General features: G+C 37.9%; 2 protein-coding genes and 1 long non-coding RNA gene across 3 annotated transcripts; 1 reads left to right on the top strand and 2 right to left on the bottom strand.

Moving 5' to 3' along the window:
• Nucleotides 1-7,489: 7,489 nt before the first annotated feature.
• On the top strand, nt 7,490-20,072 carry LOC109105411 (Scm polycomb group protein homolog 1). The gene is given in 17 exon segments (XM_042772882.1): nt 7,490-8,202; nt 8,773-8,819; nt 9,648-9,728; nt 9,963-10,033; nt 10,150-10,384; nt 10,782-10,870; nt 11,054-11,300; nt 14,386-14,630; nt 15,484-15,586; nt 15,589-15,653; nt 15,756-15,882; nt 15,984-16,184; nt 16,573-16,740; nt 16,852-16,983; nt 17,098-17,238; nt 17,671-17,813; nt 18,945-20,072. Coding segments are annotated over 17 exon segments (2,349 nt in total). The 5' UTR covers nt 7,490-8,071; the 3' UTR covers nt 19,068-20,072.
• A 7,249-nt stretch (nt 20,073-27,321) lies between these two features.
• On the bottom strand, nt 27,322-29,680 carry LOC109104999 (cbp/p300-interacting transactivator 3-like). The gene is made up of 2 exons (XM_019118328.2): nt 29,479-29,680; nt 27,322-28,753 (listed from the first exon to the last, which is right to left on the bottom strand). Exon 2 carries the CDS (start codon nt 28,742-28,744, stop codon nt 27,992-27,994), a length of 753 nt encoding a protein of 250 aa, XP_018973873.2. The 5' UTR covers nt 28,745-28,753; nt 29,479-29,680; the 3' UTR covers nt 27,322-27,991.
• A 5,460-nt stretch (nt 29,681-35,140) lies between these two features.
• On the bottom strand, nt 35,141-41,228 carry LOC122148018. The gene is made up of 4 exons (XR_006162008.1): nt 41,004-41,228; nt 40,369-40,391; nt 36,026-40,140; nt 35,141-35,941 (listed from the first exon to the last, which is right to left on the bottom strand). It is a non-coding gene; the product is annotated as an uncharacterized LOC122148018 (long non-coding RNA).
• Nucleotides 41,229-58,847: the final 17,619 nt, after the last annotated feature.

The following is a 58,847-nucleotide window of genomic DNA, read 5'->3' as shown; positions in this document are numbered from 1 at the left end:
GGTGGGCATTGTGTGGTGTTGGCACTCTCGCGCCCTCGAGAGGCCATTATAATCATGGGTTGTGGCTCTGCGCTGCTCTGAGACAGGGCGAGTGACACAGTGTTGGGTGCAAAGAGGAAGAAAAAGCTCTTTTTGTGGACGGATACATGTTGTTTTATTGTGTAATTCACACAAACAGCATTTAAACCCACATAGCATTCGTCGCCCGTAGGAACATGGGGAACATGATGCTCTTGAACATGGCGCTTGGGGGCGGGGCCTCCAGCGCGCTCTCTCTTACTCCTTAACGGCCCGTCAGGAAGATGGCTTGGTAGCCGGGGATGGCGCGCTGGCTCTCTCGCGCGGCGCGGGCTCCTCCTCTGACCCTGACGTTTCCTTCCAGGCCCTGACCACTGCTTGCTTCGGCCGAAACGAGCGTCCGGGTTCGGGGCGGGGCGCCACGGCGGGCTGTCTAGCCGGTCCCTGAGCCTGGCGAGGCGCAGAAGAAGAGCGGGACCTCGCAGATGGTGACTGGAGTGAGCGACGGGGCATCACGTGGCTCATCGCCTTGGCGCGCTTCTGCGTCTCGGGAGAAACGCTCCGTGACCGACTCCACGGCGTCACCAAAGAGGCCGGAGGGAGTGACTGGAGCGTTTAACAGCTTCTTGCGGTCTGCATCCTTCAGGTCAGCTAGGGTAAGCCACAGGTGCCTGTTAAGGACGACCATGAACCCCATGGAACGGCCGATGGCTTGAGCAGAGCGCTTAGTAGCCATCAGCGCGAGATCAGTTGCCGCGCGCAGATCCCTGATGACGTCAGCGCCAACTGCGCCGCCGTCGAGGGATTGAAGCAGTTTCGCCTGGAACACCTGCAGTATAGCCATAGCGTGAAGAGCAGAAACTGCCTCCCCTGCAGCAGCATAGGCTTTGTCCGCCTGGTGGGCCGTGAATCTGCACGGCTTGGAAGGCAGGCTGCGGTCCGAACCCAACGCAGAGGAAGACGGGCACAGGTGCGCGGCAACAGTCTCCGGGGGGCATGCGCACATACCCGTGGGCTTCTGCCCCGTCCACGTGTGCAAACATAGCCTGCGTGGCAGAGTGGGTGCGCGCCGATTGGGGTGCAGCCCACGACTTCACCACGTGCTCGTGCACGTCTGGGAAGAACGGGGTTCTCCTCCTCGGTGCGGCCTGGTGGCGGCTCGACTGGAGGAACCACGAGTCCAGCTTACTTTTCACAGGCTCGTCAGGTGCGTTCCAAGCGAGGTCCAGCTCCTTGACGGCCTTGCTGAGGACCCTGACGAGCTCCTCCTGGAGGTCTGCAGGGCCCTCTTGGTCGGGGCGGTCCGACTGAGACCCCCAATCCTTTTCCGACGCCGAGAGCGACATGGAGTCGTCTTCCTCGCCAGCTTCTTCGAAGGCGATGAAGTTCGCGACGGTGTTGGGGGGGCGGAAGCTAACTTCCGCGAAGTTGACGTCGTCGAACTCGACCTCGGGCGGGGGAGGGCCCACCAGCGGCTCGCTGGCGGCAGTGGGCCTCATCCCTGCTGTTGCCCGAGCCACTTCTCTCCTGGCTCTGAGGGCGCGCACTGGCAGCTCGGCGCAGTGGGCGCACGTGTCGTCCGTGAGTGCCGCCTCCGCGTGGGCGAGGCCCAGGCAGGTGACACAGAACTGGTGAAGGTCGGGCGGGTCAATGGGACCCGCGCAAATCTGGCATGTAGCAGCCATCGGATGCGGAGAGGAAAAAACGGGTGAGTAGTCCTCTAATGCAACTTCTACGATGACTTAGAAAAGACTTCTAGCGTGAAGAAAGAGATTCTGACTTAATTTTCGCGCCCATGCATTTTATACTACCGGTGACGTGTCAGTATTTGCATGCTTCGCGTCAATTGGCCAGCTGTCCCCAGCTGGCGTTAGCCCATAAGATTTCAGCGAAAGTGGAGAAGGGAGGAGTTCCCATATACGTCTTAGCTGACGTAATGTTGAGTTACCGCCTTGATAGGGAACCCAGTGTTATGAGAGTTTCAGTTTCAGTGGGCGGGGCATACATGAATATTCATGAGTTTCCCGGACATGCGCGTGGAACGGAGAATTTCAGTTCACGCTCCTTGTATCTCAGCAGGTTTAATGGAATTAAAAAAGGTAAATATATTTACAGCGTTGCACAAACCTATGCCTAAACTACATTTGTTCGTCATTTTGTAACAGTTTATATGTTTGTATTGTTATGTTTGTATTAGTCTACACGTTTTGTGCAGTCGTCACTGACTGAATGATTGGAGACATTTAGCAAACTTAAGCTAGTTGTATAACTTACTTTGATTTTGTGCTGTAGCTTGCAGTGCTTTAAAACTGTGTCTGTTGTTAGTTGTTATAATTTGAGTACAACAGCTGAAATAAACTTGTATTTGTGGACCAATCGTTTTTCATCTACCTTGGTGTTGATTGTTCACAAATGTTAGGCTATAGTTCAGTGGTTTTCAAACCGGTCTCGCGAGCAGCCCCAGCATTGCACATTTTCTGTCTCCCTCCTCTATCACACCTGATTCAACTCATCAGCTCATTAGTAGAGACTGCAAGACATTAAATGGGTGTGTCAGATATAGGGAGACACATACAAAATGTGAGGTGTTAGGGGTGCTTGCAGGACTGGTTTGAAAACCGCTGGGCTATATTTACAAAATGAATAGAAATCTAAGACCACACACACAAGCATGAAAGTGTTCCTTTAATAAGTAAAATGGATTAAACAGAATTGTATGGTATTGGTACATTTGGTACACTGTAAATGAGAAAACAAACACTTCACTGCATCTTATGGAATGAAATAAGCAACTTATTTCATGGTAAAAAATAATTTTATTAACAAATGTTCATAAATGTGCTTGTTTTGATATGATATATGCAATACTGTTCTAAGGATTTGTATATGTAAGGTTTTTGTTTGTGTTCACCAACTGCATTCAGGCTATCAGATTAAAATTCTAATATGCTGATTTGCTGCACCAGTTGAATATGGTTGTGCTGCTTAATGAAGTGTGGAAACCATTATACAGCGACAGGATTCCTTGATGAAAAAATGTATACATTTAAAAAAAAAAAACCTAGTAATCCCAGACTTTTGAATGGTAATGTCATGTATCAAATGCCAGAATCAAGTTAAGAAATGTCTCTTTTTTTTAAGCTTTATTATGTCATATTTTATACAGCAGATTCTACAAGGATGTTAACATCACATTCACACTCTTGTCTGTCTTGTTTTGGTGCATAGATCTTTTTAGTTTGGATTCAATAGTGGATTCATGCTCAAAATTTAGGAAAACTTTACTTTATTAATCGCATTATCCATGACTAACATTTTCCTGGATTTTGAGTGTGAATCACTACTAAATTCATGTTTTTAAAAACAAAATGTCACTGTTTCACATAATATCAAACATATACACCAACACACATTTGACCAACATCTTATCAAAAGCTAATTAAGGCCACAATCCAATCTTTATTTCACTTTATTTTTTATAATTAGAGGCCCTTTTTATTTATTTATTCATTTATTTATGTAGTCATTTAGCAGACACATTACACATACACAAACAAAAAGAAAACAGAATAGAAAAAGAGTAGAGAAAGCTAGAGTTAGAGGCCTTTTTTTAAGAAATCAAGCAGTTGGAAAACAAATAGAGAGTGCAAGTGTTAGAGGGTCAAGTCAACAAATAGATCAAACAGAATTAGAATAGAGAGTGCTAGAGTTAGAGGGTCAAATCAAGATGGAAGGGATGTGTTTTTTTTGAAGATGGCTAAGGACTCGGCTTCTCAAATTGAGTTGGGCAGGTCATTCCACCACGAGGGAACAGTTTATGCAAAAAGAAAAAAAAAATTCCTTTTATGTTTATGAAACTTTATGACTTAGCCTATAAATAATGTTGAATGAGTGTTTGTTGTGCATCAAGACCATGCATTTTTATCAATGATCATCATATCATCCGGGTATAATGCAACACATGGTCAAAGAACATGACAGAGAATAACATCAGTGTAGGTTGCAAAATGTTTATTAGGCCACTGATGTGGTGGTGAACGTTATTTCATTCATTGCCAAAAGATGACAGTTTTTAAACTTAAAAGGTAATAGAAAAGCATAAAAATAAATATTTAAAATGGTAGCTGGATCTGTGCTACTATTGGGAACCGGTGTAGCTGTAATCATCCAGGTGTTCTTGGATTTTTGGTTTCACTGTGCAAATGAAACCTTAAACCTTATGATAATCTTAATCTGTTAATTTATATTTGTTTGTAAAAATGTTTAACTATTTTACATTGGAAACATGTTTTGCACCAGTGTATGATTGTATCATAGTTTCCAACCAGACAGCAGACAATTCACAACCAGACAACATGGAGAATGCTGAACAGGGTAAGTTAAGACAAGGATCAACAACACTATAAAAAACAACAACAACAAAAAATGTCCACAGATACGTTTATATAGGTTTATTTCATTTGTTGCAGGCAGTGATGTATTCAACAAATAATAACAATTAAAAACAGACAGTTTTAAAACAAAGCAAGCTACAAATAAAGAGCACAAATAACTGAAATCAATGAATACAACTAGCTGAAGTTTGCTGTGCTTTATCCTAACATTACACAAAGAATGCCTGCAATCATTCAGTCAGGGACAACTGCACAAAACGTGCACTGTAAACGAATAAAACTTACGAAATGATAATAACACGAAATATATTTACCTTTAAAAAAAATCATTAAATATAGGGAGCGTGAACTGAAATTCTCTGTTCCAAGGACATGTCCGGGAAACTCATAAATATTAATGTGTGCTCCGCCCACTGAAACCAAAAATCTTGTAACACCGGCAACCCTGCATCACCTACACACACACGCTCACAAGTCTGATGAGCTAGAACAAAGTCAATAGTTGTGGAACTTGACTGTCAAGGCTATTTTATTCACTTAAAGGGATACTCCACCCCAAAATGAAAATTTTGTCATTAATGACTTACCCCCATGTCGTTCCAAACCCGTAAAAGCGTCGTTCATCTTCAGAACACAATTTAAGATATTTTGGATGAAAACCGGGAGGCCTGTGACTGTCCCATAGATTGCCAAGTAAATAACAGTGTCAAGGTCCATAAAAGGTATGAAAGTCGTTGTCAGAATACTCCATCTGCCATCAGACGTGCAATCTGGGTTATATGAAGTGACGGGAACACTTTTTGTAAGTGAAGAAAACAAAAATAACGACTTTATTCAACAATTGCTTTGTCAACAGTCTCCTCTGTCTCCATATATCACCGTGTGCTGTGTATGCTCTTCTGTATTATCTGCGCCACAAGGATGCGCTGTTTTCTTTCAAATCAAAGCTAAATACATCCTTGTGGCGCGGATGAAACAGAAGAGCATACACAGCATACAGTGATATGGAGAGACAGAGGAGACTGTTGGGACAGTCACAGGCCTCCCGGTTTTCATCCAAAATATCTTAAATTGTGTTCTGAAGACGAACAAAGCTTTTACGGGTTAATGACAAAATTTTCATTTTGGGGTGGAGTATCCCTTTAACCCTAAAAAGGGCAAACCCATAAAGAGACATCAGAAAATTAATTTAATGTTATTTTCCATCTTATTGGGACTCAAATAAAAAAAAATCATCATTTTTTTCCAAACTCTTATATTTGATTGTAATGTTTGTATCCTCCAGGATACGTCGCCACTTTGGGTGTATAAATTCACTGGAAACAGAACACTTGTTTATCAATGCTTGTTACAGCATGGTTGTAATTCTTGAACACTTTGAAATACAGACCTAAGGTTGGTCTCTTTTTACAGAAGACACATAGCAGATTATTGCTAAAGTAAACGCATTTCAAAAAAAGAATGTATTAAAAAAGTTATAAAAGTTTACAGTAAAGATAAAGTAGTATACTAATTGTTTTTATTTTATATAAAATAAATATTTTATAAAATATGTTGCAATATAAAATTGCTATGAAATCAAAATATGTTCCAAATTTGAAGTTGCTATCACAAAAATTGTGGTTCCTGTGAGATTTTGTCTGGGCGCTATACCAAAAACAACCACTGGGTTACACCCAAACTCTATTGAATTTTTCTAATGCAGTTTTCTGTCACAAATCAATCATTTTCTGTCACAATATGACTTCTATTACAAAACAGTCACCAAATATGGAATCTTGACTGTCAGACCTTTCCGACTATATGTTTTGTAAAGATTACAAAAAGATTTTTATTTTCAATTACAGTCAATATGTTTGTTTTATATCTTGATTTATACCCCTAAAAGGGGTATATCCCCTGAGATACAAACATAAAATTTAAATGTAAACCTAATTAGCTAATGCTGAACAACAGGTAAGTCCCCTCCAACGTGTGTAAATATGTCAACTACACCAACTTTTATCGGAAGATGAGATTTCCCACTACAGGCGGCCATGTGAGCTAAACAAAGAATGGAGAAACAAAAGTCACCTCGTTTAAAAATATTCACAGCAAACACCCTTTCAAGATGAAACCATGAAATGAGAACTACACTTTCACTGCTTCTCCCCACAGCTTCTTAAATGTTTGTATTCCACACGTCGCCCCTTTTAGGGTTAAACATTGAATGAAGTGATTCATTTCTCTTTAATACAGATGATGCCAGTGTATTTTTCGATGAGTCCGCTATGTTAGCAATAATAACATTACCTGACGGATAGTAATGTCTACAACGGGCACAAGCGCTGTCGCGGCGCGAGCACAACAGCTTGAAGTTGCCTATTACTCAAAATAGTGACCAAAATAGTGATACAAATTAAAATATCATTTTTTTAAAAATCTAATGCCAAATATTTTTTTTAATCACAATGCACTCTGTTTCACACATGTATATTAACAGACTAGATTAAATAAATATATAATTAAATATTAATTACATAACAGAAAATTGGGAAAATAAAAAATTTATGTAAAATGAAAAGTGACCTGACTTACATGTTATACTATACGCCACACTTCTCTTTACTTTTTTATTTATTGCAACATTACATGACGTATTTAATAATTTTATGATACATTATATTTATTTAATGTATTCTGCAAGTAACTGGCCAGGATTTTTGAATGTTTTTTTAGTTATTGTTAAGCCGTTCAGATAAATAAAAGAAATGAAACAACTCGTTCATTGTTTATTCCAAACACTGTGGTGAACAAACTTACACACTACAGAACAGATAGCTTGCAGTAGCCTTCTTGGCCCATTTGATACGAGTCTAAAATCGTCCCGCACAGTCGCGTGCAGCCCCTCCCCTCTCCTCACACAAACACAAGACTACACGCGCACTAAAACATGGCGGATAAACACTAACCCTCACACTTGAGCAATCACACAAAAACCTTTCTCCGCAAGGTAAACAGTCCCCTTCCTTCCGTCCGTAATAATTGCCTAGCAAATATTACATCACTTTATAACTTGAGTTTTGTTAAATGTAGAGGAAAAAAAACACAAAAGTGACTCATTGAGTTGCTATAGGTTAGCCTTTAGCTAATGCTTGTTGTATAAGCATTGGAGGTGAAGTGGTGCCTTATAATAAGAGAACACAAAACGTATATGTTTCTTGTGATCAAGGTCAGTATATCGTAAAGAAATATGAAGTTGAAGAAATATGCGATACGAAACATGGCATGATGCTACGTAGCATAGCAGTATATTTGATGCGGGCTTGAGACAGAGTGGAGTTTTCTATGCTGTGCTCCTAAAAGTTTATTGTTTTATATCGATAAATGCACTTAAATCATTCCTGGATAGTTTGACGTGATTTTAAATGTACAAGAGAATAAATAATACGCTTTTGCTAGAGTTTTCGAGTCGGAAGACTGTAACGTTAGCGTCCCAGTGAAATGAGGCTGTAGTGGTGTTTGGCTTGTAAATGAATCGCTTAAGTGAATGAATTGTCCATTTCCACGTATCGACTCAGATTACCCCCCCTTTTCAAGCGCGTAGCTGCTTTCCGGCCTTTTTGTAGTACGAAAGAATCTTTGCTGATGAACTGATTCAAAAGATTCGAGTCACCGGGATGAATCAGATCCCGCCGCTACTGCGCTGTCATTTATGGAGAGGGAGGGACTGTGTGTTTGGCGCTCAAAGGCGCGCTCTGCTTTTGAACAGAGAACTGGAAAACTGGGAGACAGGGAGCCATCTTTTGAGGTATCTGTACCCATACAGTTAGTTTTCTTTCATTTAGTCTGCATTTAGTCATAAAAGAGGGCGTTGTGGAAACAGAAATGATCAGATGCTCGCGAGAAGAATAACTTGTATTCAAATTTCGTTGACTGCTGGAAAACGGTGCGCGTGGTTTAACGGGATGTTTGCGTTTGTATTATTATTTTCTTACAATTATTTTGTCATGTTCTTCAGTTTAATATGGTAATATGTAATCATGTCGCTTGTTGTTTACCACTTCACATTGACCTTTTGAGTCATTGCTGCTTGTTAAGCGTCTGACCCAACGACCCTTTGGGTCATCCCAGACAGGAAAATGGTAAATTATTCAGTTTATGTAAGAAGAATGACCTTCTGGCCAGCTGTGTTATCGATGTCCATGCTAATTTCCTTTGGGCAATATAGCTGGCAGGGGTTCGTGGTTAACGGTTCAGTATGTAAAGACCGAGAGACCCGTGACAGCTGAGAGACAGACAGGCCAGATCGAAGCATCTTAAACAGACACTGGTGTAAGAAACAGGTTAAAAATCTCAGTTTTGTGTTTGTCTTTTGCAGAGAGGTTGGGATAAGCTGGATCATGAAGAAACCTGTACCACAGAAAGGTGAGACTCTTATTTGTTCAGTATGTTAATATCTATTTACTTCCATAAATGTTATGTGTTTTTTAAACAAATGTAAATAATAATGAACGTATAATGTTACAGTATGTTACTATGATTATGTCAGATTGTCACATAAACAATTTTTTTAAATAAAATAAAAAGTCTATAATTTTTGTAATCTTTCTAATTAAAAAAATATATTGTTTCCATGGTTCTTGATCATGTATTCTAATAAATATGGTTATACCATATTTATTAGAATAATAAACCAACTTTATTAACAACTTTTACTTTATCAGCTTTTTATTAACTTTGTACCAGTGAAATTTTCAAAACTCTATGCTATTATCACAGCAAAATATACTAGCCTAAGTAATAAACAAATTACAAGCAATAGTAATGAATACAATACAACAAAGATGTAAATAAAATAAACTGTTTTTTCTTCAGGTCTAAGTAGTATTCAGGGAAGAACTACTTAAGTAATCACATGCACAGATTTTTACTGTAAAAATTTAGTTAGAAAATGTATCCAATCAAAAGTAGTGATTTTTTTTTTGTTTTGTTTTCTTTTGTTATTTAATTATCATTAAGCACACAGACAGAAGCAGGTATATTAGGGTGACCTAATGCACTCATCTAATATTGACACACATCTGATTTTCTCCTGACTGTTCATTTAAGACATAACCGACTGTTTATGAGGATTCTCACCAAGACAAGCATTTTGACAGAATTTTGATAATGAACGTTATCAGGTGATGTATTCTGACTTATGATTCAGGTTTAATAATAAATGTAGTGATATTGAAGTGTTCTCTCTTCCAGTAGCTATTGAGTGGAAAGATGGCAAACGGATCAAGCATGCCCGCAGTGGTCGCCCCTCTCGTGTCCCATCACAGTACCAAGGTATCAAACTCACTACAGTTAAATAGCTACTTTGAGTCAGATACCTAAACAGGGACACCTTCAGCATTATACTAAGTTATCTCCTAGACGTTTCAGTAGACATTTTTGATTATTATTCCGGTTTAGATTATATCTCATTGTTAACTGTCATGTTGTTAGACAGGCTTGCTAATTCTTGATGAAAACAAAATCCAGAATCTGTTTGATGCTGACATGTTTATCTTTATTTTTAAGGACATTTTAGTTGGGAGAAGTACCTAAAAGAGACCGGAGCAATTGCTGCTCCTCCTCACTGCTTCAGACAGGTAAGTCTTTCCATGCACACATGCAAATGAGGAAAACATAATCATTCTTGACCATTTATAAATGTCATACCTGATTCCACTTCCACGTTAAGAAAAAAAAAGATGCTTATTTTCAGAGTACGACTCCTCCAGTGAATGAGTTTAAGGCTGGCATGAAGCTGGAAGCTCAGGATCCTAGAAACACTACATCCACCTGCATCGCAACTGTGGTGGGCCTGACGGGCTCCCGCCTCCGCCTGCGACTGGATGGTAGCGACAACAAGAATGATTTCTGGCGCCTGGTGGACTCCTCAGAAATCCAGCCTATTGGGAATTGCGAGAAGAACGGAGGCATGCTGCAGCCACCACTAGGTGAGAAATACAACAAATTATTCCCCCAATTGTAAGTCACTTTGGATAAAAGTCTGCAAAATGACTAAATGTAAAATTATTCAACTTTTTTTTTTCTTTTTTTTTTTTTGCATTCCAGATCTTTGAATTTCACATTAAAAAAACTTGATTCTATTTACAATGACACATTTTTCAGCTTTTACCTCAATAGCTTGTGTGCATATAGTGTCTTCATGACATGATCTTTTGAATTTAGCTACTTTACATGTTTTTAATGAGTCGAAAGAGGAAATTATACAAAAACATTTTTAGTCAAAACACTGTCTCATATTTCAGGCAACTTCCGTGACATTATAAAAATGTGCTTTGATAAAAATGGAGTGATAGTTGAATGTGAATGTTCTGTGTTCTTCTCTAGGGTTTCGTCTGAACGCATCATCATGGCCCATGTTCTTATTAAAAACACTCAACGGAGCAGAAATGGCCCCAGCCCGAATCTTTCACAAGGTATTTGTCACAAACACGCACAGTAGTTTAAAGGTCAAGTTTAAAATTTTTGTTCAAGGATTATTTTAGCATGTTCTGGTAATTTGAGGGTAACAGAAGCAAAGTGTATAAGTTTTCCTTTCATTTCTTTACTTTTTGTCTGATATGTTACACTTACTTTTCCGTCATCTCCTTGGCCCTTAACAAGAACCACCAGCCCCAGAACAAAACAGTTTTCAAGTGGGCATGAAGCTGGAGGCAGTGGACAGGAAGAATCCTCACTTCATCTGTCCTGCCACAGTGGGCGCGCTTCGGGGTGTGGAGGTTCTGATCACCTTCGATGGCTGGCGGGGCGCTTTTGATTACTACTGCCGCTATGATTCCAGAGACATCTTCCCAGTCGGCTGGTGCGCGCTTACTGGAGACAACCTGCAGCCGCCAGGCACTAAAGGTGCGGATTACTCAGTATGAATTCAGATTTTCTCATTCTGACGAGTTTACATTGGCATTCATATACAGGGAAGGGTGGAGGCAAGATTTACAACAACAGAAGACATGAAATAAAGAGGCCAATGCTAATACACTACTGTTCAAATTAGGGCTGCACGAAATTGGGAAAAAATGACATTGCGATATTTTATTTTTCTGTGATACATATTGCGATATGAAATCTAATCTAATTTTTTATTACAAACAAATATGGGGTGAGCACACTTACATTCTCATTTTAAATGATTTAAACATCAGAGTGTTATTTAAATTAGAGTAAATTATTTGTTTGTAACTTTAGGATATGGTTTGAATTGTTAACATATTAACTAACATGAACTTACCACGAGCAATACTTTTGTTACTATATTTATTAATCTTTGTTTATCTTAGTTTACAAAAACACAGCTGTTCATTGTTTGGTAATGTTACTTCACAGTGCATTAACTATGTTAACAAATACTGTACAACTTTTGATTTCAACAATGAAGGCTATAGCCCAAATGTTGAAATTAACAATTTTGTAGAAGGGCAGTTTAGTAATAGTAAATGTTAAATAATGTAGTTAAATAGTTTAATAAATAGAACATTACTGTAAAGTGTTACAGATTTTTTTTATACACCAATTCAGATATCTCGTGAGTTCAGTGTTGGACAGGTCAGTTGTTTAACCCATTCATTAAATTGAATCGGTTCAAAGGAATCATTAGTTCGCGAATCAGACGTGTACGGCACGCGTTGTGTAATTATCTCGGCAGTTTAGGATATCGCACAAGATTTGACAACACAGAAAACATTTCATCACTGGATAGTTTTTTTTTTTTTTTTTTTTGACTCCATCGTGTCAATTGATTTTGATTAATATGCCCGAGGGAGAGAGCAAGACAGCGCTCGTGTTGTTTGAAGACGGTGAAGGTGAGCGCGCGTGCTGCTCGTTCTTATATGCGCCCTGTTAAACTGACAGGACTTAAAAACACATGCAAATGATAAACTTTCACTCTATGATGGTTAAGCTGTGCAATTAATCCGCGAATCACATTCGTCAAGGGCCGGGGAGCAGCTGGCCCGTACAGTTAATGAATAACGGATCAACTAAGACTGCGATGTGACTATCGTGGATTCGTACATCGCGATATCGATGCTTAAACGACACATCGTGTAGCCCTAGTTCAAATGTTAGGGGTCAATAAGTTCATGAAAGTATGCTGAGCAAAATGTATCACACACAAATACAGCACAACTGTTTTAAACATTGCTAATAATAAATAATAATTTTGAGCCGTGAATCAGCTTATTAGAAAGATTTCTGAAGGATCACTTGACACTAAGGGTCAAAGACTTGATAAATTACATTTTCAAGTAGGTTTAATAGAATACAAGTTTTTTTCACCGTTATATTTTATAAAATTACTGTTTTTACTGTTTGGTCAAATAAATGCAGCCTTGGGGGAAAAATAAATAAATAAAAATCTTATCCCAAACTTTTGAGAGAGTTGTACCAGTTGTTGTATGATAAATGAGAGGGGTGTTATTAAGCAGAATCTGTGACATAATGGAAAATGACTTTATGCAATTTGCATTTATTTACATTGCATGAAGCTTATTATACATTATTTATGCACAATACATGAATGTTCATAGTGCATCTTTTTATACTGAAGCAACTTAAGAGTACCTATCGAAACTTACATTAGCCAGGTAAGTTTAATTCAGTGCGAAATAGATGTTACTTTAACGATGCAAATGTGACACAACAGAAGTAGAGAAAGAATAAATGAAACAAAGAAGAGACAAAAATAGTCTGGGTAGAGAAATGGAAAATAGAGAGGTGAAATAAACAGGATTTTTAAAGGGATAATTCACACAAAAAGTGTCGAGTGACATGAAGGTGAACAAATCATGACTGAATTTTCATTTTTGGGTGAACTATTCCTTTAAACAATAAAGGCATTTGATCAGAGAGAACATGGGAGTTTTGGTTTACAAGGGGTTGGCATCCACTCAGCTGGCACGGCTGCAAACCCTGTGCCCAATAGTAGGCCTCACATTAAAGAGCTGGTGTGACTGTTTGAGTGGGGTGAGAGAAGAGGGTTAAAGAGACAACGCAAGACCAGTGCGTTTGGCAGAGGAAGACAAATCTTGTCAGGCCTCTAAACACACACTAAACTTCACAGCTAGTCGGGGTAAGTGAGTTTTTGTAGTGTTTTATTTGTGAGTGTCTTTATTTTTAACAGAAACTGGGGGAAAAAAAGAGTAAACATATCAGTCTGGGAAAGAGCCGAAACAAAAACCATATTTGTGCATGAAAGACTTTCAGGGTTAACGGTACTAGAAAGACGGTCGTTGTGTCACTATTTGCAGACTTTAAGGCTTTAGAGAGCAGAACGAAACTAAAGGGACAGGAAGGAAGTGAATTGACTCAGAGAATAAGATGCCACAAATTGACATGCAGTGCAAGATCAGGAGCAGACCCTTGTTCAGTGATCGTACAGTCTTCATTTCTCTGAGTTGGATGAATACAAACTGCAATCCTGGACCTAACAGGTCTGTAAAGCTATGAAGTGTGTTTGTTTGTGATTGCTGTCTTTAGCTTGAATTTGATCATTTAATTCTTCTGGTGTTTTTTTTTTTTTTTGGTTATTCTAGTTTTTTTGTTGATAAGGAATTTTGATAAATGTTCAATGCAGTTAAAGTTTGCAAACTTTTCATTCTAGTATTTTTTTGTTTTCAAGAATCTCAATGTGTGATTTGTGGATCTCTTACTCTCTCGGTATTTCATTCTTTCTCTTCTCTTCCTCTTTTCTTGTGCACTCTCTTTCTCACATTTTCTTTTCATCTCTGTAGCTCTTCAGAGGCTAGTAGCACCAAAACTGTATAACACAACTAAGATGGCTCAAAGAAAAATGGGTCAACTCTGCACACAAAGCCTGCCTTTCTCGTCTTCTGCTTCTAAGTTTGTTGCCGCACGTTGTGGCTTATTGCCCTATTTAAGCTGTATTTTCTTTCCCTATTTTTTTTTTTTTTTTTTTTTTTTTTTTTTTTTGCAGTTGGGTTACCAAAGACGATAGGTGCACTTAGTGCCCTACCAGAGGGTGGCATAGAGGGGACAGGCATGCCACCTACGCCAGGCAGACCCCCACCCCAGAAGAAACGTAAGCCTGGCCGCAAAAAAAACAAACTATCTGGGCCCTGGGGTCAGAAAGGAACACTTGGTTCCCAGACAAGCCAGACTGGAAAGGAACTAGAATCTATTAACATCCCGAAGAAACGAGGCCCCAAACCAGGAAGCAAGGTATAAATGTATTTAGAGTCATCACAATAAAGTTTCAGCAGTCAATAGCATGGGCGCCATTAGGGTCTTAATTTTACTGAGGAATCACAAGAGAGATTAATTACACCAACCTGAGGAACATGCTATTCTATACATTGTATTTGATCATCTCAATCATTAAAATTCTTTTAAAACATGAAGGCTGACAATCTTCAGATTTGCTCAGAAATCATTTTCTAGCTAGGTTGCATCAGGGATGTCCTATTGTGCCGTTCCTAGGGATTTGATACCTGGGTTTTTACGTCATGCAAAGAAACGGGGCTGATCAAACAAAACACATTTTTGCATTTCACGGCACAGCTTTTTCAAATAAACATGCGCTACACGGATGCATTTGACCATTGCGCTCACATATCACACATGACATACATTCTAAAAACCCAGCATTGAAGTTGAAAGAACTTTTGTTAAATGTTTTTCTTTTTTTTCTTTAGACTTTTCGAGGTTTTTTCATTCCACTACACTGTATCTCAGGTTTTTAAATGCAAAAACACATTCTGATGCTTTAAAAATTTAAGACGTAAATCAACATCATATAAGCTAGCTGTGGTTATATCCACCAGTAACAGCACGCTGGGTAAATACAATGTTTGATGTAAGTTTAGGAGGTCGAAGTTTGTTAAGTTTGCTTTGCGTGAATGAGATATAGAGGCAATGGGTAGACGGTAACCTGTCCATTTAGTTTTTTTATCTGTTTTGCTGGGTTAATGATAAGGTGAATGTTAGCTTGTAAAAATGTTAAAGGTAAATCAGATTTTAATGTATTAACTGGAGTTTGAATGTGTCATATATTTATATTTATGTCATCTTCTAGCTAAGCTGGGCCAAGAGGACAGCGTGGCTTGAAGAAACAATCGGAGGACCTGGTAGACCTATCAGCAAACCCAGAGGCAAACTGCCAGCCAGTTGGTCCCAGAAAGCGCAGCAGAGCCCAACAGACCCATCAAGATCCCAAAAAAGAGAGGCCCTAAACCTGGAAGCAAGGTGCGACTCTTCAGCAGACTAATGCTAGAAACTAATATTAGAAATCAAAGTGATAACTATAAGGTGCCATTATTTATACAGACCATGATTATTTTTATACAGAGAAAACCCAGATTGGGACCCAACCCTATGCCAACCTCACCAAGCAGTAGCACTCCAGAGCCAGACACCAGCTCAGTTCCGCTGGACAATGCCACCATTCCCAGCGCTGCCCTACAGGCCCCTACAGGTACTATAAAGTGTCTCAGATCTTTTCCCAAATAAATATTTCAGTCCTTGTCACTTAGTATCTTTGCTAACATCTTCCCTGCAATTATTTGTGTGTCTCAGTATGTGTGTATCTGAATAAGTACGGGAAAGTGGGTCCCCATCTGGATGCACGCCGTATCCAGTCACTGCCAGATCACTTTGGCCCGGGCCGAGCTTCTTCTGTGCTGCAGCAGTGTGTTCAGGCCTGTGTTGACTGCGCACATAACCAGAGCTCAATCTTTTCCTGCCTCAAACCAGGCCACGGAGGAGAGCTCATATCTGGTCAGAATGCACCGACCCACACAAAGCTAATACTTCTTATTAGTGCTGCACAATTTGGGGAAAATATTTAATTGCAGTAATAATAATAATAATGTTATTATTACAAATGAAAAAACTTCCCTATTGTAATATTTCACTGTAAAAAGCCTATTTAAGATAAAGTAATTTTATTCTACAGTACTAATATTCATGGGTTTGTATGGCATACACAGTGTCGCAATTCACTCTGAAACACAGCACATATATATTTTTTAATTCAGTTACAACCTTTGCAATTTAAGCCATATTGCAAATTTGGTTTAATTTAAATTAATCTTGCAATTAATCTTAGTTTAGTGATCATAGACTAACAGTGACCACTGAATTAATGGCTATTTGACTTTTACAGCCTACTTTGAGCAGCAGCACCACACTCTAACACTGCCGGCAGTGAACAGTGTGACGTATGTGCTGCGTTTCCTGGAGAAACTGTGTCACAACCTGCATTGCGACCCATTGTTCGGCAGTCAGCCCGTCCCTGTGGGAGGAGTTCACTATGACAGCCGGACGTACACAGGTCAGCATTCATGTGTACAAAGACATCTACTGTCGCTCATTACTATATTTTGTGCATTCTTTGATATTACCATTGTCTAGATATTAAAAGAGAGCCTTGTGTGTGCTGTAGAGAGGAGAAACTTTGCTGAAAGTCTGAGTTCTGGCCCTGGTCGGGGCACTAAGAGATTCTTCCAACATGATGCCTACAACAGCAACTCTGCACCGCACAAAATACCTAAAAACCACCGTCTCTCCTTAGAAGGTATTTCACACTGTTCCACTGCTAAAACAGCATTAAATTAGTCAACTCTAATGTCTTTTGGCTCTCTTTGCATTTGTTAAATGGGGTGTTTTTTTTATCATTGTGTTTGATCAGAGCCCTTCCTGACGGAGAATGGGGTTGGCAGCTCAGAGGTGTTGGAGAAAACCCACTTGTCCCCTGGACATGGCTTAGCAATGCGTTCCCTTTCTCAAAGTAGCAACTCATCGGGGAAACTACATCGTCTAGGCTCAACAGGTACACAAACTAGCCCATGGCTGAGGATAATTTCCACTCAACGTCAAGTCCACAAAACCACAGTGAACATCTTGTATTTTAAATCTAATTTAAACCTTAAAACTGTAGGATTATTTCTAGGTGACTAATCAAACGTAAGCAGATTTGTGACATTGACTCCTATATGCAAAAGGTCAGATGTTCTGGATGTTTTACACAGACTTGTAGAGTCCATACAGTTTGAGTGCTGCTGTTAAAGCGAAAGCAATTCAGTCATTTTTCAATTTCACCCAAAATGCTGTTAATATAATTTGTAATGAGCAAATTATTTACAATAAAAGATGTAAAATAGAACAAAATTGGACCCCACTGTAAATCCTGAAGACAATTATATGAACAATTTATGAACCTCAAAAACTTTTTTCCCTGATATATCTTATGATTGCCGTTCAGGTTCAGAGCGTTTTCTGAGCTCGAGAGAAAGCCCACGACCCAGTGGACAAGACCCCAACCTGTGGACAGTGGAGGACGTTATGCAGTTCATCAGAGATATCGACCCTCAACTCGGACCCCACGCAGACCTCTTCCGCAAACATGTAAGTGAGGAATACAGGGTTCCCGCAGGTCCCTAAAAAGTCTCTCTTTTTTATTTTGTAGGACTTTAACATTATCTTAAAATTTTTAACAAATTTAAGGTCATAAAAAGTCCAGGGATGGAAAAACATGAAGTGCTAAACAGCCCTAATGGGATTAGTAAACTTTAAAAGATGATTATTTCATTTAATTAAAATGAGTGCTGCACATTCAGAGTTGCTTAAGAAATACTGTTAGTGAATTATCATTGTTTACTTTATGCTTTTTAATTTTGTAATTTAATGTATACTTGTTTTTAATCAAAACCCCCACCTTATCCATAAAAATGTTTTCTAGCTATTATTGGTATTTTGATTTCATAAAAAACTCTTGGGCCTTGAATTTTGGGCCGCCCCGTCACAGGAAGGAAAGGCTAAGAACAATAACACATTCATTATATAGATTTTGGTATTATCAGCATTATAATCCATTTATTGTCTTTCTTTAAACACATTATTGTATGAGTTGAGTCAAATCCATTATCAGTTGACCTCTAATAATATTAATTAAAACATGGCTTGAGTATTTTAGTGTTTTGCTGATAAGTAAATGAATCAGAGATAAATGATTTATTCTGAGATTTTTTTTTGGGGGGGGGGTCTGTAGGAGGGAACATATGGTATTAATTTTATTTGTGCAAGTTTAAAAACTGAAGATACCTGGAATAGAGAGAGAGAGAGATTGAGTTATTGTGATACCGTATTATTATTTATTATTGTCTCTTGTGTTTAGTTTGATTCATAAGAGTCCTTCACATTCATGTCCTTCAAACATGAGCTTGGAGCACACTTCAGTTTTTGATAATTATTTTACCATCCAAGACATTTAAGGGACTGTAAAATGTGTAATCTGTTGAAGGGATGCGGTCTTGTGTTGTTTAATGTACTCTGCTTATCGATGGTCGATTCATTAATTTAAAGATGAATCTTAGCCTCTGACAAAGTTCCAACAGTGTCATGAGAAAACGTTTTTGGACATACAGATTTTGTGTCCAGTACCCTTTTACACATGAAAGATGTTCATAAGAAGATTTTATTGTTAGTGCAATAAAACGCTAAACATTGTCTTGTTTGCATGATACTGTTCTGTTGCAGGAAATTGACGGCAAAGCTCTTCTCCTGCTCCGCAGTGACGTCATGATGAAATACATGGGGCTGAAGTTGGGTCCTGCCCTTAAACTCACCTTTCACATTGACAGACTAAAACAGGGCCGTTGAACTTTCTTTATGGCACTTGAATGGGTTTCAACCTTTACCCCTTCCAAGCACATTTCAAGATGCATGGCATGCTGGGATCTTTGTGTCCCCCAGTACTGTAGCAGGTGTCGGCAAGCTTTCAAGCTCCGCCCATCTCTTTTACCTTCCTTTTGTTCAATAGTTCGTTTCTCCAGGTTTTAATGCATTCTGTTATTAATTATAGCACTGTTACAATCTGTTTTTATGACTGATATCCTTGCGGTTGTTCTCACATTACACTTACGGTTACGGTACCGTATCAGAACATTTCACATGTTCAGACTTTACTGAAGCAGTGAAGTAGACAGTATAAAGGCCGTTTTGAGGCCTTGATTTTTATGACATACATTTAATTATATATTTTTCACCCTACATCATTAAGGGTGTTTTGTATGGCTTTTTTATACAAGACTCATTTTCTTCAATTAACTCCAGATAAACACTAGATCTCCCCCATCATGCCAGGAATCACTCCTGACTGACACCTCAGAGACCATCACTCATCCTCCATACTTTATACACATAACGTGTTTAGGAATTAAGATGCGGTCACACCAGACTTGGTGCATGCAAAATTACCTGAGAACAAATATGGCCAACAGGATATAATGTCACTCTCTATACCATCTGTTTCAATCTATTATAACTGACAAATACCTTTTTTCTTAAATTTTTTGCATTGCATTTGGCCAAAAGATCAATCTTTGACATTTAGATCCTCTGTTTGTCAAATGTCTTGTGTCATTCCAATTAGCAGTTCAAAACAAAGCACACAACTTTTTAGTTAACTTGCATTCATGAGTTCAGATGCATGACAGGAAGTCTAGTATGACCGCACCTACTGCTACATACTGCTATTATACACTCTGCCTGTATTTTATATCGTGTTGTTTACACTGTCTTTGTTATTTGTACTTTTTACACTTTTAGAGTGCATACGTTGACAGCGTTATACTCTAAGCTTCAATTAAAAAATATGGAGCTTTTCTTCCGTTGTTATTGTTTTTTTTCCACCTGTCTTTGACTCAGATCTTAGTTTAATGATGTCTGGTTAATTTCTATGGAATGCATAATATATTTTATTATATTTTATTGCAAAAATGGCTTTATTAGAAACTTATACTTTATAGATTTATTGCTATAAAGTAAAATTACAAAAATTGGGATTTTAAACCAATTAGATCTCAAATTTTGCTGCCAAGACATTACATTTTCTGAATTTTAAACACCTTTATTTGCTTATACCTGTAGACTTTCAGCTGATTTCTACTGTGTTTATGTAAAGTGCTGGTTCACTACTTTTATCAACCACTTAGGGGCAGCACAAGCTTAATCGGTTTCTTTTGATCTATTATTTTTAAGCTTGCTGGCTGAAAAGCATATAGACCAGCACAAGGTCCAACTTTATATTGATACTATGTTCTTTGGTCTTGAAGATATTTTAAACAAAATACATAATGTTTTGTTTGAACGATATAAAAGTTATGTTTGGTCAGTAAATTAATGTAGTAAAAAAAAAGTAAAATATAATAAATCAAAATCAACACAAACGTCAATAATTAATTTGTTTCTAAGTACCACAGCCATAGTGAAAGTGAACTTGTGGCGGTTTTCACTGACTGTAACGGGTACACGTATAGAGCTGAGTGGAGGGGATGTTACATACTGTAAATCTTACCACATTTTCAAAAAACAGGAAGGTGTCTTTCAGGGTGCAACACATTGACCAAATAGTAAACGTATGTGTGCACACTACGGTACACGAATACAGTGAGAATAACAGAGTCATGTGACTTACAAATCCCTCTGTAGTGTGTAGTGTGGAAAACCCCTCTCCATCATACTAGCCGAACAAACATGCTAGAAACATTTTGGAGTTTCATTTGCTTGATTACAACAGGTCCAGATTTTAGTCAGACTGAGTCTGCTTGCATCAGATCTTCAATTCTGCGTACTTTGATTAAATATGCTGAAGTGTTCTGTACCCTTCCAAAAAAAAACCCAGTGGTTTTACTCAGGCTGCGCTATCTAGATGTCATCAAGATTTTGCTTAAAATGAAGATATTATGAAGAAATAGAGTTCGACTGTAAGCAAGCACACCCCTCACATTGTTGAAATAGTTTCGTTTTACTTTCAAAACTGATTTCATATAACATTAATATCTTCCATGTTCACGGCGCACCATTTAGTACACGTTGATACTAACATGTTGCTAAACTAAGAGTATCCTAATATACAACTCAAAATACATTGGGTAAAATAACCCATTTTTATTAGAATGAACTATTTGTTTTCAGTGCTGAATAAATAATAACTCCTTATCCACCATCTTGGATTTGCACTACCTTATAGGATTAAGATTTCTTGGGAATCAGCAATATTGGCTTTCCCGTTTAGGATTCTGTCAAATGCACCTCACAATGTTTTGGAACAGGTCAATGTTTATAGGTGAAAAGGGTGTTATTTCTATGCCATTAGCGCCCTGTAACAGAATCACAAATGAAGGTCTGTTTTCAAACAGGTTTTCTGAGCCCTTCCCATTTTGTCATTGGTCAGATTAAAAAGATTGCCCCGCCCCAAGCTCACACCATTGGTTGAGCTATTGTTGCTATGTTGGGCTGGCCGAAAATAATCAACTACTGTTGTTTTGATAGTGCCACAGTTTTTACATCCTTCAGGGGAAAAACCTACAAATGGCATGCAGTCATTTATAAGAAAGGACCAGATTCAGGGTGTGTTTACATGGCAACGATGTACTAAAAACAGAAAAGTGTTTTGCATTTTTTAAAAAGCATTATGCATGCATTAGGCATGCCAGTCCAGTTGGCAATGTCACTTTGTAAAGAAACTCAAATTTGCTATTTTGTAATTTACACAGAGACAATAATTGTCAATTTCAAAAACATGCATTTTGAGGCCCTCAAAAAGCTGTTGTGTAAATGAACAGTTTTCTGCTTTTAGTTGAAAACTGTTGTGTAAACGCCACCTCATTTGAGAAGTCAATAATACATCACCGAAAAGTCATTTTACTAGACATTTTGATTTTAAAACAAAAAACAAAAAACATGATGAATCAACCAAAAAAAAACAAAAAACTTTGGAAATAGTGTTTATCATACACTTCCAGTGTAAGGGCATTGTTATTGTAAACGTGATTTTTACAAACCAACTGAGAATTAAAAAAATTTTCAGTGGTAGCTTAATTTGTATTGAATCCGGAAAATTCCTTAAACACCTCATATCTGTTCCATCTGAGGACCATCAAGATATATCAAGAAACAGAACCCCAACTATGATTTTCAGTCTTTGTGATCACAGCGAGTATATTTAGAATTCAAGAGCATCCAGCAAACCCAGTGGCATCCAGTCTCTTAGCCAAACATGCTACAAATATAAAAAATGTGTCTGTCAGGCTCCTAGAATATTCTGAATGCTTAGAGCGGCAACACACTTGTGTGCCAGAGGGTGCAGGGTTGGTTTCCACCATCTGTGATACTGGTTTTGACCACTTCCAGCCCTCACTCAGTGTTTTTACAGCTTTATAGTTCACCTAGTACTGTTTCACATCTCAGAAACAATGTTTCTCGCTGATGTTTGGGAAATGTTGCACAGTCGTACGTCACTTGCCAGTGTGATAGTAATCTCTAGCAGGCGATATCAAAACCCACATGGCTTTCTCAGTCTGCTCTGTCTTAACCTGCCAAAAGATTCTGCCACGGCTCTCTGGATACATTCGGAGCACATACTTGGATGACCTCACCTGGATAGCTCATGTTCAGTGGCCTCCATCTACCCATAGGTTGCTTATGCTAGAGACTGGTGTTCTCAGAGCTGAGGGATATCGGTAGTTGAGTGCTTGGCAATGAGATTAACACACAAGAGCTTGAAACCACCCCCACAGACACACACACATACATGCACAACACTGAACAACCAACAAACAGTGCCACTCCTACCTCAGCTTGTTGAAGCTGGCCTGGCTGAGAGGTGAGCTGCACACAAGAAAATGAATAATTTACACAGTGCCCTTAACTTCAAAAGCCAATAAATAGTGGAAGGGGAGGGGAATGATGGGAGCAGAGTGAAGAGAACCTCCAGCGATTTTAGCTGTCAAACACACGTGATGCCACGGCCTGTTTAAACTTGTGGCATAATCATTTGCACCTATATAATGAAGATATTGATATGTGTGAAGACCTGTGATGGATCAGAACATGAATATTCATGGTAGTTCTCTACACTGTAGCTAGCTACTAAGTCTAGCTGATGCTCATCCAGCAGTCCAAATTAGGGTTGTTGGCTGGCTGGCAGCCAGGCGAATAAAAGAGCAGGAAGTGCGGTCCATCACTATCAATATCTTGCGTACATTCACGCATTAATGGTCAGTGAGAGGGCAAAACCAACTGAAGTCCGAAAAACATGTTTTTATTCGAAAGACGGTCGGTTGGTGGAAGGGAAAACAAGTTGATGTACGCTCCACCCATCGCTGTCTTCCTGTATTTTTCTCTCTGATGTGATGATCTGAAGCTGATATAAGCTTATTAGATCACATGCTTTGTTATCTAATGAATCTTTGGCTTAAAAATAAAGCATCTAAAAGGTGTTTGCAGCCTGGTGCCATAAGAAAACCATTTAAAGTTCGGTGGTTCTTCAGTAAACCTGCTTCAAAGAACCCAGAGAGCTTCACTTTTTCTTGTATACATATGATAACTTGCACCAATATGCTGAATTATTTATGAATTTAGCCTTGAAAACTTTTTTTAGTTCCAAAAAATCATACAGCCAAATTAAGAACTCAAAGCAATAGTTCACGTCATTCCAAACCTGATTGACTTTCTTTCTTGTGTGGGATGCAAAGAAAATATTTTGAGAAATGTCTCTGGATTTATTTTTTTTAGTCAGTACAATGGAAGACAATAGTCACCAAATCTGTTTGGTTATCAACATTCTTTCAAAATTTCCACAAAAGAAAGAAAGTCATGCAGGTTTAGAATGACTTAAATGATGACCCGAATTTTCCTTTTTTTGGTGAAGTATCCCTATAAGGTGCTGCAAAGAACCATCAAAACTTTTCTTTACTAAGAGTCTATGGGATTTAGCTTTGTCTAGAACAACAAAAACAAAAACATTGTGCTGAAGTTTAACTTGAGGATAAAAACGTGCATGAATCCCATCCAGCGGTTTTCAACTTGTGCATACATGCCATGCAAAAAAAAAAAAAAAAAGAAGATCTACAATTAACAAGCTCATTGGTGAGCATAATGTATTTACATATTTCTGACAAACTGCTGGCGTTCCTCCAGGCTTCATACGCAGATAGGAACACGGACCACAACCTCTGTAACTTGATTCACAATATCGTTAAATTAATAGTTCAGAAACATTTACAAAGTCGGGAATTACCGCTTCGAATCCTTCTGATGAATCAGCTGAATGAACTCACCAAATCAACATTCAACTATCCTACTGACTGCTCACTCACTGAACTAGATCCATGTGACCTCATTACTTAAATTACTGTTTAATATAGCTATACGCTGCTCTTGCTTTCTGTGCTGTCAGATATCGATTGGCAAACATTTTAATACATCTCAGAGTATTTAATTAATTGTTCTTTGAAAAACTTGTCATATATATATCATCTCCTTCTAGACAAACACTTGAATTAGTAAAGATCTCAGCCACAAACTGTTTTCAGTAAAGCTGTGTAAGAAAGAGAAATTGCTGACTATGTGATATGATGATATGATGGGGTGGTCTGAAGGATCCTTCATTGGCTACTCGGTAAAACCCTGCACAGAATTCCCCAGACTACTCTTCTCAATTTCAGTATGTGGCTATTTTTTATTATTTACCCAAGACATTTCTTGTTTTTAACCTTGTCATTTGCTCATTCTAGTGAATCTAAAGCTGTCCAGAGAGCTCACTCAGTAAGAAAAGTAGGTGTGTGTTGGTGTGTGTGTTTAGAGATTATTGTGGGTGGCCTCAGAGAGAGACAGCAAAAAACTGTCAACAGTAAACGTCTCCATGGCACACCCTGCTTAGCGTATGTCTAGTCTGGTTCTTCAGAAGTGGATTTACACCAACAGTTTGACAAAGTGAATATGTATGAAGGCGTAGTACTAAAAGGCTTTAGTACTCCAAGTATATTCATAGAAAATATTTCTAAGAAGTTAATTATGATAAATTGTTGTTTTACTGCATTCTTTTCTGTAGAAAACAACTAGCTAAGAGCAGAAAGTGATAATCAGTCACACCCAATTCCTATTTAACAGCCTGATCATTGGTGGTATCTTAGGCCTGCCCAAGGACGCCCAGAGATGGGCGAGATGTCTTTCACACAATAGTGGCATGTTCCAAGAAATTAGCCACACACACCTTCCCTCTCCCTGTTGTGCACACACACCTATTTATCTGTTTAAAAATGGCAAAGTTCACAAAGACAGCTGAATTCCCCAGAGAAGAGGTGAGATTACTGATACATCTTTGAACTGAAAACCCCCACTGTTCAATTCAAAAGCGTGTAGTCGAAATTCTTTTGAGCTGTTTCTAACTATAAATGTTGGATTAAATGTCACATGTTACTCTTTCAACTTGTTTACAGTGTACTCATGTACAATCCTAGCATCAAAACATGCAGGTCTTTCTGTGAAACAGGTGCATTTTCTAAAGATTTCGAAAAGCTTTTAAACATCCTGTCATATATAATGTTTTTAAGTGTTAATAAAATAAATTAAAATAATAAGAATATATTTATACTACCAAATGTTTGGAAGTATAAAGGAATGTTCAGCAGCCATTAAATGTCACATGATCCTTCAGAAATCATTCTAATGTGAGTTATTGCTGAATAAAAGTATTAATTAAAAAAAGATTTTGACTGGGAGAATAAGTATATTAATTAAACTAAACACAACGATTAAAAAATTATCACGTTTACACAGGACACTAAAGGTACCTTTTAGATTCAATGACCCATCTCATTAAAAAATACATATTTTATTGCTCAAAATATATAGAATCTTCAAACAAAAATGATTCTTCTGTTTCAACTTGGACAGATCTAGAGGACTCAAGAACAAGCCAGAGACTAACAGACAGTATAATTTTTGAACATAAACAGGGTGGAGCCAACACTGAAACACTCTGATGGTGTCTGTTAGTTCATTCCTGGTATTCACCATCCACAGGCATTCATTTTTTATTATTAAGGCTTGATCTGATACCAGACCAATATGAGGAATCCAATGCAAGTGCTTCTACCAAGTAACCTCAACTGACTTTCTTCAAGCCCTTCCTCCGCTGAGGAGGAACAGGAAGCGACAGTGGAGCGTTAACGGCTTGTCACTGCAATCTTCACCCTTCCCCCCATCCGAACCCCCTCACCACATCATGTCCGTAAATGGACAACACTTTGCCCTCCATTCCCAGAACAAAAAACACAGGCCCAGGGTTCACATAAAGCCTTGTAATGTCAAGATAAGCACAAATGAACCTGGACACTTTCCACTACCTCCCCCATTCACACCTTTTGTGGATTTTTACTTTATAACCAGGCTTTTATATAAAAACTAATGAGCACATTCAAATGGAAAAAAGTAGCTATTGGAGCACAATTGAACCACTTTGCACGAAGCATGAAACTAGTTCATTGTTTTAAACCAAGAAAGATTAGGCAGTGGAAGTAAAATGAGTAAAAGTCATTGTTTCTAGTAGCACATTTCAGTTTAACATCAGGTAAAGTGATAGTTAACCCTCTCAAAATTAAATGAAAGTCATTTTAATCACCTTTACACTGTTCCAAACCTTTATGACTTTCTTCTACGGAACACAAAAGAGTATATTTTAAAGAACATTTTTTTCCATTCATTAAGGTCCATAAACCTACTGGACCTAAATGATTTTCATTGTGTAGAGAAGGGAAAAAACAACCTAACACAGAGACATTTCAAGTATATTTTCGGTTCCAGAGAAGAAAAATGCATATAAAAGGTTTGGAACAATAGAAGAGCGAATTTTAATTTCTGGATGAACCATCCCTTTTATGATAATGGTAGACTGAACTATAGTGAAGAAACTGCTTTAACCATGGGAGATCACAATTAGAAAAAGACCTGAACCATTTCAAGAAATAAACTTGCATAATTCTAACTTTTCTGCTTGCTTTTGACAGATATACATCTTTAGAATTTACACACCCCTTTTCAATTCCACAAATGAGATGAGAGACTGATGAAAAATTAGGCCAGAGTTAAACCTTGGCCATCTTTATTACGAGTCACACATAGGTTTGAGCCCTCCTAGACTGTTGGGGATTGGGGCTGGGGGGGCAAATAAATAAAAGCAACTTGATTTAAGGCAATTCTAAAAGCTTAGACCAGTTGTATTAAGACAGGCATTAACCACTATTGTAAGCAAGCAGCGGTTTGGGTTTGCTGAAACTTTACCATTTAACAAAACATCAGACTTACAGTTTGGGTCGGCTGAACAATGTTCTTGGTCTAAATGATCAAAAACAACAAATCAGCAATACCATTCTGGGAGTTTCCCATAAACCACAGGTTCCTAATGTCATTGCTTTTTCGTTCTATGTTAATACATCTGATAAGCAATAAATAAATAAAATTTTAAATGCAAAACTGCATTGAAGACAAATAAGGTTTGAGTGTCTATACATTGCACCAATTCACAGTTCTGAAGTGTTGTTACATTCATCCATAGAACACCGCTTGGCGTTCCAGACAGAAACAGAACTGTAGTCCTGACAGGAGCTTGACCACCCGTTTCTGTGGGGAAAGAGGCATCTGATCACCCCTTGTCTTTGTTGATGGTGATCACAAAAAAATAGATTGAAAGAGCAACTTTTGCTGCCCATCCCACCTTCAAGCATCCATATGTTCCAGTCTCAGCAGCTAACAGTGCTCGGCTGCTGTTTGCTCACAAAGTCTGAGATAAAGTCAAACTCATTCTGTCCCAGAAAGAGTTCAGGGAGTTCCTGCACCCTGTCCAATCCTAGCTCCATGACCAGCGCAGTCAAAACCTCTTCGTCGATCAAATCGGCGTCCATGCCATTGAGACTGAGAGCCGGGCCGGCCATATGCTGCATGTTGCTCAGCTGGGCCTGACCCATGCGGAACTGTGCCCCGTTCCCCATGTGGTTGCCGTTCATGTGTCCCAGCGGGTGTCCATTGTACTGCGTGTTGAGTTTCTGAAGGTGCATGCTGGCCATGAGCTGTTGGGAAGTGAGACCCCCGCTCATGTACTGTTGTTGTTGTTGTTGTTGTTGCGGCTGCTGCGGTGGAGGCTGTTGCTGCTGTGCTTGGTGCATGTGGTGGTGCTGTTGGTGCTGTTGAACGTGATGTTGTTGCGGCTGGCCTTGGTTGTTGAACATCATGTTAGATGACTGCATTTGGTGGTGACCCATCTGTCCATTCATAGGCCCCACCATGTTGGACCTCTGGCGCATGGCGGCCTCCATGTTTCCCTGAGGCCCTGCTCCATAATGCATCATCTGTCCATTGGGCATTGCTCTCAGGCCAGGCTGGGGCACATGCTGCTGGGGGCCCGCCTGCAGGCCTCCATTCATGCCCATGCGGTAGCCATGCAGACCCCCGTTTCCCTGTCCGTGGTTCATGGGCATCATCATGTGCTCTGCCATAGAATCTCCCTTCAATGAAACAGATGATATTAGATTTAGAATATTGACAAGTTGTTTTACTCTCAGCCAAACTTATACATGTAAATACATGCAGATTAATTGGCCACAAATTCTATAAGTGCCATTCAGCAAAAATTAAACTAATTTCCACTCTCATTGGACAGATGAGTGAGATGTGTTTTTTTTAGCACCTTCCAGCCCACCTGACTACCCACTCAACATAATACAACCTCTTAAGTCCTAATGATGCACATCCAAACAACACTTTTGAAATTGAGTAGAGTATTATTCTCAATTCTGAACCTTTCAAACAGCCTTGCTTAATTTCCATCTAAATAAATGCAAAGTATTTTTTAAACACTGGATCTAAACAATAAGGAGAACTGAAAATACTTAATTAAAACCTTAAATTTGTACAAGAAAAACAAATTTTTTTTATATTATAACCGTGTACTTTAAACAATTTGTTTTTTGAAAAATGCACAACATCAGTCCAAAGAAACTCACCGTGCAGTCAAGCAAACAATGGATCTGCCACCCTAAACCCTAAAACACTGGCGCTGTCTCTAAACCTAGTGAGCTGCCTTCCTAGACAGCATTTTGATCATCAAAGGCGCGTGCAAAGGCGTAAAATGCCGCACGCGCTTATGACGCCTAAAATGCTGTCTAGATAGCCAGCACACTGTGTTTTAAAACACAGTCCGTGAGTTTCTCAAGCGTTTTGAATCTCTTACCCCGTGTCCTGTGCTCAGTGACTCCGTCGCGGCAGGACAAATGAGCTTTATCTGTTCAAATGCCTCTGAAGGATTACACTTTATATTCCACAAGGTGAAGTTTCATACTCCAGCGGTCCGACGCACAATAGAGCGCTGCTCACTATCTTCAAACGAGTCTCTGTGTGTTTTTTCTGGGTCAACTCCACTAGCTTATATACATGAGAAAAGCGGAGAGGTGGAGCTATCGTTCACTCGCTATCCTTTGTTGCCATTGGCCCTGCTGCTTAATATCAGTGTGCATGGAAACCCCTAGCGGTGTCTGTCAAACACTGGCCAATTTCTCTCTACAGTTTTGGGTTGTTTTTCTGTTTCTGATTTAAAGTGAACAATACCTTCTGATCTGTTTGATGTTAAGGAGAGATAGATAGATAGATAGATAGATAGATAGATAGATAGATAGATAGATAGATAGATAGATAGATAGATAGATAGATAGATAGATAGATAGATAGATAGATAGATAGATAGATAGATAGATAGGCCTAGATGGACAGACGGATGGACGGACGGACTGATAGATAGATAGATAGATAGATAGATAGATAGATAGATAGATAGATAGATAGATAGATAGATAGATAGATAGATAGATAGATAGATAGATAGATAGATAGATAGATAGATAGATAGATAGAGTAAAAATGAAGTTGTAAATAAAAGAAAGATTATTGGAGTATCTTTTACAAGTAACCTACAATTTCAGTGTTTCTACTTCAGTTTTTAATGTTTAATTCAATGTGTCACTTCTTGTTTCTTTGTAGTTATTGTGAAACTTACTAGAAATTTCTGAGTGAAAACTGTTTCTTTCCACCAATTCTTTTTTCTCAAGTATTGATAGATAAGCATCTAACCCTAGATAACAAACATATCCACTCTGGTTGAAGACAAAACATTTTTAGATTAATAATCCTAATGTTTATCAGTCTAGTTAACTATATGTCCTTATGTGCTGTTCTCCAGAGCTGTTTTTGTGTTGGACGGTGTGAGTGCTTATACATTAGTGTGAGAGCGTGTGATCTGGCGGCTCTGTGGCAGTCCATGTGACCCAGCGCTCGCTGTGCTGTGCCGTGTCTTTGCTGGGTGAGAGAGAGGAAAGGGGAAAGGAATGCTGGTGCTATTCTGGGCCTCTGGCTGGAGTGGCGATGGTGAAAACCTGGGCTGCATGTGGAAGTTACAGAGTACAAGGCAAATAGTTGGGCAGCTTCCTATCAGTTTGATTCTCATGATCTTAATGAAGATGGTGTACCATACCAAACTGGACCCAGATCACTTGCTCTAAAGAAAACACTGGACTTTGTCTGTTTGAAAGAGCAGGAAATCAACATTCCCTGTTTTCTCACAATAGCTCTATGTTTACTCAGAGGTCAACTCTGGTCAGAGGAGAACCTCACACCTCTAAACTGCATTACCTCTTGACAAATTAACAGCTCAATTCCGCCGTCTTTGTTTTGTGTTATTACCAAGACCTTGGGTGCAATTTGTATGGTAATCTGTTCGCACCTTCAATAGCTTGCTGCATTTCGAAAGTGTTAAAGAAAAAAATTGTGGTGTTGGGAAATATGTGACATGTCACATCACAATAATAGGTCAAAGATAAGTTATAAAGATAAGTAAACTGACAGTCCACACTAGACCAACTAAAAAGTTCAGCTTATAAAAAACTGAGCAAAACAGATCATCTTCAGCAAGACTAGTTAGTTCTTCATCGTTCCTCGTTCTTTCAATTACTTATTTTGTCATGAAATTTCATTAAGTTTTTATGTATTAGTTGTAACATGTCCATACACTTTCTTTTCTTTCTTTCTTTCTTTCTTTCTTTCTTTCTTTCTTTCTTTCTTTCTTTCTTTCTTTCTTTCTTTTCTGTTTTTTTTTTTTTTTTTGTATTTTAATAAAGCCTAAAAATTTTAGGTTAACATTTTAAAGAACAAATAAAAGAAAATGGATATTTTATGTGCTTGGCACCATGTCTTTTAAGATTTTTTTTTTTTTTTTTGGTACCATTTTCACATTTGCATTCCCTTCACTAGTTCATTTAAATAGTTCAGCAGTGCGACAAATGAATTTTAAAAGACAAATAATACAAATAATTTATTAATTAATAGTTATGAAGGTCATGAAATTGCATGCATCATAATTGTCACACCACATGACACATAGCTTTTCGGAACTCTTTAATGTAAATTATCCACCAATTATAATGTTCACTATAGAGGGAAATGAAAACATCTTAATTTTTATTTGGTAATATTATATAAAACGTATTCTGAGTTGGACCCCAGTCAGACTAGTGGCCACTTTGCTAATGGGGATCCAAATAAAGAATAGAATACAAAGACTTTCACCAAGCCGTTTTTACGTTTTTATGTTTTTATGTAAAATAATCATTTTTCTAGAGTCAGTTGTTGTGATTCCCTAATAATAAAGCAGCTGTGGTTAAATCAATATTTCAGTGAGGATAATCACACCACATATTCACAATTTCCTGTGCATTAGACCTCATTCGCTCCTTGAGGCAGATGCACGGTCCATTGAGAACTCAGCTGTGGGAGCTGCTTATTTACACCTTACAAAGGTGTGCATGTAGACATGGAGGATTAATGTCTATTGACACAAACAATTTAAACATGAGATTAAGCCTAAACAACTAGACATGCCCGTGGATATCAGCGCCACAGCCCCGAACACTTGCCCTACAATGGTTTTCGTGTCCAACTTAGACACCTAGTTTGCCGGGCTTGTTTGTACAGTGTGTGTCTGGTTGGCCGCGGGCTCGTCCTCCCCCACAGCTGATTAGCAAAGAGGTAAGAAGCTGGAGGAGGGGCCAGCCAACTGCCACCAAGAGCTGCATCTTGAGAGGACTCAAGAGAGGCTAAATACAGTTGATAACATGATTGTATGTGTAAAACTGACAGCATTTTCAGGCTAGTTTCACTCCCATTTACACGTTCACCAAAGAATTACTGTTTGATGTGGAGATGCTGCTGTAGGCTTCTTAATGGAATTTTTTATGTCTTAATTCACATTCTTGGTCTTAACTGAGTCATTAGTGCACACTATACCAAGTGCATAGCAAAGTTTGTCATCGTAACTTTTTATCAATTATTAAGAACTTGCTCTTCATATGAAATAGTTTTGCCTTTGTGTGGAAATCACTGAGGCCTTTCGGCCAACTGGGAAAAGAATATTGGTAGCTAAATAGTGTTGTATCTTGTTCTGCCTCCACTGATATGCGACACTCACTTTTCAACATCCAACAATAAAAAATTTGTATAATGTATATATATATTTTTTTTAATAAACTAATACTTTTATTCAAGGATGCATTGAACTGATCAAATGTGACAGTAAAGATGTTCATATTGTTACAAATGCTGCTCTTTTAAACTTTAAATTCATCAAAGAATCCTGAAAAAGTGCATCATGCTTTTTAGAAAAACACAACAGTCATTCAACATTGATAATAAAAAGAATTGTTTCTTGAACAGCAAATCAGCAAATTAAAATGATTTCTGAAGGTTCGTGTAACATTGAAGTAATGGCTGCTAAAAATTCAGCTTTGTCATAATAGGAATAAATAACTTTTTGAAATATATTAAATATGTACCAATACTCTTAATTGCAATAAAATTTCACAATATTTCACTGTATTTCACTGTTTTTAATCAGCTTTCAGTGAGCATTCTTTCAAAAACATTTTTCCAACCCCAACCTTTTGAACAGTAGTGTACATCACATCGTGGAAGTAAAAAGAGCAGCAAACAGCTATTTTTTTTTTATCAATTTCCTAGAAAATCATAGCTGTTACAGCATGCTACAATGTTTTTGTCACTCAGACACTCTGCTTTGCTACGAGGAGATCAATCTCTGTCCCAGCCACCCCAACCCCCTCCACCCCAGTTACACAAACACTTCACTATCTACCTTGTTTATTTAGCTCCAAAGTGACCCCTCGCTCTCTTTCTGTCAAGACTTGAGCAGCTGGATATTTCTGCAAAGCTGTTGTTTTAATCCTTGTTTTTTTTTTTTTTTTTTATAGGTTTCTTAGTAAGGGCTAGGAACTCATTTTCATCAACATTCTGGCATGAATTGTCTACAAATTAGAAGTAATTTTTGTCACAAGGGTCACATCAGGTCAGGCTTTGGATGCTGGCTGCCTTACAAGTGTACTCCCTAAGTGCATGACACAATTATGAATTGCAACAGTTCACATATAATCATATCTGAACTGTTGCAATTTATAATTGTGTAATTTGTGTCATAGTTGTGTAATTTGTTGTTGACTTCTATGGAATGTTAAAAACAGTGTAAATCAGTCCAAATGTTCTATATGTGATGACCTGGTTTTTTTTTGGGGGGGGGTCTTGCACAAGACACATCATACAACATGACGGCTGTAATATAACAAAACCAGCACTTTATCTTGTGACTGGTCCCGTTACTAGCAACGCCACAATTATAGAGCATAGTTCAGATTTCCCCAGACTGCATGACAGCAGGAGAGGGACATTCTACTTTTTCACCAAAACAGAAACACACCTGCTGGGCTTCAGAGAATCTTCTCTCCACCCCCACTAATCCAACCCTTCCCCCAAGACTCTGCATATACATAATGCTTTGTCTTATTCTGCAGATCAACTTCTCCCGAAGCACCAAGACTTAACACACACTTAACAAAATAAAGAGCGTTACCACCCACTCAATACATGGACCATTGAAGGTGTTCATCTCAGTACTCTAGAACCAACATAGGCGTTACCTTATAAAGCTTAACGGTTGGCCCGTAATCACCAAGCTGCCTGTTGGAGCATTCACAGATAATTAAGGAAAAGATGTTCTCAGAAGATCAAGATGGCACCAACATCTGCTATTTTGTTGACTGCTTAAACAGTGATGTTGTTAGCAGTGATGTTAGCTTACTTGACATTTGGCTACATACAGACTTTGGTGCATTCGTGAACTATAGTTCTGGTGGTTTCAGCACCTGCAGACCCAGTTTTGTTCACGCAAAACAATCGGTTTCAGTTGTGATCTGTGCACCATTTTTGCATGATCTTGCCCTCTCACGAAGCAGCTGACTTGTGCAGCTGTGGGATCTGTAAGAATCCACGTCCTGTGTAGAGCTTGTGTTGTTGTTCTAAAAGTGTGTGACTCAGTGTTTATTACTCTCACTGTATGTACAGTGGAGAAGGTTTTGACAGAAGGCATTGTGGGTGCCCACAGCCTTGAATGTAAAAAACAGATTTTCCCTGAAACTAAACAACGTTTTTTTTTTCTTTGTGGTGCCTAATCTAATGTTTGCTGTATTATCAAATATTAAATAGACAATTACATTAAAGAGAATATGAATTAATTACAAAAAAAAAGAAAGAAAAAGAAAATATGGAAAAAAAAAGTTTCTGGTGCAAAATATTCTTCAAATATATGTGTACGAGATAAATATGTTTTGGTCTTTAGATATCTGGTGCAAATTTAAAAGTTAATAAAAAATATATATATATATATATATATTATATTTATCTATATATATATATATATATATATATATAAATATATATATATATATGTTTAAAAATGTTTTGAATATTACTTGAATAGCAATTCAAAATATTGTCAAGGAGGTCAAGACCCCAAAGGTGTCACAGGACAGAATCTGTGAGGATACAGATGTTTAATGCATTGAAAACCAGCTTCTTTTCATGTTAGGCTAATTTTATGCTAGACAACCATTCTCAAAATTGAAATTAAAATAAAATAATAATTTTGGCCTATAATCCTTTAAAAAGTCACAAGACAGCAGAGTGCACCATATTCATAAAAAGTGTTTAACAGCGAACAAGTATCAATTCTTAATGTTCTCCAGAGACCATATAAGCAGATGTTGATATATGTAATTGAGTTTTTTTATTCTAGAATCATCTGAGCGCACCATAACTGCACTGTAACCCAAATTTTTCCCTGATTACTGTCACACTGAAATTACCCAATTCTATGTTAGCTGAAAAACCACCTTGTAAACTGTATAGTGCGTAACTATAGTGCAGTGCTCTCAGTTTTATTTTCCTGTTATCATCGAACAGTGAAACTAAAGTTTGATTCTATCTGTGCTCCTCCCCATATTTTGTGTTGTGGTGGTGAAGTGGCTGTGGGGGTGGGGGTTTGTTATTGTTCAGACTTCTCATACGAGAAATGTCTATAAATACATGCAGAGCTTCCTCTTGGTGAACAGAACGCCCCATCACTGGGAAGTGGAGGCTGCTGGACATGGTGAGTCAGGGCCATGGGAGAGGACAGTGGGTGGATACACGGCCAATGAGGCAGAGTCTTTGGCTTTTGCACGATAGGGTCTTATTTCAGGGAGCGAGAGCTGCATTCGACTTCTCTAAACCCCTTTTTGGACAGCCACATCCTGTTGAATGCAGTCCTGCAAATGAAATTAGAATCAACAGCCCTGCAGATAAAAACACTAAAATATTATATTAATTAGCAAGAATTGTATTGGAATTACCCTATACTGCACATGGTCTAGTCTATATGTAAACATCAAAGAACTCTTAAATGGTATTGAGGTTCCCTTTCCACTGTTAGTAAATCACTGTTTACTCCACTGTTGTCCATACTGAAAGTCTTGATTATTAATGGGTTATGGAGACAGGGCTATCCATCAGCTCTCGTTCTGTGGATACAGGGCAGAAGTCAGAACAGGAGATCAATGACACGCCACTGTGTTGTCACATTTGTTTTTATTAGGCTACAAAATATCCAAAAGCTCTGCAACAAGCCATGAATGCTCTCCAATTAAAGTACCTGCATATTAAACATCCTGTATTAGTATTGTAATACAATTTATTGTATGCAATAACATAAATATTGCATAAAAAAAATTAAATGATATAAGAATATTAAATAAGTATTAAAAAAGGATTTGAAGTGTCATATTACCAATTCCAAACTGAAACTAGGATGGCAATGTGTGATATAAGAGAACCACAATTACAAGAAATAGAAAGTAAATGAGTGACTTTTTGCCTTAGGAGGAAATAGGCAGAGATTCCTTGCCGTGGAAATTCCCAAAGCATTCAGCAACGCTACAATCTCCCTGTGAATGTCATGTTTATTCAAAAGATGACACAAGAAATTGTCTTATCAGTGAATCCGGAATGTGATCTTTAAATGTTTGTAAATCACCAGTCATTTGTGTCATTCGGGGATTATTAGACACATTTTCCACAGGAATTTCATTACTGGGGGTTTGAGCTGTAAAAGAGGGTATTTGCATATGGAATGTATTGGAGCACAATGGTGACATTTTACTTCAGCCATTGTTTGTTGACATTTGAAAACAGCCATATCTACCCACTGTGTTATCGCTAGTGAGAAAACATTAAAACCACCATACAAGGAAACCTAATACCATAAAAATCGACTTTATTTGACACTTAAATTATTAATTATTAACAATTAAATAGATGTTATTTCTCTGTGCCCGTGATTTCAATCTCATTATTAATTAACATATTTTAGATATGACACAAGATACTTTAATGCGTTTTCACTTTCGCTTTTCACAATAGTAAATCATTTTAATTCACAACCTTTCCTCCAATCTCCAGACTGAAGGCACTTGGCATACAGCCATGACACAAGATGGCTGGCAGCCCAAAAAACTGAGAGAGTGAGAGGGACCTGTATGGATAACAGATAAGTATCTTGCATGATAATCCTCTGGAGATGAGACGAGGTGGGAGAGAGCAAGAGAGGAGCTGAGCGTGCAGCGACGCTAAGAATGCTGCATGAATCTTTTATTATCCCCTAGCCCAGTTAATGAGGTGGTGCTTCTTTAATAATTAGCGGGGAGACTGAGGCGTATTTCCATAGCAGAGCCTAAGGATGCAGAGGGCATCGGGGACGATATGAAGAATGTGGGACGCATTAGAGAAGAGCTGGAAACCACATGCTGAGCTGCAAGAGAAAGATACACATGTGTTTTCAGATGTGTGTGTGCAGAAGTTTGCTTGTGTGTGTACTTGGAAAACTGGAGGATCTGAGGGGGTGTTTATGTTTGGTCTAGCTATCCGATTAGGATAGGACCCAGTATAAATGTAAACCCAGATGCCTCAGGAGGTGGTTTGAGAGACAACCAGATACATTTACATTTGTGTCATCTGGTCAGGCCACATATGTAAACTTTACTCCTCCCAAATGGAAATATGTCAACATAAGGATGTTTAAGAGCCTCACAATCCACACTACAGTGAGTAATCATGAATGAGACATACAAAACTAAAACATTAATAAAACTAAAACATTAATTGAAGCTAATAGAGCGTTCAACAGAAAAGTTCATAACCGGCATTAGCAGCATCCAGGAAGTGAGCCCCATTATAATTGCATATAGTTCTGGAAAAGTAGAATGAATGTATGTCAAATCACATTTATGTAAGTATAAATACAACACTCATAACTAACTGGACAGCAAGCTGATCAATCAAGACACACAATTACCAAAGAGGCCTTTTGAAGCATTCACAATATTCTTTTTGAGGCTGAAACATATTTTTGTGGAAAGAATAAAATATAATAAAATAAAATATCAAAACTTTTAGGGTCAAATGGCTCAAAAGTGTGTGAGATCCCATGTATAAATAAAATACCCATAAGCAATTGGACAGCAATCCGATCGATCAAGACACACAAAATGACCAAACAGGCCACAAGTGTTCAGAAGGTGCATTAGTGCTCTTTTCAAAGCTGAAACTACATATTTATTATAAATTAGTATTAAGTAATTAAGTAGTAAGTAATTAAATTAAATTAAAATCAAATGAAATTTAAATAAAATAAATAATTTGTAAATAATATTTTAAATAAAATGTAATTAAAACTAAAATGTTTAATAATATTTAAAATTTAATTAAAATTAAATGTAAAACAATAACATAAAAATAACATGTACAATAAAATAAAAATATTATACATTTTAGACTTAAATGGCACCTGGCACCTTATTACTTGCACTAATTCATGCACAAGTTGTAAAATATGTAAGATCTCTGTACTGTTTTACTAAAACACACAACATACAAAAGAACAAGCCAACAGCCACATTCTTGACACCCAACCCCATTACCCTCCCCCACTAATATACACCCCTCCCCCACCAGAGCACACCGGCCTGAGTTCACACACTCTCAGGGGCAGCCGTGAGGCTTGCCCTCGATGTGAGCGTGTGTGTGCACAAGGTGGAAAGGGGGGATGTTTTCTCTTTAGACAGCTAATTGACTCACAGATGTCAGGATGAGCCGACAGTGGGGTTTCAGTGCAACACACACACAGCCAAAATGGTCTGCAAACAAATCTGTTATGGCCACATCAAGTTCTTCTGGTATAAATAAATCCAAAGCACAAAGAGAGTTTGCAGAGCAAGCGCACACGACCGCGAGCCAATCTGTCCTCATACACGCACGTGCATGCAGACCAAAACACACAAACAGACACACAACACCTTGTGAGACACATTCACTGCTGCCAACAAACCAAGCCCTGCTGTAACTCAACCCGAGATGGTGTTTTGAACAGAAGAGCACACCACTACTGTGCTCTATTATGAAGAGACTTGTGCATAATCTATAGTGAAGGGTTCCCCAATGTAAAAGTCACATTCATTTTCCCCAGAGGAAAAAAGAAAAACATAGTAATAACATATAAAACTTTCAAGACTACCAGACTACCCAGAGGTTTTAAATCATTGGCTAAATCAATAAAAATCAATATGTGTGTGTGTGTGTGTGTATATATATATATATTCTCTTCAGTTTCACAGCGTGTTTGTAATCAAAAATGTTATAAATTTCCAAGTTGGTTGGTTTGGTTCAAGGCATATATTTTTTCATATTAAATCTTTTTTTTTTTTTTTTTTTTTTTTTTTTTTGAATGTCTCTGCAGAAAATGAATGGGAAAAATGGAAACCAAGGCCACTGGAATCGTGGGTGGCCATTGTTGTATTTAAATGAGAACAGACACCTTGCTACACAATATAACCTGTTTTATGTCAAAGAAAGAACCCAAACTTACATAGGCCTATTTTAAGAGGATTATTTGAATTTGAATTAGATTTTTTTTTCCTGATGATTTACATGATTATGGTGTCTTGATAAATATGTCATAGCAGTTGTTATCAGAAGTAATCAAAGACCTTGAGCCTCATGAATAACAAGTGCACACACTCATGCACTCCTACACACTCTTACACATGTTTTAAGAAATCCCTGTGTTGTTTTGCAATGCCACACATAGCAAATCCCCTCGCCAGACAAAATATCACACTGACTCGACCAGAGAAAAACACACTAGGAGAAAAACTTCAAACCCTTCACCTTTACTCAGTGTGACTGTGTGTGTGATTGCAAAAATGTGCAAGAGCCAAAGCTCACGCTGGATGTAGAGTCAACCCTGTCCACTGTCTGCATGTGCAAAGTTTGTATCCTGTTATTCCACTTGCCCACATTGCTGTTGTCATCGTTTGCTAGGAAACTGTGGGGTAGATCACCGGTGCCACCAACAGGGTTTCACTTCCTGTATACTGTAGAGTGACAGGAGGCTGAAGAATGTAACAGAACACCACTGAAAAAAAATAAAATAAATTGTAATCAGTACTTTAGTCTTCTTCTGTATGAATGTTATTACATAACAAGATATCAAACAAAGTAGCATGTATGACATACTTTCCATGCAAAAATGGATTTCAAAATAAATAAATGAAATTTTGTTTAAAATTGAGACAAAAAGCACCTGGACACCATCTGGTTGTCAAGTGTTCGTGGAACATGTCCATTAATAGGATGAACTTACCTGTGGTTACTTTTCTAGGACACCTGTGTGGGAAATTACATAATTAATCCACTAAACATGACCTTGGGACCAGCTGTTTAAAAGTAAAAAAAAAGTTTGATTTAGTTTTGAGAAAAAGGTCTAGCATCATTTATTTTTTGCTGATTCTGCTTTGTTTTTGATATTTTAAGTCCAATGCAATGACATGTAGATATTTGGCATTTTGTCTGAATGCTTTTTGGAGCCAAATATTCTCTTAAAACAAGTGGAACTTCGAAAAGTATTAAATTAAGTTCATTTAATTCATTTAGTACAGTTCAATATTTAATAAGTATATATTTTGTCAACATCTCAATTGGATTTTTCACTGAGCTTGCCATAATAGAGTTAGTTTGTCATTATAGATATTAAAATTGCAATAAAATGGAAGTAGCAACAACCCGGTCTCCCTTCACTGGTTCTTGATTCAAAGAAAATGAATTTGACTAGTAATTATGTTAAAAGGAAAACATCTTTGCACTTTTACTGAGACACCTTTAATGGTTTTTACTTACTAGACACTGTCTTTATGTTTATGAACCTAAAGTAAAAGACAAAGACAGCATATGGACAGTGGAATATAACAATGGAAACTGCTAGCAATAAAGACAGCCTACCTCAGGTCTATCAAAGTGGATAATGTTTCATTAGCATTCAGCCCCATGTGCACAATGATGACATTATCATCAAAATGAGCTGGAGCTTTGTTGACATGCTGGTACTGCTGGGGTTTCCTGGAGCTTTTGGGAACAGGATGTAGCTGGTATAGCTCACTTAACCTCTGGTCTGTCTGTAAAATTGACACAGCTAAACGAAGACTTTGGTTTGGTTTTTTGGTTTTGTTGTTGCATGTGTAAGCCCTGTGTTGTTCTGACAGTTATTATTTCCTGCAGTGTTTCACAATTACTCATTCCAGCACAGGGAAGAAATGCAGAATGTTTAATTTCTGAACATCGTGTCACAGGGGTGAGCTGAAACGTTGAGGTTTCGATTTTCATAGACACACACACACACACACACACACACACACACACACACACTGACACACAAACACACACTGACACACACACACACACACACACAGACACACACACACACACAACAGGATTTGGAAACAAACAGCAGGCGGTTACTTCCTCTCGTACATAGAGACAGAGAGAAACTTCCTTAAAGGGTTGTTCTTGTCTGATACAGAATTAATGAATTTTGAACTATCTTACTTGAGTGACACTACATTCCACATGTGCTTCTTACACTGAACAAAATTATAAACGCAACACTTTTGTTTTTGCCTCTTTTTTCACGAGCTGAACTCAATAATCTAAGACTTTTTCTATGTACACAAAAGGCCTATTTCTCTCAAATATTGTTCACAAATCTGTCTAAATCTGTGTTAGTGAGCACTTCTCCTTTGCCGAGATAATCCATCTTGCTCACAGGTGTGCCATATCAAGATGCTGATTAGACAGCATGATTATTGTACAGGTGTGCCTTAGGCTGGGCACAATAAAAGGCCACTCTAAAATGTGCAGTTTTACTGTATTGAGGGGTCCCGGGGGGGACCAGTATCTGGCGTGACCATCATTTGCCTCACGCAGTGCAACACATCTCCTTTGCATAGAGTTGATCAGGTTGTTGATTGTGGCCTGTGGAATGTAGGTCCACTCCTCTTCAATGGCTGTGCGAAGTTGCTGGATATTGGCAGGAACTGGAACACACTGTCGTATACGCCGATCCAGAGCATCCCAAACATGCTCAATGATAGACATGTCCAGTGAGTATGCTGGCCATGTTTTCAGCTTCCAGGAATTGTGTACAGATCCTTGCAACATGGGGCTGTGCATTATCATGCTGCAACATGAGGTGATGGTCGTGGATGAATGGCACAACGAGGATGACGAGTATGCAGATGAGCTTCCCTGAGATGATTTCTGACAGTTTGTGCAGAAATTCTTTGGTTATGCAAAACAATTGTTGCAGCAGCTGTCCGGGTGGCTGGTCTCAGACGATCTTGGAGGGGAAGATGCTGGATGTGGAGGTCCTGGGTTGGTGTGGTTACACGTGGTCTGCGGTTGTGAGGCCAGTTGGATGTACTGCCAAATTCTCTGAAATTACTTTGGAGATGGCTTATGGTAGAGAAATAAACATTCAAGTCACGGGCAACAGCTCTGGTGGACATTCCTGCAGTCAGCATGCCAATTGCATGCTCCCTCAAAACTTGCGACATCTGTGGCATTGTGCTGTGTGATAAAACTGCACATTTTAGAGTGGCCTTTTATTGTGGCCAGCCTAAAGGCCAATTTATACTTCTGCGTCATGTGTACGCCGTAGTGTACGTCGTAGGCTACGCACGTAGGCGACGCCGTCGTGAGCATTTATACTTCTGCGTATGTCTGTTTTCCTCTGCAGTTACACCGCCGAAACGCTAGTTGACGCGAGCGGGTTCCACTGTGTTTACATTCCTCGATCCTCGCGGGCTTCTACGAACAATGGCGACTGAAAGAGAGCGGATCATGTTGGAGCTGGAGCTTATCGAGGTCCAAAAACTGTTAATTAATCGCTCGGTCACTTGGTCCATTTCCATGTTGGCTCTTCACTGAATTTCGGAATTTAAAAATGTCGGGCGGTCCAGAGTGCAGAAGATCATTCCGGAAATGCGTAGGAGGAAACGTGATACTACCAAGCCGACCAATCACAGATCTTGCAGTCCACGTCGTCGCGATGCGTAGTTACATTTTTGAGGAGGTGCGCGTCAGGGTACGGCGAAGGGTACGACGTATGGTAAACGTCAATGCGTATGCTACGCCGTACCTACTACGCGCACCCGACGCAGAAGTATAAATTGGCCTTAAGGCACACCTGTGCAATAATCATGCTGTCTAATCAGCATCTTGATATGCCACACCTGTGAGGTGGATGGATTATTTCTGCAAAGGAGAAGTGCTAACTAACACAGATTTAGACAGATTTGTGAACAATATCTGAGAGAAACAGGCCTTTTGTGTACATAAAAAAAGTCTTAGATCTTTGAGTTCAGCTCATGAAAAATGGGGGCAAAAACAAAAGTGTTGCATTTATAATTTTGTTCAGTGTATGTAAGTGATGTCATAGCCTATAATTCAGGCGAGAAAATCAGTCAGGGAAACATCCAAAAATATTTGCTAAATTGATTGCCGGACATGCATCACCAAAATTTAGACCACAGATGTTTATGGCGTCGATGATCTTAAGCTGTACACTGTCAGAGTGTTCAAGTCAGTCTCCTTCTAAAGAATACTGGACAGACAGATCAATACATTGAGTGCCACATGATTTCCTCAGATGACCTTCACAGAGTTTGGATGAATGGTGTGGAGAATCAGTAATGTGTAGGCCGCGGCCCATGTGATACCTCCCAACTGCAGCACAAACACATTTTTGTCAACCTTCACAAACGCTCCACTATTTGTTTGTATGTCTCAGCTGTAAATGTCTCCCTCAGTCGATATGAGTGAGTCTTTGAATACCCAATAAACTACACTGCACTACAATTGTTTTGCATAAGGCTTACTGAAAAGCTATAAAAAAATTGTAAAATAAAATAAGATATACAAAACATTATTGTGAGATATACACATAAAAGGGGGATGAACTGTGTTTCTTACGTGGCACAGTATAAGTAAGAGCAGCCTAATAACTGTTTTAGAGTAACAATTCACTGACAAGAAATTTACAGTTCAGAGAGTCATATGCTGATTCAGTACCCAATCAGGGGTGCGTTTCTCAAAAACAACTATGGTTGCAAGTTCCGTAATAGAGTTCAATGGAACTGATAACCATAGTTGGCTAACCATGCTTTGGGGAAACGCACCCCTGGTGGATTCGATGAGTTCATTCAGTGAAGAATTCTTCAAAAGGATTCGTGAAACTGATTCAAACAGGTGAGTTCTTGAGTCGGTTTGAATCAGTAATTTAAAGATTCGATTAATAGTGATGTGTTCGTGAATCGGTTCACCAAGTATCAATGTTTTTTCCATTCCATGAGTGAAGAACGATAAAAGCGGTACAGGAAAAACTGCTGTTATCTGCAAAACACTTGCTGTAAGTCATCCTTGAAATATGTAAAAACAAGAATTTCCTCCAAAATCATTTGTCTGACATGGAATGAACGTGCCACCATTTTCACACTTTTGCATGACCCACTTATTTTCATTCTGAGACCATTTCCACTCGCGTTTGTTTGGCGGTGTTCCCATTCACAGGAAACGCAAATTGAGTCACGCAGATTAAGAGCTTCAGGTATAGTGACATAATAGCCTATATCTGGGCTAATATATATATATTTATGAAATATGAAATGTGTCTTCTTAAGTGTTTCTTTCTCGCTCACACACACAAACACACACACACACACACACACACACACACACACACACACACAGACACACAGACACACACACACACACACACACATACACACAAACATTATGTAAAAAGAAACGTATGTCCGAATTCACAGAATTCATAAAACAGTGTAAGGCAAAAAGGACATGCTTGAACTACTGTGTGCATCAAATGGACATCTTACTATCCATTGAAGGCATGGGAGAAAATGCAGTGAAGTGACATAACTGACAATTACAACTTGATGAATGTAGTACGTCCAAATAAACTACACAAATTCATTCATTTCCTTTTTTAACCAGGTTAATAAACTCTCTTTTACAAGAGTGACCTGGCCAAGAGGGCAGCAACAAATACCATAAAATACACAAAATTTCCATTATGACGTCGTAACACAATACAACGCAAATCACAAGTCACCACAGCAATTTACCAAGGGATAAAGCAAAGAATCCATTAACAGTACCTTGAACTCATTTAGAGATGGAAGTATGGTCAGCCTTAGATTATTTTGTAGATTTATCCCCATCTTATGTACAACATATTTTTTAACAGTTATGAAATAAGTACTTCTTCAAAATCAGTACCTACTCAGAGAGTATACAATTTTGGACACAGCCATAGTCATTATAATTTCATTAACCATTGCATTTTAGTATTACACTTCAGTAATACTGACATGGTGAGCAATGACTAGTGGATGTACCTTTGTTCCCTTTGCTGTATTCAGTGCTCTTCGCTGTCACAACATTACAGTACAGTAAACTATGCTGTACCTTATAACAATCAACTACAAACTGTTGTACTAAAACCTTTTCTCCTCTGTTTGTAGATACATTTGCTTTGTTAAACCAACATTGTAATCTGCTCTAATGGGATTGGTGGAAAAAATTGAGGAGGATGTGTTCTGAAGTGCTTTTCAGGTGTACTGAAAATAGATTGAGAACAATTAATGTTATAATTTTAGCGGTTGTATAATCCTCTTTGACTGTAAAGCCGAGCATAAACGTGTTAAATGAACAGCGTTTGAGCTGCATGCATAAAATGCAAGGCAGCGTTGCCAGATGAGAAAGAGACAGTCAATGGGAACACGCTCTGTCTATATGTGGGCTGTCACTTGTGTGGATGGTGATTTCCATATCAATATTTGAGAGCTGGTGAATAATTTATGGACTCACTGATACAATGAATGCTGAGCTGAAAGATACTTGCCCCCCTATCCTGTGTGCAGCCCTCAAGGATGTATATGTGAGAGACACACACTCAAAACCAGTGGTTGTAATGGTCAGCATTCATTGTTGAGGGGTCAGTGCTTTTGATCCACTCTCCTTAATTCCTCTCCATGTCGTTGTATAATCTGTGGGTTTCTGCTTCTTTTAGTTATGGTGTTTTGTGTGGTAAGACATCTGCTCTGTAAGAGAATGCCCTAATTATTCATGACCATTTAAGCTTTGAGGAGTTGGTCTGTGTAGCATATGTGTTCTTCTCATTAGCAAATTGTTCGGACCTCACCAGTTAAAGACTTATTCATTGTATTTTTCTCTTTGCCCGACAATACTGTTAGGTATTCATGCAAGGAGCTCTGGATTCTGCCCAGAAACCTATTTTTGGATTCTCTTATGGTTTCACAGATTCACGTTTTTCTTCCTCCTCTTGTCACTGCCCTACATCTTTCAGCATCTCTTTGAATTACTTCTACCTTCTGTGTGCCCTTTCGATATTTGTAACACATTCACATTTCCTGCAAATTGATATTCCTGTAACTTCGTTGAAATCTGCATGTCTTGAATTTTGTAAAACGGATTCTTGCGGCCACCATTACACCCTCAATATAATCCTGCAGAACCCGACAGGCAGCAATTACAACAGAAGTCACACACACACACACACACACACACAAACACACACACACACACACACACACACGCACACACACACACACACACACACACTATAATTTGCGCCTGGGACATCACCTTGGCTCCAAACAAAGGAGTCTGCCTCTTTGTGTGAATGTGTGTGTGTGAGTGTGTGCTTTTGTTGTGGCGCCAACGCCTGTTATTCACAGTCCTCATACACAATCAGCCCATGAGAACAACAAATCATTGGTCAGTGTCAGAGGTCAGATAAAGACCCACGTTAATATCGTGCTAATGACTGGATTCACTTGCAACTATGTTCAATATGTTTTAGCTTTTGAAACCCCCGTACCTATGACACATATGATGAACATGTGTAACATTGCCTCTCATCATTATTACGTGTGCCATTGTTAGCGGCCTGTAAAGACCTTAGCCTAGTTAATATGAGATAATCTAACCAGGGGAGCTGTTCTCTGTGTTCTCTTGTCAGCACTTTGCATGTCATAATCACAGAAGTTATTAGAGATTCTGAAGAAAGTGTGAGAAATGTCCCACCAAACTTGCCACCATGATGTTGTTTTGAGAGGTTGCTAGGGTGGTGTTGGATGATTGCTAAGGTGCTGTGGGTGATTATATGATATCCTGGTCCCTAGGTATGGCTCAGGTTCCTCTGAGAATATAAGTCTATAGGAATGTTTTTGTTCAGAAAAGTAACAGCACACCTATCCTTGATAATCCCTGCAATTTTAAGTATCATTCATGTGCAAAGCACAAACAGTAACAAGTTACAAGCCAAAGTTTTACAAGTGAAAGTTCTAGAGTCAAAATATGCAGTAGTTTTCTATTTTCTCCATGCACATGAATTTAATCATCAAAAGGATATGCATGATTTTGACTGCACTAATTTGCGTGTCCTTTAGGTGGCAGTACTCATAGTTGGGCCATGGTTTCAAGAAGCAGCAGAAGAAGATGAAAAATCCTGATTAAAACAACAAAATACAATGGTGGAAACAACAGCAGTGAATGTGCATTTTTTGGAGCACTTGTGCGAGGAGGTGGAGAACAGGTGGAGTATTGCAAAGTAATGTGCACGGGTACAGGCTGTGTAACTGTAGTGCGCATGTGTACATGGAGAGCTTTGAAAGACTACAAAACTATGCATAATACTTTGGCTGCATCTGAAGTCACATACTTCCCTACTAAATACTTGTGAACAGAAAGTATGTGAACAGAGCTAGTATAGCTGGATTCACAGTATTCATAAAGTAGAGGGCAAAAAGTACCTGGATGACCTGCTATTTCTGACAAGATTCTGAAGTGCGCATCAAATGGACACTTAGCAGCTGGTGGGTAACATGGCCATGTGAACATGACAAATGTAGTACGTACTACACATACTACATACATTCATACTAAGTAGAATATACTTTTTGAAACAGTCGCTAAGTAATTGCTTATTTAAAAAAAAAATATTGTTCCTTCTCTATGCCCCGCCTTTCTGAAACACGTCGATTTTTACTCATCATCCTGAAAAGCGAGGCGTGTTCTGATTGGCCAGCTATCCAGTGCGTTGTGATTGGCCGAATACCTCAAGCTTGTGATGGAACCATTATGCCCCTTTCCATACTGTGATGCCGTGTCTCGGCGCCACAAGACAAAAACAATAAAACCCATTACAAACGAGGCATTTGTTGCATCCAGTGGGGACATAATTACAGATTATAATGACTTATTACAATGCTGCATTGCATTGCACTGCACCGCACCGCGTAAACATAAAATAATTTGTCTGCATTTGTGATCGGAGAAAAAACAAACAACAAGTGCTACTCTACACTGCTCAAAACTCGAGTTTGAATCATCAGTGGCATACTTTAAATATGAAAACATATGTACAGGTTGTGAGTCAGAACAGCCGGCAATGTAGGTTCAGGAAACAGTCCTCCGTTAAATGCGTTGCTCACACATGAATATTTGGTTTGAAATGTTTTGGAACAGTGTTGTAAATACAACTTAACCACTGATTTCTAGTTGTGCCCTCTTTTGGAAGGCCAAACAAAGTAGTTTCCCTTTCACAACGAAACACACAGCATCTTCATGACATAGCAGCAGCAACAATACTACAGCAAGAATCAAAGTTACTCCTTCTTTCTTTGCGTGAACATTTGGGCGGTGTTATGCAAATCTTCCCACACAGTGACATAGACGTGGGAGCGTGTTTAAACGAGGTGTTTTAAGAGGGCGTGGACAAGTCTTAACTTTTAGAAAGAATATCTTTGGGTTTGAGCCTTTAGTATTTGCAACTTTAGGGGTCTTTCTCTATGCTCGAACAGCCTGTAATGCTGCAAAGAGAAAGGAATACTTGAAATCGCATCATTTGACCCCTTTAAAGTTGGCATGAAATGAAAATCAAAATTTTTTTCAATGCATGTTATTGATCTTATTTTGAATCATTCATCCATTCATGTGTTTCATTTTTTAAGATTTCTTTGACCTTGCAATTTTTTAATTAAAATAACTCTTCCCGTGAACAACAGACTTCTCTATGGTGACATATTTTCCAATCATTTAATCATTTTAACCCCGTCCATGCATGCATGCATTCATCTGCCTTTGTTGTTGAGTGCTACAGCCACATCTCAAAATCCAGTCAACCACCAATTGATAGAGTTGATAGAAGTTCCTGCCCTACATTTTGATCTTTTACACTACAGAAAAAGTGTAGGTCACAATATGAAAGAAAAAATCTGATGCTTCCATTTCATTGTGACTTTAAAGATGCAGTCAACATTTACCACTGCACTCATTCCAAACTAAATCTGTGCACTCTGGAGTTTTGTGTACGGGGGAAAGATTTCCCCATACAGATTTCACTCAAGTTAAAGTTGGCCACATGAATTTGCCTTGAAGACCAACAGAAAGCTGTTTTGTATGAAAATTATTTATTTGTGACCAGTTCTTCATACATCTCTATGCTATTACCATTGGACCTGTTTTTGGAAAATTTCACATGATTGCAAATTAAGAGTTTGTTCAAACAATTTACTCAAATTATGAGTAACAGTGATGTCGCCACTATACCTAATTTGGGGAATTTTTTTGACCACAGTTTCATGATAATAGTGGAATAAGTGTTGCATTAACACTCTCACACTCATCTAGAGTCTAATAAGGTTTACGATCAATAAACGCATGAACAAATGACTCAGTGAGATGTAAGCAGTAGATGCTCCTCATCTGCTACCAAACTCCCACCCACCCATCTCTGCTCAAGTCGCACTCCCTGCATACCACTTACTTTTCTCTCTCTTTCTCCTCTCCTCTCCTCTCCTCTCCTCTCCTCTCCTCTCCTCTCCTCTCCTCTCCTCAGAAACCCACTTCTGCTTTGAGATTCACATTCATTTAAACTCCACAAATCAAATAAATATTTATATCATCCAGAGTTGGATGCTAATGATAACAAGATATACGCTTCTTAACAGGTCAAGTGACTGCTTGTAAAAAAGTGAAACCACATTTTTTTATTGTGTTTTATTTGGACACTTCATTTAGTGTTCAGTCAGCCGTGAAAGACTGCGCTCTGGCTTTCTCTGTTTTTCTGGTTTGCCCTTCCCCCCATTGCACAAAGTGCCACACGCTTCCTGTTTACACTTGAAACAACTGGACTGGGAGAGAAGAGACTAGCTGTGTCATCGCTGAACCTCAGGTTTCTTTTCTGTTGCCTTGAGACAGGGTTATGAAGACGTGCACCATGCACTTTCGAATCCACCTGCTGTAGTGTAAACACATTGTACAGGCAGTTTTCTTCACAGAGGGTTTTTAGGAACTTTAATGGAGCAGTTCACTCAAAAATAAAACTTCTGTCATCATTTAGTCTTTACATGGATTTTGCTATAAAATGACAGTTTATAGTGGATAAAATGACAGAGAAATACCACAAAAGTATCATAAAATCTTCTGAAGTCATATGAAAATATGAAAGCTTTGTGTGAGGATCAGTGAAATTTATAAGATAAAAATGCATGCAAGAGTCAGTTGAGTTAATTGCAATGGTCATTGCATGGAAATGTATTTTAATTTTTAGGTGAACTAATCCTTTAATGACCTGAGAACTTATGGTGTCCCATACTTGGAATTTGTGCTCTGCAATTATTCCTAATATAAATCCTTGCTGGATCTGAGACTCGAACCCACAACCTTCTGGTTACAAATCCGACTCATTATCCATTAGGCCATGACAAATGTATTCACCTGTTGTATAAATAAATAAATAAATAAATAAATAAAATATTATTATTAAAATCTATATAGTCGATATAGCCTTCCATGATGTACTGGCAATTATGTTGGCAACTATACATAATTACTAAATATAATTGGACTAGTATCAATATTATTTAAAAATTTATTGAAATAGCTAACTTGATTTGCTTTTTAACTCACTTTTTTATCCGTGTTTATGGGCAGCAGGACAAGCACTAGTAGGACAGCTTGACTAGTTGACATCTCATTGGATTCATTGAATATTTTCTTTCTTACAGTCTCTTTATGATTTTCATACAAAGTTCTCCATCTATAGTCATATACATAACGAAAGAAAGTGTATGTGCATTTGGGTGTGCAGGTTGGCATCCATTAGTTCTGAACATCTAGTTGATTTACAACGAATGGCACGTAGTGCACAACCAAGAACATTAGATCATCATTTCGTCTGTTTCGTCTCTGTCACATTGGGTGCAAGCAAGAAGCAAATTCATTTAAAACACCAAAACAGACGTCCACCAGGAAGAAAGGGAGAAAACAGCAGCGGACATGCATCTCTTTGTTTTTGTAATTCACTTAGACCGGGGGTTAGAGTTCCGCCCACACGTGCATCACGAAGGAGTCAGGCGACACCTCAGGCCTCTACTGCTGCTTTCAAACACTTCAGTTCTTTCTTTTGTGGCCTTCCTGCAATGTTATCTATGTGTTCCTCCAGTGAAAGGCCAGACGTATTCACAGATGCTCAAACATTATTTACATAATAGCCACTGTGTCCACTTTCTGTGTTTTGTTTCTTGTTTTTTCATCAAATGGAATTGTCTAATGCCTCAGTTTCAACTTCAACTATTAATTTAAATACTAATTCATTGTATAATGCCATCGTAGTGGTTGTTTTATGCTTCCTGCAGACTGTATTATGTTAAATCCTGCTAAATGTCTGTGACTAATAGACTTGTCTCTATTTCTAAGGCTAATTATGGTTGAGAAGCAGAATGAGATGTTTGTTTCTCTCCTCTAGTTTGACCACTGTAGATACCTTAATCAGAGGCTAACGTCATGAGAAACAATGACTCTCTCTTGTTATCAAGCGGGATGTGTAACCCTACATTTGTTTGGTCCACTTAAATACTCATAGGACACAAACAGGAAAACAACACAAAGGTCAACTGATTATAAACTCTGCCTTTGTCTAGAGGACATGAACTGAAGGTCATGAGATGTTGACTTGAATACATAAAAAGCTGTACAGGAGGCAAATATATCTTTATGCAACTTCATGTTGTGACACTAGCATAGGCGTTTACTTTTAAGCATGCAGGTGAAGTGGGAATAATCTGCTCTAATTTTCGCTTTGAGTAAAACAGTAAATCATTGTGGCTTCTAAAGAGGTTGTCCAGGTGTGATAAGATCCTCCAGGGTACTGTTGCTTTGTTTTTGTTTTAAGCAATGATGCTACAGTAGAACACAACATATTAAAAGCCTATTCAGGGCTCAAGCAAACAAACCTGTTCAGGAAGACAAAATAACCATCAATAGTGAGAGAGTTCAGAGTCATTAAAATGAGTATCCAAGGTGAACACAACATTGGTGATACAATTGTTATAGGATGTGCTCTAATTGTTAAAGTGCTGATATTAATTCAATGCAAAACGGAGTGTTATTTTGAGCTAAACGTTCTCTAAAACTCCTTTAACTTACTAAAATTCTGTTTTGCTAGTTAACAAATTACTGTTTATCTGCTCTACATGGTCATGACTCTTAATCTCCGTCATAGGTTGCATTGTGAAGTCTGATTTTAATTAATTTGTTTGCTCAGACAATTCATGTAAATGAACCATTTTCACAAATTCCCTGATTTATCGCATTGATATTCTGAATTGAACTTTGGCTGTTTTTTTCTGCACTAGAAATTGTAGTTTGTCTTTAGTTAATCATGTTTTTTCCATGTAAAAAGTGTACTGTGTTTCACTGTTTATTCCAGTACAATGCCTTTCTTCCATTATACACTGTTTATTGTAGTAATGAGTTCACAGATGAAAACTGATAATAAATGCAATGAACACAATGTGATGAAACTGAATGGAAATAACAATACTGTCCTTGCAGGTTGATGGAGGATCTTGGACGCTGGGCAGAGGATGAAGATGGGAAGAATGGAAGCACACACCTCGTGCTGATCAGTTAAGTATGCAGGTATGGGATTGCACACAGGACAAATGTGTAGAGGAGATAATTCTGGAAATCAGGAGACTACGCTGGAGCACAGGATTGGAGAAAAAACAAAAAATGGTAAGCAGTTCATAGTTCAGTCTGAGACCAGATGAAGACTGGGTGTGAGGTGTGTGCATTTGGTGATTGATTGCTGATTAATTCTGGTGATTTGAACTGAGTAGAGAGGGAGCCAACCCACAACATTTGCTTCTTTTATATGTATATAACAAAACAAAAAAAGTATATATACAGTACAGACCAAAAGTTTGGAAACATTACTATTTTTAATGTTTTTGAAAGAAGTCTCTTCTGCTCATCAAGCCTGCATTTATTTGATCAAAAATACAGAAAAAACAGTAATATTGTGAAATATTATTACAACTTAAAATAATAGTTTTCTATTAGAATATACTTTAAAAAAAAATTATTCCTTTGATGCAAAGCTGAATTTTCAGCATCATTACTCCAGCCTTCAGTGTCACATGTAACATCCAGTCTATCACATGATCATTTAGAAATCATTCTAATATTCTGATTTATTATTAGTTTTGGAAACTGTTCTGCTGTCTAATATATTTGATGAATAAAAGGTTAAAAAGAACTGCATTAATTAAAAAAAAAAAATAATTCTAATATTATATATTCTAATAATATATTTTCTTCACTATCACTTTTTATCAATTTAACACATCCTTGCTGAATAAAAGTATTGATTTTATTTAAAAAAAGAAAAAAAAATACTGACCCCAAATTACTGACCAGTAGTGTATATTGTTATTACAAAATATTTATATTTTAAAAATATAGCTTCTTTTTTTTTTTTTTTTTTTTTTTACTTTTTATTCATCAAAGTATCCTAAAAAAGTATCACATGTTCTGAAAAAATATTAAGCAGCAGAACTGTTTCCAACTTTGATAATGAATCATCATATTAGAATGATTTCTATAAGGATCATGTGATAATGATCCTAAAAATTCAGCTTTGCATCACAGAAATAAATGATAATTTAAAGTATAATAAATTTAAAAACAATTATTTTAAATTGTAATAATATATCACAATATTACATTTTTTTCTGTATTTTTGATCAAATAAATGCAGGCTTGATGAGCAGAAGAAACTTCTTTCAAAAACATTAAAAATAGTAATGTTTCCAAACTTTTGGTCTGTACTGTATGTATATATATATGATATATTTATATATTTTTACTATTTAATAATTTTTGAAGCATTTTTGTATATATAGTAGGATATATTAATCCATAATTCTAACTTTTTTTAATGGGGAAAGTTTAGAAATTTGAACTGAGCATCAGGAAAAACGGCATTATCACCCGGATGTGGGTCGCTAACACAGAGGTTACAGGTTCAGTCCCAGTAAGACATGAGCCAGTAATGGACCCTGGACAGTTTCTAGATCATAATCCATCCATGTTACAAGTGTGCATTTGACAGAAGAGCTTAACCCCTGGTTACTCTAGCGGGGCTGTTCCTGTAATTAGTGTGCTGTCAGTTTGAATGAAAAGCAGTAGTTAAATGGCAACTAACTGCCAATGTTTATCCTATTTTAAGGTCACATTACAACAACTTTTTGGTGTGTTGAAATAGCCTTCAGTTATATTTTTCTAAGGTCACAGATCACTGACAAATAACTTATGAATCAGTTTAATTGAAAAATGGCATGACAAGTCAATGACATTTATCTTTGTTTGTGGAAAAATATACACACACACACACACACACACAGAAAGTGAGAGCAAAACATGATCTTAGTATTTTCCATTCTAATCACAAAAGCCCCATAATAATGCATAATAATCTGATTAAAGTTTTTTGGACAGAGTCTCATTTGGATTCAGGCCATTTATGCTGCAACCCAGCGACAGCAGCTTTTTATCACCATTTTGGAACCATCTCAGTCAGTTCCTGACTGACATCAGCATATGCCTCTTTACGGTCATTTAAAACACTCAACTGTATATTAACTAAGATTGATACGGGTTTATGTGTTGCCCCAGTGTGCAGTACGTGCTTATCATATGACTGAACAAGGAAAGGATGGGTTCACTGCACTGTGTTGTTAAACAAGACAGTGACCCAACACCCTACATTGCTCTCCAAGGCACTTCTTGTTAATCGTTTCCTGTCATTGTATGTTAGCGGAAGGGGAGTGCAAGCGATCTGTTTTCATTTGAAAAAACAGCTTGTTTGTTGAGTCATAATCTCTGACAGCCTCGCAGGGCTGGTGTTTGTCTCTTTTCTTAGTGTGCTTTTGTTCGACAGAAGGATGTGCAGATCCAACTCAAAATTATTTGAGTGCTTGAAGAATGATTTGCGCTTTCCACAGATTATTTGCATACAAAAAAATCACTTAGTTAAGTGTATTGCTGCGCGAATAGTTAGTACAACAAATCCTGAGAAGTAATTGCGATAGTCATAGTAACAGTCGGTGAGGGACTATTGACTGGATCTATTGATTGTGACAGCTGAAATCAGTAGAAGCAATTTGCCCAGACAGGGAAACAGAGAAATGTGTAGTGTGTCCTTGATAACCATCAAGAACCATAATAGAGATTTCTTATGCACGATAAAGAAACTAAGATGGGGAAATGTTTAAACTAACTGTAGCTCGAAAGGTCAAACCTTTTATCTTGTATCCTGTGAGAAATTTATGAACGGTTTTACTGAACACATATTCCTTCTCTGCATTGCTTTTTTTTTTTTTTTAACCACTATTTTGTTTAAATGAATATGTTGGCCAGCCAGATTCACTCATTAAATCAAATGCAGATTCACACATTCTCATGCATAAACAACAGGAGGTCAACCTTTTGGTCATGTCTAAAAGGAGGTGTAGTGTTTGAAACACTCAGCTGCTGAAACTATTTCCTAAAAGCATGTGTTTCTCAAATATTTTAGGCCAAGTACAACCAAGTGTCACCATGAATTTTTATTTTATAAAATTGGGCAAATAGAAAACTCTTAAAGTGGTAATTCACAAAATTGAAAGTTCTGTTATAATTTACACCCTTATGTTGCTTCAGACCTGTATGACTTTATATATTCTGTGGAAATGAAAAGAAGATATTTAAAAAATGTCCATACAGTGAAAGTCAATGAGCTTTGGACCCCAAAGTGCTAGCAACAACAAGGTCACTGGTTCGATTTCCAGTGAATGTATGAACTCAATAAAATGTGTACCTTGAATACAATGTTGCTTTAGATAAAAGTTTTTGCATAAATGTAAAATGATAATGTGAGATGCATGGTAACATTCAAGAAAATGAGTTTGAATCCCAGAGAATGCATAAAGAAAATGTACTTTGAATGACATCTGCCAAAAGCATGAATGTAAATATGCCTAGACAAACATGTCTAGACAAAAATAACTTATTAAAAACATGGAGTGGATTTGGAGCAGCGTACACTCACTCTGGTCAGACACTTACCCTCCTCCACACACTGGAATAATAAGGGTCAGTTTTTCTATTAGTCATTACACATCCTCTGACCAGAGAAAACAGCCAGCAGAAAGGGGGACTTTGTGGGGGGCTGTTTCCTCAAAGTATCCCCTTACTGTCGAACAAAAGGCTTGTTCAGTCTGCTGAGGGTCTGAATGTGGAAGACCCTGAGACTGGGACAAGAGACAAACCAGTGAGGACTGGTCAGGAGAATGAATCATGGTGTCTGGTTTTTAATAATTCTTTTTTTAGCTTTAAAAATAAGTATATTTTAAATGTTTACTTTTTTATTTATAAATATAATACAGTATATATCTATATATATATATATATATATATATATATATATATATATATATATATATATAATATATATATATATATATAATATTTTATTTATTATTATCTTTTTTTTTTTTTTTTAAAAGATTTTTATCAATCAAAGAAAAACATGAATTTTGAAAAATTTGGTAAACTGAGCTACTCTATGATGCAAATCTAGGTTAAAATATGGTCTGCTAGATGGAAATAACTGAAGCAGCAACAAACACAAACCCATTATTCACAGCTCTCCTTAGTCAGTCCTGGCCTTTGTCTGTGAAACCCAGCCAACAGTTTTGGCAAGTGTGTAATCATTCTTCTGTCTGCATAATTCAAACGTGGCACACATGAATTATGCACACAGCGGAATGATTAGCGTCTGGATTTAGCATTGAGAAAAATAAACACTGAACAGTTTTAATTTGTGAGACACCCTCAAAGGTTATGTATTTCATTGCTCTGGAGTGACTTTATATGAATAGTGAAATCAGCAAAAGTTTATTCCTTCTGAATGTGATCTGTTAGATATAACACTGTTGTTTAGAAGGTAGACATACATGGTGGTTTGTGCTTGAAGGAGATCTTCTAGAGGGCAGGAGTGATGATATTGAGATATAATAACATAGTTGAGAAGTGCTGTGTTGGGTAAACACAGGAAGGGCCTCATTGTGGAAAGAAAGAGAGGGACAAGGAAGGGTGAGAGAAGAGAATAAAGCCTGGAGGAGGAGTGTGCCAGCAAGCTGGTGCTGGTGTGCCTCAATAAAATCCAAGGGGCTTCAGGCAGGACACAAGCCAGGGCTGACTGCCTATTGTATCAGCGAGACAGTCCCCAGAGAGAAGCCTTACACAAAACACCCAGTCCCATCCCAGAATGAGGAATGTGGCATCCTGACTACTAGACAGTAAACATCAAAAGCTGAAAATACGCCACTGGCTGCACCACTGAGGATATCCAAACAAATAATTAGCCTACACAATTCATTTGTACATAACATACATTTATGTCATTTCAGCAAACCATGAGTAAAACACTGATTAGACATTTTGGTGCTCCAAATCGGGTGTTTTCAAACATTTTAATTCCAAGGACATCCAAATATAACAGTCTCCCTGGGAGGGACCACTTTGTATTTTAATATATACAGAGCCATTTATATCTACACATTTATACCATAGTCATGACATTATACAAAGATAAGCTGTTTCCTAAATGAAATATTTTACATTTATTTCTGATTGTATTATAGCCATTATTTATTTTTGAATTATTTATATGAAGTTAGTGTATATACAGTATATATATATATATATATATATATACACGAACAAAGGTTGTGTTGATTCTTTTTGAGAACTTTTTCTAGGCACTGATTTGATTTTGCCAAATATGCAATAAAAGATTCTTCTTAAGTATGTCTTTCAAAGTATTAACAATTTTATTAGAAGTAAAACTTTTAAAGAATTGTCCTATAGTATGTAGCATACAGTGGGTCTAATATAATGTGACATGATTCACTTTCATTTGTCCTAAAGCTTTTCCACAGTTCACAGTAAAGTTAATAAACATTAGCATGGACAGCTGGGCTGTTTAAGAGGCTGCTACTGGTCAGCCTGCCGATTCACCCCCTCGTGAAAAGATTTCAGGAGTCCTGTGGTGAGTGTAGAAATGTGTACTCAGGTGACTGGGGGTAATTACTACAGGGATCCATCCCTAAGGCACGCACTGTAAACCACAAGTAATCACTGACAGGATAACAGGGAAGACACAGGAAATAGCATATCTAAAAGGGAGTATGAAAGAAACGAGAATGCAGTATGGAGAAAAAGCCAAAAAAGGTTGTGTGACCCCCTGTAAGTTCATAAATGTTCACAAACAGCTGCGACTTTTAAATGTGATGCTTGAATATTAGTTATCTCCAGATTTAACGTCCACGTCTTATTCTTCCTCTGGGACATTGG

This window comes from Cyprinus carpio, chromosome A16, assembly GCF_018340385.1.
Source record: "Cyprinus carpio isolate SPL01 chromosome A16, ASM1834038v1, whole genome shotgun sequence".
Taxonomy (NCBI): domain Eukaryota; kingdom Metazoa; phylum Chordata; class Actinopteri; order Cypriniformes; family Cyprinidae; genus Cyprinus; species Cyprinus carpio.
This window is presented reverse-complemented; position numbering and strand designations above follow the sequence as displayed.

Coding starts and splice junctions, on each gene's coding strand:
- LOC109104999 (XM_019118328.2), bottom strand. CDS start 28,744: ATGGCAGAGCACATGATGATGCCCATGAACCACGGACAGGGAAACGGG.